Consider the following 71,697-nt stretch of genomic DNA (forward strand, 5'->3'; position numbering starts at 1 on the left):
AGATATTTTCAGAGGTCTCCCCTTTCATTCCGATTCAATTCACCAGAGCAGAATGCTCTATTCTCTGGCTCTTGCTAGCTTACTGAACCTAACTGCCAACTCTGTCCTACTACACTCTCATGGGTGTTTATTATTATCAAACTAATTATAATATTAATAACTATGGTGTTTGTAAAGTACTTACTATGTGCCAAGCAATGTACTAAGTGCTGGGGTAGATACAAGGATAATCAGATCTCACATGGGGCTTACAGTCAAAGTGGAAGAGAGAACAAGTGTTGAATTCTCCTTTTGCAGACAAAGGAAGTGAGGAACAGAGAAGTTAAGTGACTTGCCCAGGGTCACACAACAGAAAGATGGCAGAGCTAGGATTAGAACCCAGGTCCTCTGACTCCCAGGCCTGTACTCTTTCCACTAAGCCATGCTGCTTAGGACAGTGCTCTGCCCAGAATAAGCATTCAATAAATACCACTGACTGTATTAAGAACTGTATAAATATTGCCGAGTTCCAAAAACACAAAGTAAATCCAAAAACAGCTTGGTGTGGTAAAGCTGAGGCAGAGGCTGGTAAGCCTGGCACACATGGGCTTGTAACCGTCTCTCCCTATACTGATGCAGAGATTGGGTTATACAAGAACAAATGCATGTAGTGGAGAGAGTGCACCTGACTCTTCCATCGCATTCTCTCCCCACGATGAAGGAGGTGATGGTGGCCATCTCACTCATGCTTGCTCCTCACTGCCGCTACTTGGGTACTCGGAGCCATTTCAGAGGTGGTAGGTGGGGGGGAAGGGGTCTTGGGGAAGAGAAGAGGGCAGAGGAGGAAGACTGGAGGAGGAGGAGGAGGAGGAGGACGAGGAGATGGAGGAAGACGAAGAGGAGGAGAAAAACACTAGGACCAAGTGGGAGGGCCCATCCCAGCCCTCGCATTCTTGAATTGCACTTCAAGCTGCTGCCAGGCTGCAGGGAGTATGAAGGTATGAGGGTGAGGGAGAGAGGATAACAGTAAGTCACTTCATTTCTCTGTGCCTCAGTTACCTCATCTGTAAAATGGGGAAGAAAGCTGTGAGCCCCAACTGGGACATAGACTGTATCCAACCTGATTACCTTGTATCTACCCCAGCCTTAATATAATGCCTTGAACATAGTAAAAACCCTAGCCACTTTCTGGGGGTTTCTGTCTCCTGTTATCAGGCAAAATCTGCAGAGGGGGTTGGGGGCATGGGGTTGGAAGAGGGGCTCCAGTCCAGCCCATGACCTCATTATAGCGTGTCTGGGTCACATGTGTGGCACCCTGGGCATTCTGGTAAGAATGAGTTTTTCACCTTGACCCTGGCTTCCGTGTGCTCCTTGGAAGCTCAGGGAGGAATGCAACCTCCTGCAGCCATCTGCCCAGCCCCAACAAGTGAAGAAACAAACACCACTGTGGACAGCCGTGACCAGCTCCCCAACTGCCACCCCCAAAATTCAGGAATCCTGTCTACCAACTCTGTTGTATGGTACTTTTCCAAGTGCTCAGTACAGTGCTCGGCACCCAGAAAGAACTCAATAAGTACCACTGATCGACTGATCGGAGAGACGCGAGGCTGCATCCAGATTCATCGGCAGATGACTGGGCCCCTTCGGGAATGGTGGTCCCTGAGGCTCTATCCAATGGGGCCCCGCCAAGAACAGCAAACCCTGAGCCTTGAGCCTCAATCTGAATGGGCCCTGTGAGAACAGCAGACCTTGAGCCTCCATCCGAGGCTTCTTCTCCCCGGTGACTTCGGATGATCTTGGCCGCCGTTCCATCTCTTCCCTCAACCTCACCGCCTCTGTCTGGTCCAACAGCCACAAGGACGGAGAGCCCAGGCCTGGGCACAAGTGGAACTGCACTGCCCATGGTCAACAGAGGTGGTCCCTTGCGGGATCCAGCCAGGTTGGTGGAACCTGCATGCCCAGCACCGGCCCCTCAGGCCCCAGACCCGGAACCCTGCAGGAATCTCACCCAGAAAAGCAGGATTGGGTGGCAAGGGCACTATAAAAGCCAGTGCAGCACCCTGCCCAACGGAATCGATCAATCAGTGGTATTTACTGAGAGTTTAGTACAGTGCTCTGCACACAGTAAAGGCTCAATAAATACGATTGACTGATTGATTGAGTGCTTACCGTGTGCAGAGAACATGCCGCGCTGCTGCTGAACGAGACTGCAGCATCAGGGTTTCCGTGGTGACGTTTATTAAACTAATTGGATGAGGACCATTTTTTCCAAATTTGGCTGGGAAAGAACTCTTCAAGGGCGCAGCTGCCTCTCCGGGTGACGATTATGGCTTTGAGGATTATTATTATTTTTATTAGTTATTTTATTAGTCATCTTTCACTGGCTTCTCCATCAGAATAGCACTGATCTCCTTCTAGCCAGGCTCAGTTCAGGAATGTGACAGCTTGTCTGCCTTGGGAAGGGAAATCTTGGACTTGGGCTGCCTGTTCCGGGAAGCCCTGGAACTGGAGAAGCTGATGGGGGTGGGAGGCTTCCAACGGGCCAGGTTTCCCCTGGACCGGCCATTCCTCTTCCAAGAAGACCTTCCTCGCTGCAAGACCTTTCTGTCATCCGGTATCTCCACCCTTCCCAGCCTGCACAACATTCCCTCCTGAGGACTCCCAGGAAGCCTGGAGAAGAGACACAGTTCCTGCCCTAAATGAGTTTACAGTTGAACAGTTGAACAAATCAATAGTGCAGAGGGTCAAACGAATCAGTAATATTAACTCGTTCAGACATAATAATTACAAGATGGAGTGGAGGGAATGGAACTGATCATGGATTCATTCATTCATATTTATTGAGCACTTATTGTATGCCAAGCACTGTACTAAGCAGCTGGGAGAGTACAGAACAGATTGTGACTTGCAATCCACAAGAATGTTAAGTTCCTTGAGGGAAGATAGGGATCCCATCTGCCAGCTCTGTTGTATTGTCCTCTCCCAAGTGTTTAGTACAGTGCTCTGCACACAGCAATCATTCAATAAATACCATTGATTGATTGAGTGAATGAACTGGCAGTTTGGAGAATGTAGATGGTTAATGGGGGAAGGTTTCCTGGAGGAGGCAGGGTTTTGAACTGAGACTTGAAAGAGGTTGGACACCAAGCCACTGTAGCCATTCCAATATTCACCCCTTTGCATCGACTATGTATTTGTCTGTGTCCCCCTTAAGTGCTTGAAAACTCACCCAGTCCCACAGTGCTTGTGTATATATCCTTATTCACTACTATCCCTCTATCTGCAACATATTTTAAACATTTGTTTTCCCTTGAAGACTATAAACACCTTGCGGGCAGAGACCATGTCTACCAACTGTGATGTACGGTACTTTCCCAAGCACTTAGAACAGTGCTCTGCACATGGTAAGTGATCAATAAATCCCATTGACTGATCGATTGATTGGGAGAGAGACTGGGGAGCTGGGCCTTCTGCATCACCTCTACGGGCCCTGGGTTTTGGTGGGGAGTAGAGCAGAGGGCTAGCTCAGGTCCACCAGGAGACATCTTGATTCTATTTAGTTGCCATTGTTTTTTACGAGATGTTCTTCCCCTTGACTCTATTTAATGCCATTGTTAATGTCTGTCTGTTTCCCCCAATTAGACTGTAAGCCCGTCAAACGGCAGGGACTGTCTCTATCTGTTGCCGACTTGTTCATTCCAAGCGCTTAGTGCAGTGCTCTGCACATAGTAAGAGCTCAATAAATACTATTGAATGACTGAACATTCTTCCCTGGACTGGCCACTATAAGCTGGCTCCAGAGGCAGGAGAGCATCCCATGATCCTAGCTGCAGTTTGCCTCTCCCCAAGCTCCCTGGCTGTCCTGAGATCAATAAGAATAATAATTATTATGTTAAGTCCTTTTAGGCACCAAACTCTGTAAGTCGAGCTGTGGTAGATACAAGATAAATTAGATCAGACACAGTCCCCGTCCCACGTGGAGCTCACAGCTTAAGTAAGAGGGAGAACAGGTATCGACTCTCCATTTTACAGGTGAGGTCTAACATTCTCATAGGTGAGACTGAATTACCTGCTGCATCAAAGAGATGGGCTGGCGGCACCCAAGGAGGGACCCTGGTTTCCTTCTAAGCTAATAGTGTGCATCTGGCAGCCCACAGGTGCTTGCCAGATTCCCGGCCTCCAACCACAAATGCCTCTCTACTTCCAACAGCCAGTCAGGGCTTGTCCAGTCTGGAGGTGCTGAGGTAAGCCTCCCAAGATGCTTTACCCAGTTGAAATGGCTACTGATCACACTAAAGAATTCCAGACACCCCTTTGTCAACTCCCTTTCAATCTCTGCTGCTCCAACCTGACGACACTCACCTTTTTATTTAAATAATGAATGAAAACTATTTAAAATATAAAAAGTCAATATTTGTATCCTTATCCAATCTTGTCAACAGTTATGAATTTTTGTTTTTGAGACCTAACTCAAGATAGCTGGTCTCTCTTTAGTCATGGCATCAGCTCCCAAGATAACATAACCTAAGTAAGGATGTGAGGATTCCCAGAAAACTTCTTCAAGGAAATCTGTAGGACTTAGGTAATTGCTGAATCTTTAAAAATGTTAATATAAAACAATAATAATTTATATTAGAGTACTTGTTAAGCATTTACTATGTGCCAAGCACAATCAGTCCAAGTAAGACGATGTAGCATTTTTCCTCATTTGACAGTAGAGGAAACTGAGGCCCAGAAAAGGTAAGAGACTTGCTCAACATCACACAACAGACAAGCGGTGGAGCCAGTAATCCAACACAGGTCCTTCTGACTTCCAGCCTCAGGCTCTTTCCAGGATGGGGCTGCATAACCCCAGAAGAGGATGGGAAGCATTATGGCCCAATGAAAGGAGCACAGGCCTGGGAGTCAGAGGACTTGGGTTCTAATTCTGACTCTGACACTTTTTTGCTATGTAACCCTGGGAAAGTCACTTCACTGTACCTCAGTTCCCTCATCTGCAAAATGAGAATTCAATACCCGTTCTCTCACCTTCTTAGACTGTGAACACCATGTGGGACCTATCTTGTATCTTCCCAATGCTTAGTACAGTGGTTGGCACTTAGTAAGCACTTAATGAATATCATTATTATTATTACCTTTAGGTTGAAAAATGAAAGGCTTTGGGAACATGAGTCTCTCATGGCTCCAGGCTGAGAAGCAGGGGCTGCATTTCCCACCTGCGTTCAGCTTTTAATACAGTCTGGGAATTCACAATGCTGGTTCAAGCTCTTTCTCTACCTGGGTCCTTCTGGGAGACGGCGTGGGGGAAGGGAATGAAAAATCACCATGAACTAACCAATCGTGGTACTTACTTCCAAGCTGGCCTTTATCTGTCTCTGATCCATCTGCTTATTATCTGGCTAAATGATTCTTCCACGTGCTTAGGGACTTCCAGAATGCACAAAAGACACAGACCTTCGTCTCTGGGGTGTCATTGGCCTCCAGCAATTTATAATCCCATTTTTCTATCTATCAATCAATCGATCTTTCAGCTATTTCTGGGCCTCCACAGGCAGCCCAAGCCCACATGAGCCCAGAGAGCTGAAGGCTACCACATTCAGGTGGACTACCGTTCCTCGGCTCACCCCCTCAAGGTGCTAGCTGAGAAGACGGGCAGCTAGGTCAGGAAAGGCAGTGGGGAGAGAGCAGGGGAAGGCAGGACTCACTGGCTGAGATCACAGAGGACAAGGCTATTTGTTGAGAAGGTTTTTACAGTGGAAATGCCATGTCTGGTCAAATTGAAATCCGCACAGAACAAAACAAACCTGAGGCTTTATGCAAATGTCACAATCAAGAAGGTACCTTTCTGCAGCCACGGAGACCAAGCCCACCCTGGCCACCCACCCCAACGGGCAGCCCAGCGATCCCACCCCGGAGTGCACCCCTACAGAACGGACATCAACACGCTTCCCTGGGGGACGGTTTCCTTTCCCCGCCTGTGGACCTCAGGTTGGGCCCCCGTCCTGACAGTTTGATCTGGGGCCCTTGTGTCTTGAGGTTTTTCCTCCTCTTCCTCTCTCTCTCCATCCCCCACCTCTCCCCCTTATTGATGAAGAACAGGAAACAGGTGGTAGACGAAGCCCAAAATGGAGACCTGAAAAGGCTCTATAAAGGCTCCTTAGGCTGAGGGAGCAGTGAAGCACCACAAGATAGAGAAGTTATCTGAAATGCAAATTAGAGATTAGCCTCTTTCTTCACTAGAAAGGAATCTGTCTTTTCGGTTTTCCAGTCCCCTGCTCCATCTAGTGTCAACCTGAAATGCGGCAGGAACCAAACGCTACTACTATTATTATTATTGTTACTACTGCTCCCACTATTACCTGCATTCAGTATAGTCCTCTGCTCACAGGAAGCCCTCAATAAATACCATTGATGATGATATTATTAATACTATTATGCGTCTATCAATCAATAGGATTTAATCAATACTTATTGTGTGCAGAGTACTGTACTGAGTGCCCTTACTCCTGTGCAGAGCACTGCACTAAATGTGCTATTCCTCCAGCTACTACTGCAGCATTCAGGGGAATAAGTAGATTTGTGGCCAAATAAATTGTAACTTTATTTTGTAAATAATAAATTGTAATCATAATCTGTCTTTTATTAATAATGGTATTTGCTAATAATGGTATTGGTTAAAAGCTTACTATGTGCCCAGCAAAATACTAAGTGCTAGGGGAGATACAAAACTAATATCAATGAGAAACTGTGTGGCCCAGTGAGAAACAGCATAGCCTAGTGGAAAGAGCATAGGCATGAGAGTCAGGGTACCTGGGTTTTAATCCCAATTCTGCCACTTGGCTGCCGTTTGACCTTGGACAAGTCGCTTAACTTCTCTGGGCCTGTTACCTCACCTGTAAAATGAGAATAGGACTGTGAGCCTTATATGGAACATGGACTGCGTCCAGCCTGATTAGTTTGTACCTATACCAGAGCCTGGTATAGTGCCTGATGCATGGTAAACACTTAAAATACCATTTTAAAAGATGAATAGTACAGACTCCCTTACAGCTCAAAGCCCATCTGTGTGAAGCATTTCTGCCCACTGAAAGGCCACAGAGCCAGGGCCGGCCTGAAAGCTGAAGCTGGGGGCTGGGGGAACTCCTAGATCCTCCCCGACTTCGCTCTCACCACTCCCTGGCCCTGACCTCCCTTGCGCCCCCCCCCCCCCCCCCCCCATCAGCCCCTTTCCCCACAGCCCCTCAGGAAGCTAATACTTCCTTCAGGCAAAGCGATGGCTGTCAGAGTTGTTGTCTCCATTTCCATCAGGGAGAGGAGATCTCTGTGTCACCTGCTCCCAAGATGCCGGAGGGTCTGACCTGCCACAACCCTTTTCCCCACTCCCATGGAAACTTTTCACTTCTATTTTCCATTGCTCTTCCCTAGGCTGGCACTAGTCAATGTTGCCTGCCTTAAAGGAGGAGAAAAAAGGTCCTTTAAAATTTGAGGGAGAGGTGTATGTGCGTGTGTGCACGTGCAGGCGTGTGTGTGTGCATGCACACTTGTTTATTTGCCTGTAACCAGGAGTGTCTGGGTGTTCCTGAGTGTGGATGAGCATGTATAAATGGGAAGGGGGAGGCCTAATATTAATTCACTTAGTATGAACCTGATCAAGGATTTGGGGGAAGGGGGCTCCTTTCTCTGGCCTCCTCCACTTCCCCTTCCCGATATTTCCTGGAGCCTCAGGGGTCAGAGGAATCAATGTGGTTTCCTTTCTTGCTGGAGACCCCAGACTTTCATTTTGGTGTGAGAGTGACATGTGAGGCAGTCAGGCCAGAGCTGAAGAATTAATAGTCCCCTTGACCCCGGTCTGGGCTTTTCCAGAGGCTCTGGGGGCTGGGAGGAGTCTCCCCTTTGCCTCCTTGGCTGGACACACCTGGGGGGCAGCTGTCCTTCATGCTCACAAGAGCTAGCACCTGGACCTGAGCCCTGGGAAGGGTTAACTGAAAGATAGCCTGGCACAGGGCCAGCGCCAGCCTGAACCTACTGTTTCCACAAAAGAAACACAGGAAAAGTCCGAAACCAGCCTTCTCTGGCCTCTGCTGCCTCGTAGGGTTACTTCAGTAGGCTCCTGGGACAGATCGGGCAGGGGGAACTCAGGAGGGCTGGACTTTCATCCACACACTGGCACCAAGGTCTGGGGGGGGTGGGGCGGGTGGTCAGTTAATATCAATTACTGTATTGATAATAATTGATACTGATATTAATATTACTGTGTGCAGAGCACTGTACTAAGCACTTGGAAGAGTACAACAGAGCTATTAGACACATTCCCTGCGCACAATGAGCAAATGGAACTCAGGTTGTCCACACCCTAGGCCTGTGTTCTTTTCATTAGGCCATGCAAAGCACTGCTCTAAGCATGGGGAAAAAAAAAAAAAAAACAAAACACTCTCAAGGGTGCTCATAAATCGAAGAATGAGGGACGGTGGGGAAAGGGGCCTGGCAAAAGGCTCATAAGGGAGGAAGAGTAAGGAGGAAGCCCTGGGAAAAGAAAGGTGAAAGTTCAAGTATGTCAGGATGAAATCACTGAATGAGTGTGCAGCTGTGCAGAAGCATTCAGCATACAGAAAGGGCTCAATAAATACTACTGAATGAAGTAGTAGTAGAATGAGAAGCAGCATGGCCTAATGGAAAGAACACAGGCCTGGGAGCCAGAAGACCTGGGTTCTAAACCTGGTTCCACCACTTGTTTGTTGTGTGAACCTGGGCAAGTCACTTAACTTTTCTGTGCCTCAGTTACCTTTGAAGTAGGGATTTAGACTGTGAATCCCATGCAGGACAGGGCTGTATCCAACCTGATTATCTTGTATCTACCCCAGATCTTAGTACAGTGCCTGGCACATAGTGTTTAACAAATATCATTAGAAAAACATAAAATATATATAAAAAAAGAAGTGCTGAGAATTGGGAGAAAACTCATAGAGGCCAAGGTGACTGCTGGGTCAACATGACTTGCCATGTTGTGTATGAATCTGGGAAGGCTTCCCAGAGGAGACAGACTTCTAGGAGGCATTGAAGAACTGGAGTCAGAAGGATTTGGTGGAGGAGGGCAGAATTCATGAGGGCACCTGCTCAGAAATACAGACAATCACCTGGTCTCCCCTGCACACACAGAATCAAACACTCACTCAAACATGCATACTCAGGCCAAAAGAATACTTGTCTAAAAATATGCTTGCGTGCAAACCTACATACACCCACACACACACCCTTAGGCAAACATCCTCCAGCACCGTCTCCAGAGACTGCCACCTGTTTTGCTCTCCTTTCTTCCCCATGGGACTCCCAAGCAATAGGGATGGAAACTAAATTCTGTTTCCCAATTTCCCAGCATGAGGAAGCATTTTCATATCTCTTGCAATATGTCCTGTCAGCTTTATTCTGTTTCTTTTTCCTTCTAGTGTCTTCCCAGGGGATTTGGGGCCACCTCCCCATCTCACCACCCTCTTTGATCCACCTCCACCCCTGGCAGAGCACACCTGAGCCCTTTCCCTAGCTGTATTGGCCATCAACTGGGAAGACTGGATTAGAGTTTGCAACCAGCAGCTAGTTGCCAATAGTCATTCAATCGTATGTATTGAGCACTTCTGTGTGCAGAACATTGTACTAAACACTTGGGAGAGTACAGTAGAACATTAAAAAGTCACACTTCCTGCCCACAACAAGCTTACCGACTTGAGGTGCAGAGATAGACATCAATACAAATACAGATATGTACATAAGTGCTGGGAGGGGGAAAGAACAAAGGGAGCAAATTAGGATAACACAGAAGGAATTGGGAGATGAGGAAAAGTGGAGCTTAGTCTGGGAAGACCTCTTGGAGATGTGCCTTCAATAAGGCTTTGAAGCAGGAGTGAGTAATCGTCTGACATATTTGAGGAGGAAGGGTATTCCATGCCAGAGGCAGGATGTGGGCTAGGGGTCGGCCATGAGACAGGTGAGATCAAGGCACAATGAGAAGGTTAGCACTAGAGGAGCGGAGCATGCGGGCTGGGTTGCAGAAGGAGAAAAACGAAGTGAGGTAGGAGGGGGCAAGATGGAGAAGGGTTTTAAAGCCAATGGTGAGGAGTTTTTGTATGATGCAGAGGTGAGTGGGCAACTACTGGAGTTTTCTGAGGAGTGGGCTGGCATATTCTGAACGTTTTTGAAAAAGAATGATCTGGGCAGCAGAGTCGACTATGGACTGGAGTGGGGAAAGAGAAGGCAGGGAGATCAGCAAGGAGGCTGATGCAGTAATACAGACAGGATAGGATGAGTGTATGAAATTGGTTGCAGTTTGGATGGAGAGGAAAGGGTGGATTCTGTTGATGTTGCGAAGGTACGACTGACAGGCTTTAGTGATGGATTGAATATGTGGATTGAATGAGAGACAGAAGTCAGGATCACACCACGGTTACAGGGTTGTAAGACAGTAAGGATGATGGTGCTGTCTACAGTGATGGAAAAGTCACTGAGAGAACAGGGTTTGGGTGGGAAGATAAGTAGCTCTGTTTCTGACATGCTAAGTTTGAGGAGATGGGAGGACATCCAAATAGAGATGACTTGAAGGCAAGAGGAGATGAGACACTGGAGAGAAGGAGAGAGATCAGGACTGGAGATGTAGATTTAGGTATCATCCATGTAGAGGTGGTAGTTGAAGCCATAGGAGGGAATGAGTTCTCCAAGAGAGTGGGTGCAGATGGAGAATAGAAAGGGACCTAGAATTGAACCTTGAGGAAACCCCCACGGTGAGGGGGTAGAAGCAGAGGAGGAGCCTGCAAAGGAGGAGAATGAATGGCCAGAGAGATAAGAGGAGAACCAGGAGAGGACAGAGTCAGTGAAGCCACTGTTGGATAAATGCTTCCAGGAGGAGGAGGTGGTCCACAGTGTCAAAGGCAGCTGAGAGGTCGAGGAGGTTAGGATGGAGTAGAGGTCATTGGATTTGGCAAGAAGGAGATCATTGGTGGCCTCTGAGAGGGTCATTTCTGGGGAGTGAAGGGGAAGGAAGCCAGATTGGAGGGGGTCAAGGACATAATTGGAAGAGAGGAATTTGAAACATCGGGTGTAGACATCTCGCTCAAGGAGTTTGGAGAGGAATGGTAGGAGGGAGATGGAGTGATAACTGGATGGAGCTGTGGGGTCAAGGAAGGGTTTTTGTGGGGTCAGGTGTGCAGGTGGAGGGGGTGGATTTTGAGAGGGATCAGGAGAATTCCTTTAGAGATACTGCTTGGAAGATTGGGAGAATTGAAGAGGGGGCCAGAAAGGGGAGGGAATGAGGAGGGGCAGGACCTCAAACTTGATGGTGTCAATTTTCTTAATAAAGTAGATGGCCAGGTCACTGGGGGCAGGGATGGGGCAAGCAGGAGGACAGGTTAATAGATGTATCTGTTAAGTGCTTACTATGTGCCAGGCAGTGTACTAAGGGCTGGAGTGGTTAAAAGAAAATTGGGTTGGTCATAGTCCCACATGAGGCTCACACAGTCTTAATCCATTCTCTATGCCTCAAGTAACTGAGACACAGAAAAGCTGCGTGACTTGCCCAAGGTCTCACAGCAGACAAGTGGCAGAATGAGGATTAGAACCCAGATCCTGACTCCCATGTGCATGTTCTATTAGGCTATGCTGCTTTTCTAAGGGAGGGGAACCTCAGGAATGGACAAGGAAAGAAAATCTACATAATTTTCTGGCAGTTTGTCAACTGCTCGGATGAACATAACTTCCCCATTATTTTGATGAATTTGCATGAGTTTCTAAGCTCCTTGTGGGCAGAGAACATGCCTACCAACTCTGTTGCATTGTGCTGTTCCAAGTGTTTAGGGCAGTGCTCTTCACACACTAAGCATCTCAATAAGTACCATTGATTGATTGATGAGTTTTCATCAGGGACACTATTCCTCCCACCCCAAGCATACCTGACTTGATGATCTCAACAGGATTTATGACATCACAAAGTTTGAGCCTCTGGGCACATCATTAAGCTCTGCCAGCAGGGTATGCTTGCAGTCAGTCTTCAACGCCATATGCCATGACAGAAACGAGATCACTGCCTAGCACCCACAAATGATCCAGATCATTTAGGCCAATGTTTAGTTCTCAAATACCTGGACAGTTCCATCAGAGTAATTTTTTTTTCCACCTGAAATATCTAAGTAAGCGAGGGCAAGGTGAGTTTGGAGGGGCTGGACTCTGGTTGGTTGCACACCCAATCTCTTTAGGGCTTCTGTTCCCCCTCCAAGTTTCTATTCCCCTCTCAGTGACCAGCTCCATCCTCTCTGCTCAGTAGGAGAAGACCGGAAATTAGCACTATGTGGACTGGTCAACTTAGCAATAGTTCTGGACAACAGAAGGGCAGGATTGTGACATCTCACTGACTCACTAAGTGGGCCTTGAGAGGTCAAACAATCCATTCCCCTGCTTCCATGTGGCTCCTCCCTTAGGCCAATCTTTCCTGTTTCACAGAGCTTCAGAGGACATTCCCATAGGCCACCCATTCTAGTGACATCCTTCACTGACAGAAAATGCAGCTTTGTTAACCTCAATTCCTCCTGCTGCACTTTCAATCTAGTTCTTTGCCCTTGGTGGAGGTGATGAAGAGCTGATCAAAGGACCCCAGGCCCTTCAGGAGTATGACGCTATCATTATTATTGTTATAATAATAATAATAATATCTAAGTGCTTACTATATGTCAAGCATTCTGAGCACTGAAGACACAAGATAATCAGGTCAGACAGTTCCTCTCCCACACATGGCTCAATCTAAAAAGGAGGGAAAAAGTATTGAATTTCCATTTTACAGATGAGGAATCTGAGAAGTGTAGTGACTTGTTCAAGGTCATACAGCAGGCACGTGGTGGAACCAGGTTTAGAAATTATGTCGTATGATGTCCAAGCCCGGGCTCTTCTCACTCTGCTCCTCTTTCCTCCCAGTACGGGGGTGAGGAGAGAGGGTACATGGGGGACTCAGAGTTCCAATGGGGGAAAAGAAGGGAAGGAAGCCAGGATCCAGGGTCAATCAGTGGTCAGCAACAGTAGATGTTGAGTCTCCATGATGCCTTCCCCTCTGCACTCTCTCCACATGTAGCTGATCTGGAAGAAAGCCCTGCCAGATTGCTAGGCCCCATTAAGAATCACAAGACTGGCCCCAGAACCCCACCCTATCAGTCAGGCCTTCACTAGCCCAGGGCCCCCCTCCTCCAGAGGCACCACCTCCACAAGGAAATGGCCCCACTTCAGTCAGCCTGGGCCAGGCCCAAGGGGAATGTGGTGGTCCCCAGTGGGACCAAGGTAGCACCAGTCAGCAAGGCACCATTAAGGCCCACTGTTTAGACATACCTCCTGCCAGACACAGAACTGGGGAAGAAACGAACCATTTCAATGAGCAATCGAATCCCATTGTCTTCCTTTCGTTCTCTCTCTCGCCATCTTCCAACCCAATCTCCCAGGAGCTGTACAGGCAGACTCTCAGTGGAGGAAAGGAGCTCTCTGGTCTCCCTCACCCCACCTGCCATTCCCTTCTATGGTCGGAAAAACCCTCCATGAGAATCCACCCACTTTGATGGGGTGCAGAGAAAAATGGGGCTGGCTGAAAATGGGGGTGTCCAGTCTACAGGTGCTATCAGAGGTGAACCACGGTCAAGAGCAGAAAGTGGAATTAGGGGAAGTGTGAGCTGGGGGTAGGAGGTCCTATTGCACTGTAAACCCATGAGGGCAGGGACTGAGTCTTGTAATAATAAATAATTTATTTTAAAAATAACTGTGATGGTTGTTCACTCAACTAACCAATGGTATTTACTGAGCACTAACTTATGCACAACACCATACTAAGCATGCACATCACTGTACTAAGCACTTTGGAGAATACAGTACAACTGAGCACTTACTAGATGCTGGGGTAGATGACAAGAAAGTCACATCGGACACAGTCCCTTTTCCACCTGGGACTCTCAGTCTAAGTATAAGGGAGAACAGGGATTTAATCCCCTTTATTCAGATGAGGTAATGAAGGCACAGAGAAGTAAAGTGACTTGTCCAAGATCACCCAGAAGGCAAATGGTGGAGCTGGGATTCGAACCCAGGCCTCCTGGGTCCCGGGCCTGTGCTCTTCCTATCAACCCGGTTAGTTTGTGTCTACCCCAGCACTTAGTAAGTGCTTTATTAATAAAAATAATGGCAGGTGCTTACTACGTGCCAGACACTGTTCTTAGCACTAGGGTAGATACGAGATAATTGGGTTGGACACAGTCCCTGTCCCACATAGAGCTCACAGACTTAATTCCCTTATTACAGATGAGGGAACTGAGGCCCAAAGAAGTGAAATGACTTGCCCAAGGTCACACAGCAGACACGTAGCAGAGGCAGGATTAGAACCCATGACCTTCTGACTCCCAGACCCACAATCTACCCACTGGGCAAATACCATTTAAAAAAGAAAAAATCAGGCTTCCTAGCTCATCCTTCTAGGGCTAGGAGACATAACGTGGATGTTCCAGAGGCCGGGCCCCATACCTCAGGTAGACAAACACTCCTTCAGAATTTAGCCATGTACCTGCCAAGCCCTGGGTCAGGCACTGGAGGTATTTGAGAACGAGAACCAGCCAGAATCCCTCCCCTCACACCACTTCCAGTCCATCTGAGGTAAAGGCATAGGGAGCTGGTGATCTGGGTGGTAGGTCCTTCTGCCAGCCGGGAACGCCTCCTTGACCGAGCGCATTCTGGAACAACAGCTTGCCGCCACCACCACCCTCCTCGCCCTCCTGGCCGCTGTGAGCAGATGGAGAAGCAGCTGGTAGGGGGTCGGTGGGGGCAGCCTCCCCTCTCACCTTTGGAGGTCTTAAATCTTCCCCCGCTGAGCCTGGACAAGCTTCTCTCACCTGGAGAGTGCTTGTCATTGAGCAGAAACAGGCAGGAGCATAATGCTGAGCATTTAGCCGGCCTTTTATCCAGGCAAACGCCACGTGCACTGTTAATCTGCCCACCCTGGAGGCTGGGAGCACAGCCATGGCCTCGACCTCTCACGGCTGGGATAGCTGGAAGGGGAAATGACTTCTCTGCCACCCTTACCTAACCCCTGACCGCTGGACAGCCCAGCTCCAATCAATGGCATGTATTGGGCACTTACTGGTGTGTAGAGCTCGGTGTTGAGCGATTGGGAAAGGATCATACAAGAGTTGGTGGACATGATCCTTGCCCTCAAGGAACTGACTGGCTAGTTCCAGGACCCTAGATGGCTCTGACCCAACTCCTGCCATCCAAAGACTCTGGTCAATCACTCCAGCCCAGCCCAGGGATGGGATCAGGCACTGGCACTGAGTTGCATGTATCATCACATGTGTTATGCTGGACACACAGCATCATGGAATGGCATCTCATGGGCAGCAAAATGGCACAGGATAGAGCACGGTCCTGGGAGTCAGAAGGTAATGAGTTCTAATTCTGGCTCTGCCAGTTGTCTGCTGTGTGACCTTGGACAAGTCACTTCACTTCTCTGGGCCTCAGTTCCCTCATCTGTAAAATGGGAATTGAGACTGGGAGCCTGATGTGGGATAGGGGATTGTGTTCAACCTGATTTGCTTGTATCCACCCCAGAGCTTAGTACAGTGCCTGGCACATAGTAAGCACTTAAAATACCATAATTATTATTATTCTCACAAAGCCATTTGTGGAACAACAGTGAGGTCACGACCTAGAACATTCCTCTAGGAACCTACAGTTCCTCTGGACTGATACACTCTGTTGTATCATACTCTCCCAAGCACTTAGTACAGTGCTCTGCACACAGTAGGTGCCCAGTAAATACCTTCAATAGATTGATCCCTCCAGGGGGACTCCCAACTCATTCCAGAGACTTTGTGCTTCCCTCCCAGGTCCCCAAGGTCAAGGGAACCACATCTGAGATGTGGAACTCGGAGGCAGGAGCCCTGCTGGAAGAAGTTAAGGGCTGAAAAATACCAGGCATAAAGACATCCTGTAGGGGATGGGCTTAGACTCCCTAAAAACAGAACTGTCCAAGCTAAAACAGGGTGGCTGACCACCCTATTCTGTGCCCATTATACAGATGGGAAAACTGACTAAGACACCACCAAGGAAAATACAGAGATGGGATTGGAACCCTGGAGTAGGCCAGCCTCCATTGCCTCCTCAGAGATAAAGCCAACCAAACCCAGGCCTAGCTGGGAGCCCACAGTGCCAGGAGGAAGCTGGGCCCAGAACAAAGAGAACACTCTGTCCAGACCCAATCCACCTCTGGTCCTGGGGACAAACCAGGGCTCAGTCAAGAATGGCCCCAAGGTCAACGTTGCCCATGCCAAGCTTCTGTCTGCAAACTGTATCTGGAAAGAGCCCAGCTCTTTCTAGCAAGAGGGCAGCCACTTAGGTCAGAAGTACCCATTCCCTTCTGAGTGAGGAAACTTCTCCTGGCACAGTTCCAAGGATTGAGCTCAGGTACAGATCTGTTTGTTTATGAGTGCTTTCTCTCTCTCTCTCTCTCAACTCTCTTACTGCCAGGGAGAATGGTCAAAGGCAGACCAAAACAAAAACAGGGAGAGACAAAACAGGGAGGCAGCATTGTCTAACGGAAAGGACCCAGAACTGGGAATCAGGAGATCCAGGTTCTAATCCCAAACCCACCCCTGGTCTGCTGTGGAACCTTGAGCAACTCACTTAACCTCTCTGGTCTCAGCTACCTCATCTGAAAAATGGGGATTCAATACTTGCTCTCCTTCCTGCTTGGACTCTGAGTCTCATATGGGACAGAGACTGTCTGACCTGATGATCTTACATCTATCCCAGCACTTAGTACCATGTTTGGTACCTAGAAAGTACTTGATAAATACCACAGTCATTTAATAAATTTTACCATTATTACTGTCCTTATACTATCATTGTATCATAAGCAGCAGCAGCGAGGCTTAGTGGAAAGAGCCCGATCTTCGGAGTCAAAGGCCATGGGTTCTAATCCTGCCTCAGCCGCTTATCAACTGTGTGACTTTGGGCAAGTCACAACTTCTCTGTGACTCAGTTAACTCATCTGTAAAATAGGGATGAAGACTGAGTCCCACGTGAGACAACCTGATGACCTCGTATCTACACTAGCACTTAGAACAGTGATAGGGACATAGTAAGCACTTAAATACCATTATTATTATTATTATTATTAGAAGCATGGGCCTGGATGTCAAAGGACCTGGGTTTTAATCCCGATTCTACCACTTGTCTGCTGTGTGACCTTGGGCAATTCCCTTCACTTCTCTGTGTCTCAGTTACCTCGCATGTAAAATAAGGATTAAGACTGTGAGCCCCACATGGGACATGGACTAGGTCCAACCTGATGTAGGTACCCTAGTGCTTAGCACAGTGCCTGGTGCATAATAAGTCCTTAACAAATACCATAAAAAAATTACAAGGGCTGCAATAAAGGCAGCCCCTGGCAACCACAAGAGAAACAAGACAGAGAGCAAAGATGGCCAATGCCCTAGGAGACCTTTCATGCTCCACCAGCACAGGAATCATGTCCTGTAGATTGTGAGCCCATTGTAGGCAGGCAATGTCTCTTTTTGTCGCTGAATTGTACCTCTCAAGTGCTTGGTACAGTGCTCTGCACACAATAAGCACTCAATAAATAGGGTTGAATTGAATGTCTTCTATTGTACTCTCTCAAGTGCCTAGTACTGTGCTCTGCATACAACAGGTACTCAATTACTCTCCCCCACTTCAAAGCCTTGTTGAAGGCACATCTCCTCCAACTGGACTTACCTAAGCCCTACTTTCCTCTTCTCCCACTCCCTTCTGTGTTGCCCCCATTTGCTCCCTTTATTCATCTCCCCTCCCAGTCCCACAGCACTTATGTACTTATCTGTAATTCATTTATTTATATTAATGTCTGTCTCCCCCTTTAGACTGTAAGCTTGTTGTGGGCAGGGGATTCCTCTGTTTATTGTTATATTGGTACTGTCCCAAGCAATCTTAAGCTCCACACACAGTAAGGGCTCAATAAATATGACAATGAATGAACTCAATCAATATTAGCCCACAGAAAGCACATAACTGTCCTCTTTATTAATGATCATAAAAGAGGAAGGAACCTCGAAGCTGAGGAATTCAGACGCCAACCCTGAGCCACCACCCTCACAGGCCCAACAGGACCGAGGCAGCCCAGGCCATGAGGTCAGTTCCCCCCACCCCGCCCCATTCCCCCACGGGAGCTCAGCACAGGGTTTGGTCAACGGTAACTAAATTGTGTGTGATAAATGATTCATGCTGGGTTATTAATAGCAACCAGAATAATAATGATGATGATTGTCCTTCAGATTTATATAGCACCTATAGTCCCGGAGCTCAAAGAATTTATGGCCAGGGTTAGATTGAGCTATAAATATCAGGTTGAAAATATCAGTGGGTTCAAGAGGGTTTGGAGAAATCCCTGGCTGAGCAGTCCATAATGGGCTGGGGAGGCGGGTGGGTGGTGCTCTATAGTCTTTCCGTAAACATTAGGGGGCCTGGTCAAGGGACGGCCTTCCCAGTGCTCCTCCAAGCACCCTGATGTAACCGCACCATCAGAGGCCGAACCTCCTGGGCTGGGCGCTCTATCCGTCTAACCCAAAAAATGGCTTGGGTGAAAGTCCTATACTCAGGCCCTTCAAAGGGCAGGGACTGTCTATCTGTTACCAGTTTGTACACTCCAAGCACTTAGTACAGTGTTCTGCACATAGTAAGCACTCAAATACTATTGAATAAATGAACAAACATCTCACTTCGGGTCCCCAGAATCACTTGCCCAACCCTCCCATTGGTACAGAATGAGTTCTGACGGTCTGCAAGGTGAAAAATCATGCCATAGAGTTAGGTGAGCCCCTCATGGGACTGTTTCTTTTTGAGGTTGGGTCAAGAGAAAATACATTTCTGCTGCAGCAAGAAGGGCCGGAGTTAGACTCGAAGAATTTCCTGGAAGTGGTAGGTATCAGGCACTGGAAAAAGATGCCCAAGTGGAGCATTTAGGAATGAAGCAAAAGGGGAAGCTCCCCAAGACCTGATGCCCTTAACTCGTATGCTGAATCTTGATTCTTTTTTAAAGGTGTTTGTTAAGTGCTTACTCTGTGCCAGGCACTATTCTAAATATTGGGGTAGATACATGGTATTCAAATTGGATTCAGTATATGTCCTACAAGGGGCTCACAGTCTTAAACCCCATTTTACAGATGAGGTAACGGAGGCAGAGAGAAGTGAAATGATTTGCCAAGGTCACACAGCCTATAAATGCCAAAATCTGGATCAAAACTCAGGTCCTCTGACTCTCAGGCCAGGATCTTTCCACTAGACCACACTGCTTCTTCTCACCTGAATTTTCAGCTGGATTTTCCCCACTCACCCCACAATTCTTATAGCATGCACGCACAGACACACACACACACACACACACACAGCGCCCCCCCCCCCACTATCATAACTTCTATCTACCCACCTAGGCTAACCACAGCTATGGACATTGGGAGGGCATAAACACATTCCAGGGAGGGGTGAACAGGAGGGGGCACCAAGCTTCTACTGTTGGGGTCTGGCAGGGATTAAACCAAGCCTGCACAGAGGTGAACTCTCCGAAATTGATCTGAGAGTGAGCACCAGAAAGACATTCAGGGAGCCTCATGTGTAATCTGGCTCCTATCCTAACTCTTTTTTATGGTATCTGTTAAACACTATGTGCCAGGCACAGTACTGACAGCTGGGGTAGATACAAGCTAATTGTGTTGGACACAATCCATGCCCCTCATGGGGTTCATAGTCTTGATCCCCATTTGATAGATGAAGGAACTGAAGCACAAAGAAGTGAAGTGACTTGCCCAAGGTCACACATCAAGTGGTAGAGTTGGAATTAGAACCCAGATCCACTTACTCTCAGGCCTGTGTCCTTTCCACTAGACAACGCTGCTTCCCGTGGGAGCTCACCTTGGGACCACAATCCCCTGAATCCCTTGCCCCCATTTCCTTGGGAAAGGAGGTCAAGGAGATCTGGCCCCAGACTCCAGCAGGCAAGGATATTGCCTTAGCAAGGGCATCTGAGAAAGAGCTGAAACAGCTTAGACAAGAGAGACATGAGCCATGCCTTTCCACAGGGCTGGTGCATTAGATGCGGCACCCTGGAGTGGCCAGGCCCCGTGAGTTATTGGCCTGTTCCTTTCCTTCTGGGTCCCCGAGATGAGCCCGCGGTGGCTAAGCTTCATCCCAGCCTCTGCTGTGATGCTAATCTGAACATTTTACCCCCCCCTCCTTGCTCACGAAGACACGGCGATGGAATTTGTCTTGGTATTCTACACGGATTTAATAAAAACTACTAAATCATATAGACCTTTTATTTTTTTAACTTCCTCAGTAAAAGAAAACAGATGAGCCAACAAGCAGGTTCTCACATTGATCAGAACCCAGGCAATCAAACATACTGGAACAGGAAGAGTCCAGTACCTGGATTGGGGTCGGGGAGGGGATGGGGTACTGAGTGCTAGAAGAGGAATTTTCACAATAAAGAAATAAAAATCAGACCCTAAGCAAGTGACATTCTGGGTTGATCCAATGTTCACCCAGCCCAGAAGTCATGTCCCTGAGAGTAGAGAGCGGGGTGATGGTTGCCTCTGGTTCAGCCACCCTAAGCAGCATGGCCTAGTGGAAAGAGCATAGGCTTGGGAGTCTGAGGACCTGAGTTCTAATTCCAGCTCTGAGACTTACTTTCTGTGGGACTTTAAGCAAGTCACTTCATTTCCCTGTGCCTCAGTTTTCTTGACTGTAAAAAGGAGATTCAATACCTGAATTTAAACTGAGCCCCATATTGGACAGGGATTGTTTTTGACCTGATTAACTTGTCCCTACCCCAGCTCATAGAACAGTGCTGGCATAGAGTAAGCACTTAACATTAAAAAAATGAAACATTTGGGAGGCCCATTCTGAGCCACTCCTGATCTTACTGCTATTTCCTACCAGCACAAGTCTCTTCTCCCTCAGTGAGTGAGTGCAGAACACACAGAAAAGACCTGCTTAAACTATACCTACCCTAGTGCTTAGTATTTATTCATTCATTAATCATATTTATTGAGTGCTTACTGTGTGCAAAGCACTGTACTAAGAGCTTGAGCGAGTATAATATATTACAGTATTTGGCATGTAGCAAGCATTTAAATACTGCTATTGCTACTACTAATAAAAGTTATTAAAAATAATAATAGAGGTTTTGTTAAGAACTTACTATGTGCCAAGAATTGTTCAAAGTGCTGAGTTAGATACAAGATAATCAGGTTGGACACGGTTCCCGTGCCAAACAGAGCTCACAATCAGAGAAGTTAAGTTATTTCCCCAAGGTCACAGAGCAAGCGATTAGCAGAGCAGGGATTAGAACCCAAGTTCCCAGGCCCATGCTCTTTCATTAGGCAACACTGCTTCTCAGCGACCCAGTCCTGAGGTTTTGATGGGTAGGTGGTGGGGTGATTAGGGGAGAGGGAAGTCAGGGATCTTACCTTACAAGAGGGCTGATAAAGGCCCTGTCCTAACTTAAGGGCACCCCATAGCCCTTGGAAACACCCTCTGGTGGGCCTCAAAGTACAGTCTCACTGAAACTTCCCCAGTCACACTGTCTGACCTATTCCAAGGGGTCATGACATTATCACTCCACTGGCCAATCCTATTTGCCATAACCTGGACACCTATAGAATGTGTCAGAGTAAGAGTCACCACAAAAGAATCTTTCTATGCAGAGGTTTTAGCCTGTCCACCATGATCAGCGAGCTTAGAGTCTGGAGTGGGAGACATTAATATAAATGAATTTCAAATACGTACATAGGGGCTGTGGGGCTAAGGGAGGGTGAATAAAGGGTGCAAATCCAAATACAAGTTTGTTGCAGAATGGGAGAAGAGGAAGTGAGGGCTTAGTCAGGGAAGGCCTCATAGAGGAGATGCACTTTCAGTAAGGCTTTGAAAGTGGGGAGAGTAATTGTCTGTTGGATATAAGAGAGAGGATGTTCCAGGCCAGAAGCAGGATGTGGGCGAGAGGTATGGTGAGTGGGTTGACATTAGAGAAGCAGAGTGTACGGGCTGAGTTGTAGTAGGAAATTAGGGAGGTAACGTAGGACGGAGAAAGGTGGTTGAGTGTTTTAAAGCCAATGGTAAGGAGTGTGATGGGGACATGGATGGGCAACCACTGGAGTTTCTTGAGGAATGGGGAAACATAGACCGAACAGTTTTGTAGAAAAATGATCTGGGCAGAAGAGTCATGTATGGACTGTAGTGGGGAGAGATAGAAGTCAGAGAGGTCAACAAGCAGGCTGGGTTAACGTGGTAATAGGTTAGATGGAGAGGAGAAGAGAGATTTTAGTGATATGATGAAGGTTGAATAAACAGGATTTGGTGACAAATTGAATATGTGGGTTGAATGAAAGAGAGGAGTTGAGGACAACACCAAGGTTACAGGCTGGTGAGATGGTGAATGTTGGTGCTGTCTACAGTGATTGGAGAGTCAGTGGGGGCGGGGGGCGCTGGCTCAGGGCCCAGCCTGCAGCAGCTTTCTAGGAGTTCTTCTCTGACCCACTTCCCTACCCAGATCCCAAGTCAGATTGCAATTCCTCTGCTGCAGTTGCCATGGGAACTTCCCTGGGCCGGAGTGTGCTTGACACCTGCAGATTCCCTCCAGAGATGAGCCTTGGAGCTTACCTGGGGGTCTTAGAGTTGGAAGTTGGGCAGGACACGCTGGTTAGACTGTCCCCCATCCAGTCCCCTATGATTCTCTGTAGAACATTCTCTTATGACAACAAGTTCAGCACTTCAGTAGCCACTCAGCTGGTCTGCCCCTGTCCAGTAGAGATACTGCACCGCCCACCTTTATGCCTGCTGCTTTTATTTTTGGCTCCTGCCACCGAGTGCCACGGCTCAGAAGTGTCACCCATGTTCACGGGGACTCAAGGGGCCCCAATGGCTCTGAAGCAAGGGAATTCTGGGGGCACCCTGGCCAAAGGTACTGGAATCTATGAATTTGCACCCAAAATTCTGTATTAGGGTATGTAAACTGCTTCACCCTCTGTTATAGTGTTACGCCAGGGACACAAAAATCACGAAATGACATCAGGTGGGATATTTGATGACAAGGTCTGCCTGAACCTTTTCAAGAATATAATAGGGAAAATATGCAATCTAACAATTGAAATCTTACAGTTAATAATGTTCATTGAGTAGAAATAGTATTTGAGTGACAACTTTTTAATACCATTTGCTTACTTTTTGGTAGTCACTGTATTGAACACTAGGGTTGAGAGTGTCACAAGCCCCCCAGTTCACACCAACCAGGACCATCCTGGACCAGGGGAACCTCAGTGACACGTAGTAGAAGCAGCGTTGCTCAGTGGAAAGAGCATGGGCTTTGGAGTCAGGGCTCATGAGTTCGAATCCCAGCTCTGCCACTTGTCGGCTGTGTGACTGTGGGCAAGTCACTTAACTTCTCTGTGCCTCAGTTCCCTCATCTGTAAAATGGGGATTAAGACTGTGAGCCCCACGAGGGACAACCTGATTCCCCTATGTCTACCCCAGCGCTTAGAACAGTGCTCGGCACATAGTAAGCGCTTAACAAATACCAACATTATTATTATTATTAGAAGTCAAACCACACCTCTGATCCCCAAGGTTAATGTGTAAACTTTTTACTTAGTTTTACCAAAGTGCAAGGGAGTGACACATACATACATTCCCTCACTCCACCACCCAAGGATCCAATACCAGTCTGTGATCAAAGGGAGCCCAGTCTGCCAATGATGCTTCTTTCTGCTTTCAAGTGCTGCTCTCCTGCTGTCAGTATGCTTCCTTCTTGTTCCTCTACATGACTTTTTACTGTTTCCAGGTACCCCCTCAATTTAAATCAACTGTCTTTTACCTGGTTAGGGCATGTCAGCTGTGGCTCAATATGGCAGTCATTGATTAGTCCAGCCCCATTACTGGGTAGAACAAGGAGAGAAAGCCACACCTCCCTCCATGCTCCACTCCCACAAGTCAGCAATCACCTGTCACAGGTAGAGCCCATCAGTGGCTCCACAAAGTCTGTTCCTTGTTGTTTCTGGGATCACAAACAGTCTAACACGGCAGCTCGTTATGGGCCCACCACAGATAGAAGCCAATCGTGGTGGACAGTCCATGTCCCACGAGGGACTCAGTCTTAACCGCATTTTACAGATGAAGGAACCCAACCCCAAAGAAGTGAAGTGATTTGTCCAAGGTCATACCACAGACAAGTGGTGGAGGCAGGATTAGAACCCAAGTCCTCTGACTCCCAGACCCGTACTCTTGCCATTAGACCACGCTGCTTCTCACTTCTTGCACCTGATACAGTTGCATTGTATTAGATGCTTGGGAAGTACAGAAGAACAAATGACACTTTCCTTGCCCACAATGAGTTTACCCTGAAATGGAGGAGACAAACATAAAAATACTTACTAGAGAGATCAAAATGAATAACCTAGAGCTCCAAACTAAGCGCTTGTGGGGAGTACAATGGAATTAGCAGATGGGATAAAGATCTGAATAGAATATCTTGGCAGATAAAGTCTCCATGCCAGTGAGATCCCTCCCCACTACCAAGCTGTCCCCTGGGGTGGCTGAAGCAGCTGTCTCTTTTGTTTACCGTCAGAAGCCAGGGCTGGTGTGGAGCCCATTGCTGCTGGTAGAGAGCTGCTGATAATGCTCCCCAAGCCCCCGTGAAACCTCAAGGAATTGACTATTGTGTACATATCCATAACACATTTATATTAACATCTATCTCCCCCTCTAGGTTGTAAGCTCATTTGGGGCAGCAAATGTGTCTACCAAATCTGTTATGTTGTAGTTTCCCAAGCATTTAGTATAGGGCTCTGCTCAAAGTACTTGTACAAAGTACTTGTTCAATAAATACAATTGATTGATTGACTGAACAGCCAAATCCAAATACCCTCCCCCTAAACTAAGAGCCCCATGGAAAACAGGGTCTAAGTCTGATCTGATTATTTTGTACCTACCAAGTGCATAGTTCAGGGGCTGGCACAGAGTAAGCACTTAAATATTTTTGTCCTTTTAGGTGGAGGCTCTGGTCCTGTTTTTCTCTAAAATCATCCCTGGCTCTGCAATTGGCTTGCTGTGTGACCTAGGGCAAGCTACAACTTCCCTGGTTCTCACTTTCCTTATCTGTAAAATGGAGATAAAATAAAATGGAATAAAACTACTTGCTATCCCTTCTCCTTAGACTGAGAGCCCCATGTGGGACAGGGTCTAATCTGATTACCTGGTAATGATCCCAGTGCTTTGTGCCGGCCCAGAGAAAGTGTTTAATATTTTTTTAATCAATGATATTTGGTGCAGAACACTATCTTAGATGGTTGAGAGGGGACAACTGAGTTAGAAGCCACAATCCCTAACCTCAGAGAGATTATAATACAGTGGAGATGGCAGATTAGTACATTCCAGGTTTAGCATCATCACTGTTTATAGAAGAGGCAGCACCTGGTCTTTCCCCAACCAAGGCCTGAAGGGAGAAGATGTCAGCAATAGGAGGAGGAGGAAGACAGAGACATAAAGGAAGAGGGGGAGGGGTTATGAGACCAGAGAAGTGATATCCAGGGTTATGTGAAGACAGAGCCCAGAAACACTTGGATGCCCAGAATCCAGAGTCAGAGCCCGGGGACCTCCAAAAATTCTGTTCTGGGTCAGACTGGGCTGAAAACCACAAGTCCTGAGGTGTTCTGCGATTGCTCCTGGTTGGGGCCAGCAGAGAACCTAATCCATCCCCTTTCCTTTGCATCCTTACTGACCGTATCCTCCTCAGCTTCTCCCAGCTCAATCTTGTGGCTTTAGACAGGAGTTTCCTCCCCCAGCAGTGTCCATGGAGTCCTGAGCCTCCCCAAGGAGAAACACTGGGAAACTGCAAAGCTTCATCTGAGACTGGCAGGCTGGTGGCCCTCAGAGACTAAACACTTACTTGCTGGGCCAGGCCTAATGAGCAACTTATTGAGCCAACCAGGAAAAGAACCCAAAAATAACCAAACGGGGACAAGAAAAATCTCCAGTGCATATTTCTCCCAAAGCATAGCAGCGGAGGTGTAGGCCGGAGACTTCTCTCCCATCTTAGAATATGAAGCAGCCAGGGGACATGATTTATTAGGGTTTCCTCCCGCCGGCAGTTTATAAGTGGCTTCTGAGCTTTCCCTGGGCCAACAGAATCATGGGGGAGGACCTTAGGGGTCAGGGTGGGCCACAGGAGGAGAGTGATCTGGGAGAGGAGATAGCAGAGGTGGCTGAACCCAGGGAGAGTGGGAGAAAATAATTATGGTACTTTCTAAGCACTTGCTACGTGTGAAGCACTGTAGTAAGGACTGGAATGGATACAAGCAAATCGGGTTGGACATAGTCCCTGACCCTTTTGGGGCTCACAGTCTCATTCCCCATTTTAGAGATGAGGTAAACCCAGAGAAGTTAAGTGACTTGCCCAAGGTCACAGAGCAGACAAGTGGCAGAGCCAGAGTTAGAACCCATGCCCTTCTGACTCCCAGGCCCATGCTCTATCCACCAGGTCATGCTGCTTCTCATAAAAGGAGAAGGAAGCAGAGGGGGCTGACCCTGGGGGGCCTCAGAGAGTAGAGGGGGCTGACCCCGGGGGGCTGAGGGTGGGGGGGAAGAGAGCAGAAGAAGGTGACCCTGGGAACCAGGAAGAGGTGAGAACAGAGGGGACTAACCCCAGGAGTGCAAGAGAGAGGAAAAGGCAGAAGGAGCTGATCCCAGGATGCTGAGAGAGAAAGAGAGGGTAGAAGGGGCTGACTCACAGGGTACTGGGAGAGAGAAGGCAGCCGAGGAGCCTGACCCTGGAGGTTCCAGAAAGACCCCTTCCCCTCTCCCAGCCCCACAGCACTTATTTACATGTCTGTAATTTTATTATATTGATGTCTATCTCCCTGCCTCAAGACTGTAAGCTCATTGTGAGCAGGGAACATGACCATTTATTGTAGTATACTCTCCCAAGCGCTTAGTACAGTGCTCTGCACACAATAAGCACTAAATAAATATGAATGAATGAAAGTAGAACACAGAGTGGGGCTAACCTCGAGAAGCAGGGGTACTGGGAGAGAAAAGTAGAGGACTGACCCCAGGGTCTGGGAGAGGAAAGAGAGCAGAGGGGGCTGATCCCAGATGGCTGGGGAGAGAAGACAGCAGAAAGAACTGACCCAAGGGCCAAGACAGGGCATGGAAAGAGAAGGTGCAGGAAAGGGGGGAGGCCAGAGGTCCAGGGAGCCAAGGAGGCAGAGCCAAGGGACCTCCAGAAGCTGCTCTGAAGTGAGACTTGGGAGAAACGAATGACACGAGGAGAGAAGGAAGGCAGGCAGGAGGGGAATAAAGGGGGAGCCCATTATTGAGGGTTAGTGGCTATCCCGGGGTGCCTGACAGCGCTAACACTCTTATTTATATGGAAATAATTGCTGGCTCTCACTGGTGGCATCCCTTAAATAAACAGCAGTAAAAACGCCACCTTGGCTGCTAACCTGATAAACAGCCTGAAGTAAATTAATCTGTGCCACTGTCAAAGGGGGGCAGACCCGGAAGGGGGAGCAGGGGGGCTGCAGAGGAGGGAAGCAGGATGGGGGGAGGGGGACTGAAGAGGAGAGGGGAGCTGGAGGAAGCGGAGGGTGGGGAGAGGGGCCAGAGCCAGCAGGGTAAAAGAGAAGCAGTGCACCTGGCTTAGTGGCAAGAGCATGGGCTTGTGAGTCAGAGGGCATGGGTTCTAATCCTCACTCTGCCACTTGGCTGCTTTGTGGCCTTGGGCAAGTCATTCAACTTCTCTGTGCTTTAGCTACCTCATCTGTAAAATGTAGATTAAGACTTTGAGAGCCACATGGAACAACATGATTACCTTATCTACCCAGCGCTTAGAACAGTGCTGGCACAAAGTAAGTGCCTAACAAAAACCATAATTATCATTAGGGTAGCTGGGAAAGGCACTCCCTCTCAGGGTTGCAACTGGAGAGTTTCCAGTACTCTACCAGTACTCAGGGTTTCCAGTACTTGCTAGAGAAGCAGCCTGGCTCAGTGGAAAGAGCATGGGCTTGGGAGCCAGGGGTTCTAATCCCAGCTCCACCATAGGTCAGCTGTGTGACTTTGGGCAAGTCACTTAACTTCTTGGTGCCTCAGTTCCCTCCTCTGTAAAGTTGGGACTAAGACTGTGAGCCTCATGTGGGACAACCTGATTACCCTGTATCTACCCCAGAGCTTAGAATAGTGCTCAGCACATAGTAAAGGCTTAAATACCAACATTATTATTATTACCAGTCTCAGCTATGGGAGGGAGAGTTAAGTAGAGGTCTACCTATTTCATTCCTTGCTTGGGCAGTGGCTAGCAAGTGGAAGGCAATCTGCTACAAGTTAAAACTCACCCATGCTGGACAACAGCAGTATGGGAGAGAGTTGAGGGTGGAGCCTCGAGTTTACTGTGCAGAAGGCGGTAGTGAAAACGACTTTCGTATTTTTATTAAGAAAACTCTATGGATACGCTTCCAGAACAATTGCAGATGGAGAGCGGAGTGTTCTGGGAAAGATGTGTCCGTGGTGTCACTATGGGTCGGAAACGACTTGAAGGCACAAGACAGGAAGAGGTCCGGAGAGAAAAAGAGAAGGGGCTAGAAAATCAAGTTGTCTATTTGTTGCCAAAGTGTACTTTCCAAGTACTTAGTACTGTGCTCTGCACACAGTAAGTGCTCAATAAATATGATTGAATGAATGAGAAGGGAGGCAGGGAGGGGAAGGAGGGGCAGAAAGATCTGGTCTCCGCTTGGCAGGCGGTGGGGCGGAAGGTGAGATGGTGTCCATGGGTGTGGCATATTGGCTCACTGTGCAAGTGGCAATTCAGAAGTGCCCTCTTCTGGCCCACTGCCACCCGGATTGAGGAAGAGAAGGGAGAGGAAGACTTGACTGATTAGAAGGAATAACCTGGGCTTTCAGCTCCTTGAGGGAGCAGGGGCTGGGACGGTGTCTACCAACTGTATTATCTTCTCCCTAGCGCATAGTACAGCACTCTGCACAAACTGAGAATTCAATAAACACCATTGGTTGATTAATTCATTTTTTCAACTGTATTTATTGCCAGGGATGTGTTAAGGACAGCCACTGAGGACAAGTTTTAGGGATTGTCCAGGGCTACTGGGGCAGTCAAAGAACCATATAATAACAGGATTTAATTAGACCAAGGTTCATTAATGTTAATAAATTGGTATTAATTATTAACAGTTTTGTATTCTCTGAAGAGGTTAGTACAGCGCTCTGCATAGAGTGCTCAATAAATACTATTGATTAATAATTGTTTTTCTGGAACAGCACTTTTTAATTTTTCCCAAATGTTTTTACATCAGTTCTCATATTACCCTCACAGCCTCCTTTTGAAGTAGGGAGATAAAAGAATTCTAATACCCTTATTATAGATAAGGAAACTAGGCCACAGAAAGGTTAAGTAACTGGCCCAAGGTCAGTCTCCTGACTCCCGGCCTGTGTCCTTTTCACCAGCCCACAACACCTCACTAATAGGGGCGAGACAGGAAGAGAAGCTTCCAGAATGGGCAGTGGGGGCCATTCTGGGCAGTCTTTCAGTCGATTGTATTTACTGAGCGCTCACTGTGTGCAAAGCACAGTACTAAGGGCTTGGGAGAAAACAGATGCATTCCCTGCCCACAACAAGCTTTTAGTCCAAAAGGGGAGACAGATTGATCTGGGCAGCAGAGTGAAGTATGGACTGGAGTGGGAAGAGATGGGCAACAGGGAGGTCAACAAGGAGGCTGATAGGGTAATCTAGGTGGGGTAGGATAAATGATTGGATTAATGTGGTAGCAGTTTAGATAGAGAAGAAATGGTGGATTTTAGTGATGTTGTGAAGGTGGAAGTGACAGGCTTTAGTGATGGATTGAATATGTGGGTTGAATAACAGAGAGGAATCGAGGATGCTGCCATTGATTGATTGAGGCATTCCCAGAGACCTCAGCCCCAAAGCTGAATCCCCATCATCTGCTCTGCCATATTCCAGCAGCCACCTTCAGTCTTCACTATTTCAGGATTCTCTGTTTCCCAGCAAACTCCTAAGATATCAATCAGTGGTATTTACTACATGTCTTCTGTGTGCAGAGCACTAGACTAAGCACTTAGGAGAGGACAATAGAAGAGAGTTGGTAGATGCTATCCCTGCCCCCAAGGAGCTCAGCAGGGGTCACCCTGGAGGGGCATGAGCAGGGGCATCTCTGAATCTGCACCCAAGTCGGGGGTGCCCACTTTTGGGCTTACACTGCCTTCCCAACTACAGACATGCCCCTCCCTCCCATTCATGAGGCTCTCCACCCTAGATTCTCTCTGCCACAAGCAACCGGCCCCAGTTGCCTGTATGGCACCAGTCCTTGGCATTGGAGGTAGAATTCCCCCACCGGATACTGTTACTGCTTGAACACCCAGGGGGGTATCGGGCCAAAGCTATAGCCACAGAGGGAACTAGGATCCTCAGCAGGAAAACTGGTCTATGCAAGTGGGGAGGGGGAGGGAAAGGGGCAGAACCGGAGAAGATATTAATCCCATCCCCAAGAGTGACCTAGGGGATGGAGTGAGGGCCTGGGAGTGAGAAAACCTGAGTTCTAATCCCAGCTGGGACCTTGGGCAAATCATTAACTTCTCTGTGCCTCAGTTTCTTCATCTGTAAAATGGGGATTCAATAGCTGATCACCTTCCCCCTTAGACTGTGAACTCCATATAGGACAGGGACTGTGTCTGACTTGATTGTCCTGTAACTAGCTCAGTAATAGCACACAGTCAATGCTTCAGGAACACTGCAATTATTATGGCTATTACAGTCTAAGAGGGAAGAAGTATCACACAACACAAACCTACCTCCGTTCATTCACTCAGTCATATGTATTGAGCACTTGTGTGAAGAGTATTGTACTAAGCATTTGAGAGCATACCATACAACATTAAATGGAAACATTCCCTGCCCACAGTGAGCTTAGGGTCTACAGGCAGAGAGACAGACATTAATATAAATAAACTACAAATGTGTATGTTAGTGCTGGGGCTGGGAGGGGGAAGGAATCAAGGGAGCAAGTCAGTGTCACAAGCTCCCCACTGGGCTCATACCAACCAGGACCTTTCTGGATCAGGGGAGCCTCACTGACACTTAGAGTCAAGCCACACTACTGACCAGCAAGGTTACTATAGAAAGTTGTTTGTTTACTTTAACCAACATGCAGAGGAATGACACATCCACACTTACTCCACCAAGGATCCACTACCAGTCTCTGCTGCTATGCTGCTCTTCTCTTTACTTCTCTCCATGTGCTTCTACTCCAGCTATTCTTCTCTGCCTGCTTTTCTGTTCCTCCCAAATCAAAATGACCACCTTTTATCTGCCTTAGGCATCACAGCTGGGGCTCTATGTAGCAGTCACTGATTGGTCCAGACCCATTACTGGGTAAATCAGGGAGAGAAGACCTCGCCTCCCTCAGTGCTCTGCCCCCACAGGCCCACAATCAGCTGTCCTCAGGTACAGTCCATCAATGCCTTCGCCAGTCTCTTTCTTCTTGTTCACAGGATCACAAACAGTCACTAATAAAGCAGCTTGTTTGGGGCTCACCACAGTCAAGGAGATGCAGAAGGGAGTGGGAAAAGAGTGGGCATTCCACATGAGGTTCATGTCAATCCCCATTTTACAGATGAGTTAACAGAAGCACAGATAAGTTAAATGACTTGTCCAAGGTCACACAGCAGGCAAGTGGTGAAGCTCACAGAACCCAGGTCTTTCTGTCATCCAGGCCCATATTCTATCCATTAGGCAATACTGCTGCTTAGATAAATCAATCAGTTATTTAATGATATATATTGAATGGTATACTGAATGCTTATTAAGTGTTCAGCACTGTACTAAGCACAGTACAAAAGAGCAGGCTTAGACATACCTGCCAATCAGTCAATCAATCAAATTTATTGAGCACTTATTATGTGGAGGCACTTGGGAGAGTACAACACAACAATATAACAGTCACAGTCCCTGCCCACAGCAAGCCTACAGTCTAGACGGGGAGACAGACATTAATACAAATAAATAAATTACAATGTGCACATAAAAGGGCTGTGAGGCTGGGGGTTGATGAATAAAGGGAGTAGGTCAGGGTGTGGCAGAAAAGAGGGGGAAAAGATGAAATGAGGACTTTGTAAGGGAAGACCTCTTGGAGGAGATGTGCCTTCAGTGAGGCTTTAAAAGTGGGGAGAATAATTGTCAGATATGAAGCAGGAAGGTGTTCCAGGCCAGAGTCAGGATGTGGATGAGAAGTACGCAGTGAGACAGAAAAGATGGAGGTACAGTGAGTAGGTTGGCATTAGAGGACTGAAGTGTGCAGGCTGGATTGTAGTAGGAGATAGGAGAGGTGAGGTAGGAGGGGGCAAGGTGATTGAGTTCTTTAAAGCCAATAGTAAGAAGTTTCTGTTGGTTGTGGAGGTGGATGGGTGACCACTGGAGGTTCTTGAGGAGTGGGGAAACATGGCCCGAATGATATCGTAGAAAAATGATCTGGCCAGCAGAGGGAATTATGGACTGGAGTGAAGAGAGGCAGGAAGCAGGGAGTCAGCAAAGGAGGCTGAGGCGGTAATCAAGCAGGATAGGAAAAGCATTTGGATTAATGTGGTAGTAATTTGGATGGAGAGGAAAGGGAGGATTTTAGCAAAGTTACGAAGGTTGAACCAACAAGATTTAGTGACAATTGGAATATGTGGGTTGAATGAGAGAGATGAGTTGAGGATAGCACCAATCTATTACATTTTATATTATATTATATTATACAAGATGTCATGGCCCTCTCAGGATCACACCTGGGGAGTTTCCAGTACTCTACCAGTCTCGGCTACGGGAGGGAGAGTCAAGCAAAGGCACACCCATTCCATTCCTAGCTTGGGCAGTGGCAAGTGAGTGGAAGGCATTCTGCTACAAATCAAAATTCACCTGTGCTGGGGAACGGTGGTAGGGGAGACAGTCGAGGGCAGAGACTCATCTTTACTGTGCAGATGAAGGCAATGGTAAACCATTTCCATATTTTTACCAAGAAAACTCTGTGGATACACTACCAGACCAATTGCAAATGCAGGTGGGGCATTCAAGGAGAGATGTGTTCATGGAGTCGCTATGGGTCAGAGACGATTCAACAGCATAAGACAAGATAAGACAAGATGTCTTATCATATATTATATTATACAATATTGAATATAAGAATATATTATTGTATATAATAATATATACTACATCATAATAATTTCTCCCCTGCTAAATTGTAAGCTTCTTGAGGGCAGAGATTGTTTCTATGAACTCTATTATATTGCAGTCTCCCAACGGCTTAGTACAGTCCCCTGCACATAGTTAGCACTCAATAAATACCACTGATTGGTTGATCGGTTGAGTGTTCAATAAGAATTCTGTCCAGAATTTTTCTGTCTAGGTTTCTCTGCCTTTCCAAAGCCCACTCCAGCCGTGTCATTATTATTACTGGGCAGGGATTGTCTCTATCTGTTACTGAATTGTACATTCCAAGCGCTTAGTACAGTGCTCTGCACATAGCAAGTGCTCAATAAATACTATTGAATGAATGCTACTACTAATAATAATAACAGTGGTATTTGTTCAGCACTATGTACCCAGCATTGTACTGAGCACTGGGGTCGATACAAGCTAAGCAAGTTGGGCACTGTCCCATTCCACTTGGGGCTACCAGTCTCTCCCCACCCTCTCTGAGGTGGGAGCAGGGACAGGGGAGGGAGAGAATGCTGCAGGTTTAGGGCAGCAAAGGGGGGAATAATGACCTTTCCTCTGTAAAATTCCTGCTGACTCAACTCCCTTCCCCCTCAGCACAGGACAGCCTCCACCCCAAGGGTTTAGTCCAGTATTCTGCACAAACTAAGTGCTCAATAAAGACTGCCACTTGATTGATTGATTGAGCAGGCGGGTGCCACTTCCCACAGGGAAATTGATCAAAAATCCCACCAAGCTAATGACGATAAAGTCATCTTGGGAATCTTTCCTGAAAGCCTGACATAAATGCATAATACATAGGAAACTGAAAGAGCCTTATAAATTACAGGCCTGCCTGGCCTTGCAGGATACCAGAGCACCTACTTGACTTTATTTATATACGCTTCGAGCACCCGAGAATGGATATTTATGCGTTTTCAATATTTGCAGTCAGGCTTTCGATCATTCAGAATTCAAGCCGCTTAAATAACATTAACACACAGCAGATGGGAAGGCATTTCTCTTCCACCAGAGTATACACCCGTCTTGTGGTAACTTCTGAAGGACTCAATCTATGTCCAGGGTTTGGGGCCCAAGAGACTTTCTGGTTGGAACCCAGAAGCTCCCGCTGATTCCCCCGCCCCACAGAACACTCCTATCTCAGCAGGTGGGGCCTGCAGGTGCAGAAGATGAACGTGTGTGGATGATAAGGTTGTGGTATACGTGAAGCGCTCACTTCATGCTAAGCACTGAGGTAGATATAAGATAATCAGGTTAGACACAATCCCGGTTCCATTTACGGTACTTACAGTCTGTGAAGAGACAGAGTAAGCACTCAGTAAATACCTCTGATTGATTGACGTGTTTCTGTATGTCCACTATTGGCAACCACCTTTATCTACATTAAAGTCTTGGTCTCTGCCCTCAGGGGCATTATAAACTACCTGAGGAGACACTATAGGATCCCGAATGCAAACATGCAGTTGGCAAAAGTAAGAGCAGAGAGAGGAATGAACTAAAACAAAAATTGGGAATGAGAGAAATAATTAAGAAATAGAAAAGCAATGTTGGTATTTGTTAAGCGCTTATTATGTGCCGAGCACTGTTCTAAGCGCTGGGGTAGACACAGGGGAATCAGGTTGTCCCACGTGGGGCTCACAGTCTTAATCCCCATTTTACAGATGAGGTAACTGAGGCACAGAGAAGTTAAGTGACTTGCCCAAAGTCACACAGCTGACAAGTGGCCGAGCCTGGATTCCAACCCATGAACTCTGACTCCAAAGCCCGTGCTCTTTCCACTGAGCCATGCTGCTTCTCAAAAAGCAGTGTGGCTTAGTGGAGGGAGCATAGGCCCGAGAGTCAGAAGACCTGGGTACTAATCACTGCACTGCTCCTGTGTTACCTGTGCCTTCTGGGTTACCTTGGGCAAATCACTTAACTTTTCTGTGCCTCAATTCCCTCATCTGCAAGCTGATTCAGTATCTGTCCTCTCTTCTACCTGATTATCTTGCATCTACCCCAGCTGGGAGTACAATGCTTGGCATATAGTAAGCGCTTAACAAATACCACAATTATTATTATCACCAGGCTATGATCTCGACACGAGTAGCAGAAACTATAAAGAAAAAGGGGAGGTTGGCTATAAACCCCAAGGTGGCTTTATTATACTTTTTTATTAATAATAATAACCACAATAATAACGATTCTATCTTGTTTTCTCTCATTCTTCCTCCACCTTCTCTCCTTTCTCTCACCCTCCTTCTGCCTCTCTCTTCCCGTCTCTCTCTGCCTCTGTCAGAAATGATAAGAATTAATTAAATTTGTCTGCTTCTCCTCCTACCTTGTCAGTGCCTGGGGGAATTTAGTGCTCCTTTTCACCGGGGGCTTTATCTGATTTAAAGAAAAAAATCACTTGTGTGGATGTGTGCTGTTGTGCATGCGTGCACACGTGTCTGTGTGTGTTTGTGGGTAGACACACTCCAGTGCATGTTTCTCAACAATCCCAGTGTGCCCCTCAGGGCCAGTGCCCCAGAAATCATGATTGGTGGAGGCTAGGAGAAGAACAGGAGTTGGAATTAATGAGGCCACTTTATTTACTTGCAGTCAGGAACTAGCTAAAGTCATTAGTTGATTATATAAGCAGCTCCCAAATTAGCAGCTGATTGGGACCTGAGCTTTCTCTTCCTTTAATTCTCCTCTCTTCCCCTTTCTCCGGCAGGATGTCTCTCCAGGCGGCTAGAGGAAGGTTGACAGCCCCGATCTGGGGTGGAGGGTGGGCAAAGTGGGTGCCAAGGGGAGAACGCAGGTGGAACAGAGGTCAGAGATAGGGCCTTAGACTCCTTCTATTCCAGAACAGGGGCTGGAGAGACTGGGCTGTGGGCCTGAGAGAACATTCCATTAACTGCCCAGCTTGTTCCCTCCCAGACCTGCCAACCATCCTAGAGGGTCAGTTGAGATGGAACCAGGGTACCTGGGTTTGGGGGACCAGCAGGAAGTCCCCTTTTGTTCCACTGTGGAAGTCGGGGCAGAGGAAGCCTCAGTCAATTCAACAGCTCCTTTGTTCCTTTCTGAGCCCTCCAACCAGAATGTTCAAAATAATTATAGTATTAAGTGCTTATTGTGCACAAAGCGCTGTGGTAGCTACAAAATACTCAGGTTGGACACATTCCCTGTTCCACATTCATTCAATCGTATTTATTGAGTGCTTACTGTGTGCAGAACACTGTACTAAGCAATTGGGAAGTACAATTCAGCAACAGAGACAATCCCTGCCCCAAAACGAGCTTGTGGTCTAGAATGGGGGAGACAGACATCAAAACAAGTAAACACGCATCAGTAGCATCAAAATTAATAAATAGAATTATCGATATATATACACACCATTAATAAAATAAATAGAATAATAAATATGCACATTATTCTTTAATATGCCCCTATCTTCAGCACTCAGAACAGTGCTTGGCACATAGTAAGCGCTTAACAAATACCATCATCATTGTATATACAAAATGCTGTGGGGCGGGGAGGGGGGAAGAGCAGAGGGAGCGAGTAGGGGCAATGGGGAGGGGAGGAGGAGCCCCACTCCAGTCCATTCTTTACTTAGCTGCCTTGATCATTTTTCTACAAAAACATGCAGTCCATGTCTCCCCACTCCTCAAGAACCTCCAGTGGTTGCCCTCCCACCTCCGCATCAAACAGAAACTCCTTAACATTGGCTTTGAAGCACTCAATCACCTTGCCCCCTTCTACCTTAGCTCCTTGACTTCTTACTACAACCCAGACCACATACTTCTCTTCTCTACTGCCAGCCTACTCACTGTACTTCAATCATGTCCATCACTGCCGACCCCTCACCCATGTCCTGCCTCTGGCCCGTAACTCCTTTGGCTCTTCATATCCTACAGGTAATCACTTTCCCCGCTTTCAAAGCCTTATTGAAAGCACATCTCTGCCAAGAGGCCTTCCCAACTAAGCCCTCGATTCCTCTTCTCCCACTGCCTTCTGCATCACCCTTGCACTTGGATTTCATTCATTCATTCAATAATATTTATTGAGCGCTTACTATGTGCAGAGCACTGTACTAAGCGCTTGGAATGTACACATCGGCAACAGATAGAGACGGTCCTTGCCCTTTGATGGGCTTACAGTCTAATCGGGGGAGACGGGAAGACAAGAACAATGGCAATAAATAGAGTCAAGGGGAAGAACATCTCATAAAAACAATGGCAAATAAATAGAATCAGGGTGATGTACATCTCATTAAACAAAATAAAATAAATAGGGTGATGAAGATATATACAGTTGAGCGGACGAGTACAGTGCTGAGGTGGTGGGACGGGAGAGGGGGAGGAGGAGAGGGAAAAGGGGGAGAAGAGGGTTTAGCTGTGGAGAGGTGAAGCGGGGGTAGAGGGAGCAGAGGGAAAAAGGGGGGAGCTCAGTCTGGGAAGGCCTCTTGGAGGAGGTGAGCTTTAAGTAGGGATTTGAAGAGGAGAAGAGAATTAGATTGACAGAGGTGAGGAGGGAGGGCATTCCAGGACCGCGGGAGGACATGGCCCAGGGGTCGACGGCGGGATAGGCGAGACCGAGGGACGGTGAGGAGGTGGGTGGCAGAGGAGCGGAGCATGTGGGGTGGGCAGTAGAAAGAGAGAAGGGAGGAGAGGTAGGAAGGGGCAAGGTGATGGAGAGCCTTGAAGTGATGAGGAGTTTTTGTTTTGAGCGGAAGTTGATAGGCAACCACTGGAGGTGTTTAAGAAGGGGAGTGACATGCCCAGAACGTTTTTGCAGGAAGATGAGCCGGGCAGCGGAGTGAAGAATAGACTGGAGCGGGGAGAGAGAGGAGGAAGGGAGATCAGAGAGAAGGCTGACACAGTAATCTAGCCGGGATATTACGAGAGCCCGTAGCCATAAGGTAGCCGTTTGGGTGGAGAGGAAAAGGCAGATCTTGGCAATATCGTAAAGGTGAGACCGGCAGGTCTTGGTAACGGATTGGATGTGTGGGGTGAACGAGAGAGACGAGTCAAAGATGACACTGAGGTTGTAGGCCTGAGAGACGGGAAGGTTGGTCGTACCATCCACGGTGATAGGGAAGTCTGGGAGAGGAGCGGGCTTGGGAGGGAAGATGAGGAGCTCAGTCTTGCTCATGTTGAGTTTTAGGTGGCGGGCAGACATCCAGGTGGAGACATCCTGGAGGCAGGAGGAGATGCAAGCCCGAAGGGAGGGGGAGAGGACAGGGGCAGAGATGGAGATCTGCATGTCATCTGCGTAGAGATGGTAGTCAAAGCCATGAGAGCAAATGAGTTCACCAAGGGAGTGAGTGTAAATGGAGAACAGAAGAGGGCCAAGAACTGACCCCTGAGGAACTCCAACAGTTAAAGGATGGGAGGGGGAGGAGGCGCCTGCGAAGGAGACCGAGAATGACCGGCCAGAGAGATAAGAGGAGAACCAGGAGAGGACGGAGTCCGTGAAGCCAAGGTGAGATAAGGTGTGGAGGAGGAGGGGATGGTGGACAGTGTCAAAGGCAGCAGAGAGGTCAAGGAGGATTAGAATGGAGTAGGAGCCATTGGATTTGGCAAGAAGGAGGTCACGGGTGACCTTAGAGAGAGCAGTCTTGGTAGAGTGGAGGGGACGGAAGCCAGATTGGAAGGGGTCCAGGAGAGAATGGGAGTTAAGGAATTTGCAACCTTTATTCACTCTACCCTCAGTCCATACTTATGTATGTACCAGTAATTTATTTATACCTGTGTCTGCCTCTCCGTCTAGACTGTAAGCTCACTCATGGGCAGGGAACGTGTCTGCTAATTCTGTTGCATTGTACTCTCCCAGTGCTCTGCACATAAGTGCTCAATAAATACCATTGATTGATTGATTGATTGATTGATTGATTGTGGATAGAGAACTTGTCTACTAACTCTGTTACATTGGACTTTCCCAAGTGCTTAGTATAGCGCTCTGCACAGAATAAGTGCTCAATGAATACAATTGATTGACTTGATTGACTCCCCTTTCTCCTCCCCACTTCCCCCCCAAAGCCCAAGGTGTTCCCCAGGGTAAATGAAGCTGCAGTTAGCTTCCTCACCTCTACTCCTAAGTCTTTAAGAGCTTTTCATTCATTCATTCAATAGTATTTATTGAGCGCTTACTATGTGCAGAGCACTGTACTAAGCGCTTGGGATGAACAAGTCGGCAACAGATAGAGACAGTCCCTGCCGTTTGACGGGCTTACAGTCTAATCAGGGGAGACAGACAGACAAGAACAATGGCAATAAATAGAGTCAAGGGGAAGAACATCTCGTAAAAACAATGGCAACTAAATAGAATCAAGGTGATGTACAATTCATTAACAAAATAAATAGGGTAACGAAAATATATACAGTTGAGCGGACGAGTACAGTGCTGTGGGGATGGGAAGGGAGAGGTGGAGGAGCAGAGGGAAAAGGGGAAAATGAGGGTTTAGCTGCGGAGAGGTAAAGGGGGGATGGCAGAGGGAGTAGAGGGAGAAGAGGAGCTCAGTCTGGGAACGCCTCTTGGAGGAGGTGAGTTTTAAGTAGGGTTTTGAAGAGGGAAAGAGAATCAGTTTGGCGGAGGTGAGGAGGGAGGGCATTCCAGGACCGCGGGAGGACGTGACCCAGGGGTCGACGGCAGGATAGGCGAGACCGAGGGACGGTGAGGAGGTGGGCAGCAGAGGAGCGGAGCGTGCGGGGTGGGCGGTAGAAAGAGAGAAGGGAGGAGAGGTAGGAAGGGGCAAAGTGATGGAGAGCCTCGAAGCCTAGAGTGAGGAGTTTTTGTTTGGAGAGGAGGTTGATAGGCAACCACTGGAGTTGTTTAAGAAGGGGAGTGACATGCCCAGATCGTTTCTGCAGGAAGATGAGCCAGGCAGCGGAGTGAAGAATAGACCGGAGCGGGGAGAGAGAGGAGGAAGGGAGGTCAGAGAGAAGGCTGACACAGTAGTCTAGCCGGGATATAACGAGAGCCCGTAACAGTAAGGTAGCCGTTTGGGTGGAGAGGAAAGGGCGGATCTTGGCGATATTGTAGAGGTGAAACCGGCAGGTCTCGGTAATGGATAGGATGTGTGGGGTGAACGAGAGAGACGAGTCAAGGATGACACCGAGATTGCGGGCCTGAGAGACGGGAAGGATGGTCGTGCCATCAACGGTGATAGAGAAGTCTGGGAGAGGAGCGGGTTTGAGAGGGAAAATGAGGAGCTCAGTCTTGCTCATGTTGAGTTTTAGGTGGCGGGCCGACATCCAGGTGGAGACGTCCCGGAGGCAGGAGGAGATGCGAGCCTGAAGGGAGGGGGAGAGGACAGGGGCGGAGATGTAGATCTGCGTGTCATCTGCGTAGAGATGGTAGTCAAAGCCGTGAGAGCGAATGAGTTCACCGAGGGAGTGAGTGTAAATGGAGAACAGAAGAGGGCCAAGAACTGACCCTTGAGGAACTCCAACAGTTAAAGGATGGGAGGGGGAGGAGGCTCCAGCGAAGGAGACCGAGAATGACCGGCCAGAGAGGTAAGAGGAGAACCAGGAGAGGACAGAGTCCGTGAAGCCAAGGTGAGATAAGGTATGGAGGAGGAGGGGATGGTCGACAGTGTCAAAGGCAGCAGAGAGGTCAAGGAGGATTAGAATGGAGTAGGAGCCATTGGATTTGGCAAGAAGGAGGTCATGGATGACCTTAGAGAGAGCAGTCTCGGTAGAGTGGAGGGGACGGAAGCCAGATTGGAGGAGGTCTAGGAGAGAATGGGAGTTAAGGAATTCTAAGCAGCGATTGTAGACGACTCGTTCTAGGATTTTGGAAAGGAAGGGTAGTAGGGAGATAGGATGATAACTGGAGGGGGAAGTGGGGTCAAGAGCGGGTTTTTTTAGGATGGGGGAGACGTGGGCATGTTTGAAGGCAGAGGGGAAGAAGCCATTGGAGAGTGAGTGGTTAAAGATAGAAGTTAAGGAGGGGAGGAGGGAAAGGGAGATGGTTTTAAGAAGGTGAGAGGGAACGGGGTTCGAGGCGCAGGTGGAGGGGGTGGCACTTGCGAGGAGGGAGGAGATCTCCTCTGAGGATACTGCAGGGAAGGATGGGAAAGTAGGGGAGGGGGTTGGTGGGGGGGAGGGGAGAGGCGGAGGGGTGACTTTGGGGAGCTCAGACCTGATCGTGTTGATTTTCGTGAGGAAATAGGTGGCCAGATCATTGGGGGTGAGAGATGGGGGAGGGGGAGGCACAGGGGGCCTAAGGAGAGAGTTAAAGGTCCGGAACAATCGGCGGGGGTGACGGGCATGGGTGTCGATGAGGGAGGAGAAGAAGCTTTGCCTGGCGGAGGAGAGGGCAGAGTTAAGGCAGGAAAGGATAAATTTGAAGTGTGTGAGGTCGGCTTGGTGCTTGGACTTTCACCAGCAGCGCTCGGCAGCTCGAGCATAGGAGCGTAGGAGGCGGACGGAGGAGGTGATCCAGGGCTGTGGGTTAGTGGAGCGAGAGCGGCGGAGGGAAAGGGGGCGAGATAGTCAAGATGAGTAGAGAGGGTGGAGTTGAGAGCGGAGACCTGATCGTCGAGAGTGGGAAGAGAGGACAGGGCGGCAAGGTGAGGAGAGATGCTATTGGAAAGACGGATGGGATCGAGAGAGCGGAGGTCTCTGTGGGGCAGTAGCGAAGATTTGCAGGGGGAGGGAGTGTGAGAGATGAGGCAGGTGAGAAGGTTATGGTCAGAGAGAGGGATTTCAGAGTCGGTGAGGGAGGAGATAGTGCAGCGGTAGGAGATGACGAGATCGAGGGTGTGACCGAGTCGGTGAGTGGGCGCGGTACGGTGGAGGAGGAGGTCGGCAGAGTCGAGGAGGGATAGCAGGCGGGCGGCAGAGGAGTCATCGGGTACATCCATATGGATGTTGAAGTCTCCGAGGATCAGAGTGGGCAGAGAGAAGGAGAGAAGGAAGGTGAGAAAGGGGTCAAGGTGGTTGAAGAAGTCAGAGGTGGGACCGGGAGGGGGGTAGATGACGGCGACAAGTAACTGGAGTGGGTGGTAGAGGCGAATGATATGGGCTTCGAAGGAGGGGAAGGAGAGGGAGGGGGGAGGAGGGATAGTGCGGAAGCGGCAACGGGGCGAGAGGAGGAAGCCGACGCCTCCTCCCTTACCGGTGAGTCTGGGGGAGTGGGAGAAGGAGAGGCCTCCGCTGGAGAGAGCGGCGGCGGAGACCATGTCTTCGGGAGAGAGCCACGTTTCCGAAAGGGCGAGGAGGAGCTCCAGGCTGGGACCCCTTCCTTTCCCCCACCCCCAATCTGCCCCTTTCCCACTGGCCCACTGCAAGCCAAGAGAGCAAGTCACTCAATGCCCCATTCCCATCTTGGGCAAAATCCCCCGTCACCCCAGGCACCTAGAATCACAAGTGAGCCTCTGACGTCTGACCCCCGGCCCTGGCCCCCACACTCCATCACTCCCTGGAAACCTTCAGGGTGTTCAGAGCTCCCTCTCCAAAGGTAGCATGAGGGGAAGTTGATGGCCTGGGCCTGAGGAGAGGGGCAGCCCACCTGTACCCCCCATTCCCGAGGAGAGAGTCGGAAACCAGCTGGGAGAGAGCAGAATTGAAGGTTGGAAGCCAATCGCGGCCCAGTAGGGCTGCCAGTCTCCAAGAGGCAGATGGGTTGTGACGGCAGAGAGCCCAAACAGCACAGGGATGCCCTGGGCCACACACGGAGATTGAATCACCCAATTTCATTTCTCCCAAAGCCCAATCAGGGCTGGAAAGCCAACAGCTCAGAGCTGAGATGTCCTCTCTCCACCCCCGCTTCCCCCACCGCCCCCAAGAAAATGGCAAGTAGCAGCGTAAGCCTCACTTTAATCGGTTTAATTACAGTGAAGATATTGCCTTAATAGGTTTAATTATATTTAAAATACAACTCGCTTCATCCAGGATGTTGGATAATAGGAAATTGGATTAATATTACGGATGGGGAATGTCACACTGGGTGTGTCTGTGCCCAACACATGGAGCGCTGTGGTGATGTGGGGGGCCAGGAAGCGGGCAGAGCTGGCAGGAAGCCCCCTTACTGTCCTGGCATCTCCACTAGGCCACGTGGCCTAGTGGAAAGAGCACGAGCCTGGGCATCAAAGGAACTAGGTCCTAATCCTGTCTCTGCCACTTACCTACCTTGGGCAAGTCACTTCACTTTTCTATGCCCCAGTTCCCTCATCTACAAAATTCGATTCATTCATTCATTCACTCATTCAATCATATTTATTAAGTGCTTACTGTGTGCAGAGCACTGTACTAAGTGCTTGGGAAAGAGCAATACAACAATAAACAGTGACAATCCCTGCCCACAAGGAGCTCACAGTCTAGTGCTGGGGAGACAGACATCAATACAAATAAATAAAAATTATAGCTATATACATAAGTGCTGTGGGCTTGGGGGTGGGGAAGGGAGGAAGAGCAAAAGGAGCATGTTAGGGTGCTGCAGAAGGGAGTGATAGATGAGGAAAAGTGAGGCTTAGTCTGGGAAGGCTTCTTGGAGGAGATGTGCCTTCAATAAGGCTTTGAAATGGGGAAGAGTAATTGTCGATTTTATTGGAGGAGGGAGAGCGTTCCAGGTCAGAGGCTGGACATCTGCCAGGGATGGACAGTGAGACAGGCAAGACAGACACAGTGAGAAGGTTAGCCTCAGAGGAGCAAACAATGCGAGCTGGGTTGTAGAAGGAGAGAAGTGAGGTGAGGTAGGAGAGGGCAAGGTGATGGAGTGTTTTAAAGTCTGTTCTCTCTCCTTAAACTTGAGCCCCATGTGGGACATGATTATCTTGCATCTACCCCATTACTTTGTACAGTGCTTGACTCGCAGTAAGAACTTGACGAATACCACAATTTTTATTAAAGAGCTAGAGCCCCGGTGGGCAGCTGTGGAAGCAGGAGGCCATGAACATCAGGATCCCCAGAGTGGACTCCATCATCCCCTCATCCTACAGTGGTCCTCAAACAGGGGGTGGCATCCAGAGAGTTGCCCGGGGCACTAAGGGTAGCCTCTGTTATAGTGAGCACTCCATCCCAGACTGCCTAGGCCCTGAGCTCAACTCTGGTCCTGCCTCTTGGCCTGGCTCACTGTGCGACCTTGGAAAAATCATTCAGCCTCTCTGAATCTCATTTTCCCCATCTGTAGCAGGGAGCCCAAAAAGACTGAGGAGCTGAAGCAACAGTCTTTGATGAGTCAGGTCAGGAGACCTGGGTTCTAATCCATGCTCTGCCACTTGTCTGCTGGGTGATCTTGAACAAGTCACTTTACTGCTCTGCGCCTCAGTTTTCTCATTTGGAAAATGATGATTCAGTACCTGTTCTCTTTCATACCTGGACTTGGAATCCCATGGGGAATAGGGACTGAGTCCCACCTAATTGAATTGTATCTACCCCAGTGCTTAGCATAGCACTAGGCACATAGTAGGTGCTTAACAAATACCACAAATGGATTCTTCCACAGGGTCAGGCTGCTGCTGCCATTGCCCAGGGAGACAGAACACAGAAAATGGGCTCAACAGCCCTGAGGCTCCATCCCACTCCCCTCCCTGTAGCCTTCTCCTCCCTACAGGCCCCGGGCCTTGCACCTCCCTGGAAGGGGCCCCTTCCCACTGGTCCCCTTCCTGGCTCCAGTCCACTCAGGGATCTTTGTGGCCCCCCAGGCACCTGGCTGAGATGGGTTAGCTGGACGCTGTAGAGAACAGGTATGACTGACTCCTGGGGAAAACCTACATGTCATTTAGCCCTAAGGGGCACAGACGAGCTGTGAGGAGGAAGAGGAGGAGGAGTAATTAATCAATCAATCAATCAATTGAATTTATTAAGCACTTCCTATTTGCAGATCACTGTACTAAGCACTGGGAAGGACAACACAACTATGTAACAGACACATTCCCTGTCCACAATAAACTTACACTTTAGAGGAGGAGACAGACATGAAAATAAAACAAATAAATTATAGATATATACATAAGTGCTGTGGGTTGGAGGAAATGGTGAGTAAAGGGAGAGTCAGAGTGATGCAGAAGAGAGTGGAAAAAGAGGAAATGAGAGCTTAGTCAGGGAAGGCCTCTTGGAGGATATGTGCCTTCGATTAGATTTTGAAAGTGGGGAGAATAATCATCTGTCAGATACGGAAAGGGAGGGTGTTCCAAGCCAGAGGCAGGACATGGGTGAGAGGTCGACGGCAAGATAGATGACACTGAGGGACAGTGAGAAGGTTAGAATTAGATGAGTGAAGTGTGTCAGCTGCGTTGTAGTAGGAGAGTAGCAGGGTGAGGTAGGAGGGGGCAAAGTGATTAAGTGCTTTAAAGTAATAGTAGTAATAGTAGTAATACAGGAGTAGTTGTAGTACAAGTAGTAGTAGTAGTGAATTGTACTTTCCAAGTGCTTAGTACAGTGCTCTGCACACAATAGGTGCTCAATAAATATGATTAAATGAATGAATAATAACAGGAGTAGTTGCAGTAGAAATAGTAGTAGTAATAATGGTAATAATTGTAGTAGTAGCAGTAGTTGTAGTAGTAGCAGTAATAATAATAGGAAAAATAGGAATAATAGTTGTAATAGTCATAGTAACAGTAGTAGTAGCGATAGCAGTAGTGGTAGAAGAAGAAGAAGACTGTAAGCTCCTTTTGTGCAGAGGATGAATATTTCCGCCATCTCTCCTATATCGTATTCTCCCCATTACTTAGTACAGTGCTCTGCATGCAGTAAGCACTCAATAAATACGATTGATTTATTGATGGTAGCAGTAATAGTAGTATTAACAGCAATAACAGTAGTAATAGTAGTAGTAATAGGCAGTAGTAGTAGTAATAATAATAATATTAGTAGTATTACTAGTAGTATCAGCAGGATGAGGAGGAACAGTAGTAGCAAGAGAAATAATAGCAATATTCTACTTTTCTACTAATTCTAGTAGAAACAGGGCACTCAGTGTCTGTAATGTACTCTACCAGTGCATGGGAAAGTACAAAAGAAGAGTGAGACAAGCCCCTGCCCACAGGAAGCTTCCCATCTGATGCAGGAGACAGACATAAAAATATTTAGAAACAGTGGAGTCAGAATAAAAAATTGAATGTACAGTCAAATAGACAAGTATACATAAATGCTGAGGATGGCTATGAATCTTGACTTCAGTGTTTGAGGTGACTCTTGGGTACATATCCCTCAGGATCCCGGGAATTAATCGGGAGAAGCTTGTTGGAGGAAGTCGGATTTTAAGAGGGCTTTGAAAATGGGGAGGGCATGGGTCTGGTTGGTTGTGGTGAGAGCTCCAGGCCGGAGGAAAAGCATGAACAAGAAGCTGGAGGTAGATGGGATAAGGGTGGGGAGTAGTGAGGAGCTGATTTTAGGAGAAGCAAATAGAGCAAGCTAGAGAACAGTGGGCAAGGAGAGCCCAAGATGGAGATAGATACTGAAGAGTCTGGAAGCCAACAACAAGGAATTAAGGTTGCATGTGAAAGGAGTGATGCATGGCCTAGTGGCAAGAGTACAGGCTTGGGAATTAGAGGATGTGGATTCTAATCCCAGAGCTGCCACTTGCCTGCTGTGTGACCATGAGAAAGCCACTTAACTTCTCTGTACCTCAGTTATCTCATCTGTAAAATGAGGATTAAGTCTGTCATCCCCATGTGGTTCAACCTGATTACCTTGTATCTACCCCAGCACTTAGAACAGTGCTTGAAACAGAGTAAGCGCTTAACAAATACCATCATTATCATTATTATTATCATAGGTTTGGGAATGGAGTGACATTTGTTGAGTGATCAGGGCAACAGCACAGATTGTGAACTGAAGGAGAAAAGGCTGAAGGCAGGGAGGCCAGCGAGGTGGCATATAGAGTAACTGAACAAAGAGCTGCTGAGTGCTTGACCCAGGGGTGGATGGAAAAGATTTGGGAAGTGTTTCTGAGAAGGATCAGCAGGGAACAACTGATCAATCAATCCACGGTATTTATTGAGTATTTACTGCATGTAGAGCACTGTACTAGGCACTTGGAAATATACAGTAAGAAAGAGTTGGTAGACATTATCCCTGACCACAAGGCTTTACAGACTGCAAGGATTGAGCAGTTGACTGGATGTGGGAGATTAGGATGGCACCTAAAGGGTGGGCTTCAGAGACAGGGAGGATGATGGAGCTCTGGGGTTCTCAGGGACTTTTCCTCCACCCACCTGGTCCAGGTCACCTCCCTTCCAGTCCCTCCAGGCAACTCACTGCTCAACACGGGCTCTGACTGGACAGAAACTAAGTCAGAGTTTGGCTGCCGACTGACCAGGTGGGAACCTTTTCAATCAGGCCTACTGCTGCCTTCCATTGCTTGGCTGATTAATAATTATAATTATGGTATTTGTTCGGGGCTTACTATGTGCCAAGCACCGTTCTAAGCCTGGGGAAGCTACAAGTTAATCAGGTTGGACACAGCCCCTGTCCCACATGGTGCTCACAGTCTTATCCTCATTTTATAGACGAGGTAACTGAGGCACAGAAAAGTAAGTGACTTGCCCTAGGTCACAGAGCAGACATGTGACAGAGCTAGGATTAGAACCCATATCCTTCTGATCCCAGGTCTGTGCTCTATTCTCTAAGCCTCGGTCGACTGATTGTCCCATACAGTTGAGGAAGGAAGTCACGAGCTTGTCTCCTGCATAGTCGAGGCCAGATGCTGTCCTTGGGCTCACTGACTAGGCTCCCCCCTTCACTGACCAGCCCCCAGATAAGCCCTCCACCCCAGGCCACCCTCTTCACCAGGACCCAGGCTCAGGGGGGACCTGGAGGCCATTGGCCAAAGGACTGATTGAATCCTGTAAATTTATATCTGGCTCCAGAGAAAGGGATTGGTAAATCCGGCCTGACACAGGATTCTGACACAATTTGTCAGAGCCAGAACTGAGGTATGTATCGAGGCAACTTCCTGTAGGCAGAAACTGTCTTTTCTGGCCAGCTACTAACCAGCTGACCCTAGGACCCATCTGGCCAGTGAGAACTATTTCCCAGGACACTGGGGCTCCCTGTAACCTGGGGCCCAGAGGTCAGCCTTCCACCTATCCCACCCATCCTGCCAATGGCCTGAAACCTCCTCCAGTCAGCTCTCCCACACTGAAACTTCATTAGCCTCCTGATTGTAATAATAATGATGATGGTATTTGTTAAGCACTTACTATGTGCCGAGCACAGTTCTAAGCTGTGGAGTAGATACAAGGTTATTAGGATGTCCCACCTGGTGCTCACAGTCTTAATCCCCATTTTACAGATGAGGTAACAGAGGCACAGAGAAGTTAAGTGACTTGCCCAGGGTTACACAGCAAATAAGTGGTGGAGGTGGGATTAGAACCCACATCTCTGACTCTCGAGCCCGCGCTCTTTCCACTAAGCCATGCTGTTTCTCTGGTTATCCCTCTTGGCAGGCCACTCCTCCCCCAAGCAGGCTCCTGGGTTTCTGCTCTGGCCAAACCTGGAACCAGCCCCTGCTGTCAGCTGCCTGAGAGGTGACCTCACTACTGCCGTTAGACTCCCAGGGTGAGGGGGAGGCTGGATGGAAGGAGGTGGGACCACCCCACCATTCCACCCCAGCCCTCCCACACAGAGCAAACAAGAAGCCTCCTTGGCTCCAGGAATTCTAGAGACTGGCCCCTTCCCAAATCCTGGAAATTGGCCCCAGCCAAGCCCCAGGAACCCAGTCCAGGTCTTGGCCATTCAACAGGAATTAGGGGGTCAGAGAGCAGATGGTTTAAAGTGTCCATCTTCTCTGATATTGTTAAAACCCTCTTCCTTTATGTCTCTCCGCTAGCAGCCTGTTCTTCCATTCCTGCCACTCACTCTTATTTTACTATATTAAATACTGGAAAATTGCAATACCACAAAGGAATACAAAGTACAAGCAGAATGCTTTCCTCCCTGGCCACTCGCTGTTGTTTCACTATATTAAATACTTTACAGAAATGCAAAATTCTGGGTGGTACAGGGCTGTAAGGCTGAGGCAGGGGATTTACTACTGAGCTGGTTGGACTTAGAGCTTTGTCTTTCATGTTGTTTTTCTATTTATATTATTCCATCTTTTCTATTTAATCCAACACTTTCCCCTCTTCCCCTTTTATTCTGAGATAGTGAGCCCCTGGAGGGGAAGGAACCTTGCCTAATTCTCACCCATGTATTTTTTTCCTAGCACTTAATACAGCGCTCTGCCCAAAGTAGATACTTCTACTGCTCTCACGGTCCTGCTAGACACCACAGACATGTGCCCAACCATCTCCTCCTCCACTGAACCTACTTGCTCTGGTGTTATACCAGAACAGGCTTGTGTTGTGAGAAGATTGTTCCCTAGTTCTTTCATCATGTTGCATCCAAATTGTGCTTTGAAAACTCAAGTTCTAGCAGAATCTAGTTTTGAGTGCTTTGCTGAAGGAGCTCATTCCCTTGATTGATTGATTGATTTCTGTGCATCCTACAGTGATTGGTGTCAGGTGAGAAGGAGGGAGTCCAGGTGGGGTTGGCAATTGGGAAAGTGGAATGGGCAAGGCCAAGAATCAATCAATAGTATTTATTGAGTGCTTACTGTGTGCAGAGCACTGTACTAAATGCTTGGGAGAGCATAATACAACAGAATTGGTAGACACAACCTTGCCCACAACGAACTAAGCCCAAAAGATGCATGCACCTCCCTCTCCCACCCCCAACCCCAGAATTCCTACCCTTCCTGTCCAACAGGAATGAGGAGAAGCAGCTAGCCTCTGCATAACATTCAAAATGATGGGAAAACTGTGCCTGTTGTCACAGGCCTATTGGACTCTGGACTGGCCAGCTACAGTGAAGACCTGAATCATCATCATAAATGGCATTTATGGAGTGCTTACCATGTGTAGAGCACTGTACTAAGTGCTTGGGAGAATACAATAAAGTTGGCAGAGGCGTTCTCTGCCCACAATGAGCTTACAGCCTGGACACAATGAATAATAATCACTGTGATACTTATTAAGTCCTTATCATGTGCCAAGCACTGAACTAAACTCTGGGTAGAAACTATGTAATAATAATAATTATTATTATTATCATAATAATTATAGTATTTAAGTGCTTACTGTGTACAGAGGACTGTTCTAAGCGCTGGGGTAGATACAGGGTAATCAGATTGTCCCACATGGGGCTCACATTTTTTAATCCCCATTTTTACAGATGAGGTAACAGGCACAGAGAAGTTAAGTGACTTGCCCAAGGTCACACAGCAGACAAGTGGCGGAACCAGTATTAGAACCCACGACCTCAGACTCCCAAACCCGTGCTCTTTCCACTAAGCCAAGCTACTCAAATCAAATCAGACACAGTTCATTAGACATTATTAGGATTATTAAATGTGATCCCTGCCCTCAAGGAGCTTAAAGTCTAGCGGGAAAGATGACACTAAAATAAACTACAGGGAAGAATTTAGGTAAGATATGTCCTATGGGGGTTGTGAGTACTTAAGTGCTTAGATGATATGGTTGTGCTTGAAGTGGAAGTAGTTTGGGAAATAAGGTGAGGAGAAGAAAGATTAATCAGGGAAGGCCTTCTAGAGGTGATGTGATTTCAGAAGAGGGTGCAGTGGTCTGCTGGATGTGAAAGGGAAAGTTGGGTCCCGGCAGAAGGGAGGATGTGAACAAGAGGCCAATGGCATGAGAAAAGAGACTGAGGCACAGGGACTGTTGGCTGGAGAATCATGGGCTCAGGGAGGGGTTGAAAGTCTGGCCTGGGCTCCTTCCTCTCCAAAAACCAGACTTCCCTTCCACTCCCTCAGAACGTTAAAGAGACTGATGGGAGGATCCCAGAGAGAGCTCCAGAACTACCTCCCCTCCACCTGTTCTTTTTCCTCCATCTCTGGACAAGGCCTAATCTAAGCCAACCAAGATGCATATTTCTTTCATCTCATGTGTAGAGCAAGGAGCAGAAAGGGAAGGGGGGGTCCCTAGGAGTTGTGGGGGGAGGTAAGGGAAACATCCCTCCCCAGCTAACCTTCCAGCTCTTACTCATTCCCATCTCTCCCACCTCCACCCCCTTGTCCACAGCACTCCCCCACAGGAAACTCCCTCTCACCCCAATCCAACAACACTCCCCACATTCACTTCCCTACTAAAAATTCCACCTCCTCCACCAAGACTTCCTTAAGTCCCATGTCTGCCCCACAGGCTCCTCTAAGCAGTTACAGCTCTATTTTCCCATTTCCTTTGCCCTTGGGCTTATGGGCATAACCATTTGTGCTATTTTCTCTGAGTTCACTTCATTTGTCAATACATCTGTCTTCTCTGTTAGCATGCAAGCTCCATGTTCATAGATAACATGCTTTGGGATTTTATTCTGCTTTACCAGGTGCTTAATACAATGGATTGCAGCCAGAGGCTTTTAATAAATTGCACCACCACCACCAGCCATCAGCCCATCATGGGCCTCTTCCATTAAACTCCAGTCCTCACACTCTTCTCCTTCTTGTAAGAAGGTGGATTTGGATGTAGGAGGGGGGACGCCTTGGGATTCAGGGAGCCGAGGGAAGAAGGACAATCTCTCCTGAGGCCTGGCAGGAAGTGAGACTCCTCCCCTCTTCAAATAGGAGGAACCGGAATGGGGAGACCCAGCAAAGGCACATCTCTAAGATGGGCAAATCCAATTAACCAACCCAAATTTCATTCCCTTAAAATCTATCATTAATTTTGCTCCTGAGCCAGAGGAGTTCTCAGATTTGCATGCAGATGACAGTGTTTTAAAGCAGCTGGCTTGCCAGGGGCTGGCAAAGCCCTGAAGACAGAAAGGAGCAGAGGATGGGAGGGCCAAAGGAGGGGAGAGGCAGAGGAGGGGAGGAGCAGAGGAGGGGAGAGCCAGAGGAAGAGAGAGCCAGAGGAGGGGAGGGAAGGGCCAAAGGAGAAGAGGGGGGCAAAGGAAGCCCAGCTGAAGCTGGAGAGGATCTGAGAGAAGGTATGGTGGGTGGGGAGAGGGGAGTCCTGGATGGGGGCTGATCCCTCCACCCCCCAAGCTCCTTCTTCTAATCTGCTGCAGACCACTGGCCTTTCTGTGCTTCCCTTTCCCCTTAGGGTAATGGGGAGGATGGATGTTTGGGGCTCCCTTTCCTGGGAACCCTGGAGGACCCTTCCCCCTGACTCACCTCCAAGGTCTAGATAGAGGTTCCCTGTCTGACCTGGTCCCTGGGACAGATTTTTCTGGGAGTCGGGTGGGGCTGTACCTTTTCCCTGAGCTTATATGGGTTGGGGGAAGGGGTCTTGAGAAGGAACTCTGTGTGGCTGAGGGGGAAGGAAGAGAGAGCACTAAACTTAGGGAAAGTGTTTGGAGATGGACATAGCTTCCAGATGCCAGTGGCTGGGAACAGCGGAAGAAGCAGGAGAGTGTGTAGGGCGAAGCTAAGGGGGATAACTAAGGGGCATTCCCAGCCCAGTCCAAGTGAGCTGGGAATCCAGGTCCTGCTTTTCCTTCCCTTCTCTGCCCCTCAGGATCAATCCCGATATGTCTGCCACCCTGACCACCAGCATTGACCACCCTAGTCTGGGGAACTCTAGGAACACAACTAGACACAGCACAGTCCTGCCCACACCTGGCACCAAGAGGCCCATGACATCCAACAACTGCACACACCTGGGCCTGGCCCCCATCAGGCTGGGGCACACAACACCCACACATACCTGGGCCAGGCACCCACCGGCTCAAGGCATGGAGCTTAATGAGAAGATTCTCCTTTGCCCTTTCCCGGGTCCTTCCATGGGCTCCTGGGACTAGATAACAATGGGAGAGAGAGGGCCTTGTGTGACTTCCCTGGCATGCTTGGCATATCCAGGACAAGGTGCCATTTCTCTCTCCATTCTTCCTCCTTAGGCCCCTTCCACCCCCACCTTCCAGCCCTTATCGGTCCTCATCCCTCCTGCTCTCCCCATCCCTCTCTCCCGTCCGCAGGCTCCGAAGCCAGCCCCTCTCTATCTCTTCCACTCAAATTGCTTTATTGGCCGGCCCCGAGAATTTGTGATGCGTTTTAATGTAATTTCCCAGGGAGGCTGGGCGGCAACTCCCAGAATGAATGGAGAGTTATCGGTCTCGGAAGCAAGGCTGGTGCTCACCCTGGCCCTCTCTGGCTTTCTCCCCCATTAATATCAGTGACATTTAAGAGGCTCCTTTGCCTGCCACTTTAAATTGTTTTCCTGTTGACTCCTGAGGTTTGTTATCGCTATGATGGAGACGTAACCAGAATGGGGGGGCGTTCTGGCTCAGGCTGCTTCTGCTCACCTTTCCCGGGGCAGGCCAAGATACTGGAGCCAGGATGGGCAGGGGAGATGGGCAGTTGTGAGGGTGAAGGAACAGGGTGTGAGACCCCTCTCAGATAACTGGGTGTGGGGGGGGGGGCGGGAAACATGCATAGGGAAGAAGAGAGTAAAAGGATTAATGAAAACTATTGATGAATTCATAATAATAATGACATATCTATAATTTATTTATATAAATGTCCATCTCCCCCTCTAGACTGTGAGCTCATTGTGGGAAGGGTACTTGTCTATCAACTCTGTTGTATTGTACTCTCCCAAGTGCTTAGTACAGTGCTCTTAACACTGTGTCTCTTGACTGTATGTTCATTGTGGGCAGAGAATATGTCTATTTATTGTTTTATTGTACTCTCCCAACCTCTTAGTACAGTGCTCTGCACACGGTAAATGCTCAGTAAATATGATTGACTGACTGAACAAATACAATTGATTGCCTGATTGATTGAGGTCACTCCTCTCCTCCTTTCCCCTGCTCAGAGATGGGCATTTGTCCCTTCTCCCCCTTGCCAGCTTTTTCTTATTCCCAATGCTCCTTCTACCTCCTTTTGGACACCTGTCTTCCCACTCCCCATCAACTCCATTTCTGTCTCTGCTTTCTTCCCTCTTCACTCCTTGCTGCGTGATTCTCCCTGCTCACCCGCCTCCCCAACTTCCTCTCCACTTCCCTCTTCCTCCTCATTTCCTTACTTCCTCTTCCCCATAGCAGCCTCTGCCCTGCACCTTCTCCTCTCCACCCCACCCCAATCCCCTGCCTTCTGAGTCTTCCCCAGTCCCTCCCTCTGCCCCCCTCCACCACATTCTAAGCAGCTCTCTGTGTTTACAGGGAAATAATGTCCATTTTTTTTATTTTTCTTTGTCTCCCTTCCTCCCCTGGAAGTGAACGTGCTTGCAATTTCCCAGGAAGAAATAAAGTCTGAGGGAGAGAGAAAAACAAACAAAGAGGCTGTAAGAATATGGATAATTCCCCATCTCCCTCTTTCTCACACACACGCACCCAGACACACACATACACAACACACACACACACACGTTTCCCTTTTTCCTCTTTGTCTGCACCCTCCAAAAGTGACAGCAATTTATGGGGGAATTTCACTCTTAATTTCCAAGAGTGAACAGGGCAAGCAGAGAGGGAGGGAGGCACAGAGAAGGACCACTTAAAGGTGCCCCAGAGCCTCTCACCGGGGAGAGGCTGGGGACAGAGAGCGGTCAAGAACCGGCCTGCTTCTGCGGCCTCTAGCCAGACAGCATAGACAACTGGGATGAGAGGGAGATGGCAGTATGTCACAAGTGGATACCGCATGACCTTACGCCATTCACTCTGTCTTCTTGCAACTCTCCCAGTTTCCAGATCTCTAGGTATCTTTAGACCAATTGACATTTTCTCCCTTTGTGCCCACTGGCTAAAAGGTCATCCATCCCACTGATTCTGGACTAGTGGCTGGACAGGCACAGACATGAGTCTCCGGGATGCTGGGCACCAGAGTCCACCAGAAGCCAGGTGAGCGGGGAGTGTCCAGGAGTAATGGAGCACTGGGACCTCAGAAACTTCGTGTTTGCACATGCATGTATGATGATGATGGTATTTTTTAGGCACTTACTATGTGTCAACCACAGTTCTAAGTACTGGGGTAGATACAAGGTAATCAGGATGGACACAGTCCCTGTCCACATGAAGCTCAAAGTCTCAATCCCCATTTTACAGATGAGGGAACTGAGGCACAGAGAAGTGAAGTAATTTGCCCAAGGTCACCCAGCAGGCAAGTAGCAGAATCAGGATTAGAACCCAGGTCCTTCTGACACCTAGGCCTGTGCTCTATCCACTAGGCCACGATACTTCTCTGGCATACAGATACATACTCGTGTGTGCGTGTGTGTGTGTGTGTGTGTGTGTGTGTGTGTGTGTGTCTGAGCTACCCAATGCAGGACCCACAATTCCAGCTACACCATGCCTACCCAGAGGCTCTGGACTTGTCCTTATTTATTGCTATCTTGATTCTATTTATTGTTATCTTGATTCTATTTATTGCTATCTTGATTCTATTTATTGCTATTGTTCTTGTCTATCCGTCTCCCCTGACTAGACTGTAAGCCCATCTAAGGGCAGGGACTGTCAATATCTGTTACCGATTTGTACATTCCAAGCGCTTAGTATAGTGCTCTGCACATAGTAAGCGCTCAATAAATACTATTGAATGAATGAATGAATGATCCAAAAGCAAGGTGAGCTCTGAACAGGCCACAGCCTCCGAGGCCTCCACCTCGTTCCCCCCCCTGCACCCTGCTGCTCAGGTTTTCCAAAACCTGGCCTGGTCAGCCCCACTGCTGCAGCAGGGAGGAGGTGTCCATCTGGAGCAGACAGGGGAGTGGATAGAGGAGCGGGCAGGAGGGCTAGGGTCTGGGGCCTGCTACCTCATCCCTGGCCGGGGCGATCAGGCTGGACTGCTTTCCTGGGGGGCTCAGAGTTCAGCAGATCTGGCCTAGGGAGCCATTTCCCCCTGCCATGGGATGTTTAAGAGGGAGAGAAAGATTATTGAGCACTTTACTGTGTGCAGAGCACTGTATTAAGTGCTTGGAAAGAACAATGCAGCAACAGAGACAATCCTTGAACCTCCACGCTTCTGAGCCGCACCTCCACACCTCTGAGCCATACCTTTACAACTTCACACCTTTGAGACAGACCTCAGCCTCTCTAAACCAACCTCCAACCCTCTGAACCACATCTCCACACAACCCACACTCTTTGATCTCCAACTCCACCCCGCTCTGAGTCACACCTCCACACCTCTGAGCATCTGGTACACAAGGCGGAGCCCCAGGATGACAGAGATCCAGGGTGACCCATCTGCACCCACCTCTCGGGCCCTGAGCCATTTGTAGAGGAGCTGTTAGAAAGCTTCATTTAGATAATGAGGGTTTGGCTTGTTCTGCTCATTAATGCTGCAACACCATTCAGCATCCTCCTGGCACGGTTCCTCCAAGGTGCTCCGGGGTCCTCAGCCCAGTCTGACCATGGGTCTGTCCCCAGGGTCAGCACCATTGATAGTGCAACTCCAGCAGAGAATGGCACCGGCCCCTGCCACCCACTCTGTCCTGGGCCATGTGCTCACCAGGGGCCAGGAGGAAGGGCAGGAGAAGGAGCCTGCGGCCAAGGATGCAAATCAGACCCACTCCTCTCCCTATTTCTCACCCCTCTCCCCACCTCTCCCTTTCCTCCTCCTCGCCTTCCCCTTATTTTCCTTTCCCTCTTCCCTTTTAATAATTATGGTATTTGTTAAGCATTTACTATGTGGCAGGCGCTGTACCAAGCAAATTGGGTGGATACAAGCAAATTGGTTGGACACAGTCACTGTACTGCATAGGGCTCATAGTCTTAATCCCCATTTTACAGATGAGGTAAATGATGCACAGAGAAGTCAAGTGACTTACCCAAGGCCACACAGCAGACAAGTGGCAGATCCGGGACTGGAACCCATGACCTTCTGACTCCCAGGCCTGAGCTCTATCCACTACACCATGCTGCTTCACTTTTTTCTCCCCCTTTCCTCTTCTCCTTCACTTTCTCCTCCTTTCACCTTCTCCTCCTCCTCCCGATTTTCTTCTCCCTCCTCTCCTTCCTCCTCCCCATCCTCCTCTCCTCCTCTTCCTTCCCCTCCCCCTCTTCTTCTCCCCTTTTCCTCTTATTAATAATAATAATAATAATAATGTTGGTATTTGTTAAGCACTTACTATGTGCAGAGCACTGTTCTAAGCGCTGGGGTAGATACAGGGTAATCAAGTTGTCCCATGGTGAGGCTCACAGTCTTAATCCCCATTTTACAGATGAGGGAACTGAGGCACAGAGAAGTAAAGTGACTTGCCCACAGTCACACAGCTGAGAAGTGGCAGATCCAGGTTCGAACCCATGACCTCTGACTCCCAAGCCCAAGCTCTTTCCACTGAGCCACTCAGTTAAGTGACTTGCCCAAAGTCACACAGCTGAGAAGTGGCAGAGCCGGTACTCGAAACCATGACCTCTGACTCCCAAGCCCGGGCTCTTTCCACTGAGCCACACCTCTCTTTCTCCCCCTCCTCTCCCTCTTGCTCCTCACCCTCCTCCTCCTCTTTTACATACTCTTCCTCCTCCTTATCCTGGAAGGCCCATAAACTGGAAGGACCCACCAACCTGCTGTGTGACCTTGGGCAAGTCACTTAACCTCGGGGTACCTCAGTTTTCTCATCTGTAAAATGGGGATAATGAATCCTGTCTTTCTACCATCCTCACAGGCTTGTTGTAAAGGCAAACATGAGGGAAGTAATGTGAGAGAGCTTTGGGAATAGAAGGGCCTATACAAACAATAAGGTATGATTAATGCTGCTACTATTACTGGGGCCTTTCCCCATCTGGCTCCTGCCATTCCCAGTCTCCTTGCTTGGGCTAATGGTTCATTATAGTCCCCTGTTAGGCCAGGAGAGGATAGGACCCCCTTCATGGGCCCTCTCTGGGGAGCCGTGATCCACGTGGAAGAGGGGAGATCGGGGTCAGAGTCAAGGCCTCTCCCCAACCCACACAAGGCAGTAATTGGATGTTTCTCCTCTAGCTTTTATTTTGGAAAAAATAAAACAAAACAAAATAAAATAAAAATATATGGAGCTTAAAGGGCCACTGTCAAGTCATTTTTATGGTTTTAATTTGTTTTTTTACTCTCCACTGTTTGTAATGGCCGCCCGGGAGTGGCTGAAACAAACAATTCTTTCCTTGCAGGGTTTGTGTCCTCTTCCATTTGGAGACCTTGGGTTTTGGATCCCTGGGTCTGTTCCTCTGGACCACAGGGCATGGAGAGAGGCCCCTTAGCTGGGGAGGAGGGGGATGAGGAGAGGTGTGATGGAGGGGGAGGTGTGCTGACTGACCACTCCCTTCCACACCCCAAATCTGGACCAGGAGATGTGGGGAAGCCAACATCACAGGGGCCGTTTTTTGAAAATCCACCTGTTTGGCCAACCCTAAAGTATTTTTCTGGGAGGCCAGGGCACAGACCAGCCAGAAACTGGACAGTCAGTAGAGAACCACACCAATGGCTAGTCCAGATAGGATGAGAAGGGTCTGGCAGGAGTGCCCAGAGAATGTGACTGACTGACCCATTGAGCAGCCTGAGCCTGTGGTGTCCCTTCTAGTCTACATCTGGTCCCCATCTCCTCCAGAAACAGAAGGAGAAGAGGGCTGGGGTTGCAGCCAAAGAGATTGTGGTTAGACCACAGCAGGGTTTTCTTGAGGCTGTATTTTAATATCGGTCTCCCAGCCAGACTGAAAGCCCCTTGTGGGCAGGGAGCATGTCTATCGATTGTTATATTGTCCGCTCCCAAGCACTTAGTCCAGTGCTCTACATACAATAAGTGCTCAATAAATACCATTGATTGTTGATTGATTGACTGATTGACTGGAGAACAGGTGAGTATGAGCGGTTGTGGAATTCCTTCCCTGAAGAGATGCAAGGACAGGGGCCTTGCCTGCCGCTGGCTAGGCTAGTGAGTGAGGGGACAGGACAGGGGGCCCATTAATAAGAATAATAATAATTGTATTTGTTAAGCGCTTACTATGTGCTGAACATGGCTCTAAGCGCTGATTAACTCTTAAATGACTGGGGAATGGGGACAGTGGGACGGGGAGCTGCAGTTGCTTCCCCAAGCACAGACCTCCAGGGACAGGTCCTGAGGCCAGACCCAGTTTGATTTGTAGTTTAATGTTTCTGTCACAGACGAGTGGATCGCAAAATAAATGAAGCACAGAGGAGCTGACATGCCTGGGAACAGGGTCCCAGAGGTGGGATTTTTGGAGGGTGGGCATGGATATATCCAGGAAAGACAGTGTGAGACACAACTCAACCTTAAACACACACACACACACACACACACACACACACACACATGCTCATTTTCAAGCTTGTCCTTTCAGATAAAAGTTGCCTCACCCAGCCTGTCAGGTTGGGAAGGAATCTGTTTCCACACACTGACTCTCCATCCCGGCAGGTTCAGATCCTCCAACGTCCCTCAGCTTCTGCAGTTCCATCCTCAAGAGTCAGAGGGGCCACAAGCCCTGGCCTGGGGCCCAGCTGGACTTCTCCTCAGGGCCATGGCTGGCCCCTGAGGTGAGTGTGGGAGGGGGCTGTGCCAGTTTAGGCCAGCTCAGCAGACCTGACTCCAGAAACCTACCCAGGGAGGAGGCCAGTGAGAGGGAGGAAGGCAAGAGAAAGAGACGGGGAGGAGGAAGAGGAGGAGGAGAAGGAGGAGGAGGAGGAGGAGAGAGGAGTTTGAGATCTCCATATCTCTGAGGAGATCCAGGCAGACCCTAGTTTAACTCAGATTGACTCACTGAGGCACAGAACCATACGGTCCAATGGTCTACATCAAATTTTGTCCCTCATGGGGTGCCCAGTGCAGTTGGCCACCTGTTACCCTTGACCCCATCCCCAATGGCCAAGATATCTAGATGTTGGCTTCCTCTGCTCCTGTGTTCATGGCACAGAGCACTGTTTGCAGTAATCCAGACCCCAGGCCTACTTCAGTCACTTTGAAATTCATCCTCACCTGCTCTAACTGTGCCCACAAACACGACTTCTCCTCCCTCAGTAAGTCCCAAGCCCATTGCCCCCACCAACTATTCCAGACCTGGAAGTCCTTCCCAGTGCCCCTCCTCCTCCTCCCCAATGGCTTTGCCAACTGCTTAGATAATAAAGCAAAACATCAGGCGTGAGCTCTCCCCAGTCTCCCCCAACTTCCCAGTTCCTCCCCCCGGCCCATCCTCCCACTCTCTCTTCTTTTTCAACTGCCTTCCAGAGGCGATCTCCCTCCTCCTCTTCCTCCATCCCCTCTCACCTACTAAAAACCCTTACCCCAATCTTCTTCCTTCTCTGATGCCATTTTCAACCATTTGCTCTCTGATGGCCCCTTCCCCTCAGACTTCAGGCTCCCCAACATCTTTCTTCTCCTAAGAAAATCCACTCTGGACTCACTGGGCCTTCCAGTGGTTGCCCCATCTCCCTCCTCCCAATCCAGTCCAAAATCCTCCAAGGAGTTGTTTATACCTGCTGCCTCCACTTCCTCTCCCCCTACTCCCTTCTTGACATTAGAGCCCAGGCTTGGGAGTCAGAGGTCATGGGTTTGAATCCCGGTTCTGCCACTTGTCAGCTGTGTGACTGTGGGCAAGTCATTTAACTTCTCTGTGCCTCAGTTACCTCATCTGTAAAAGGGGGATTAAGACCGTGAGCCTCACGTGGGACAACCTGATTACCCTGTATCTACCCCAGCGTTTAGAACAGTGCTCTGCACATAGTAAGCACTTAACAAATACCAACTCTATAAACCAGCTATCAGCCGCCTCATTCCACTGAATCCGCTGTCTCCAATGTCACCAATGACCTTCTCATTGCCAAATCCAACAGTCTCTACTCCATCCTAATCTTGCTTGACCTCACAGCTGCCTTTGACACTATGGACCAACCCCCTCTCCTGGAAATGGAAACAGTAACCAACCTTGTTTTCACTGATACTGTCCCCTCCTGATTCTCCTCCTCTCTCCCTAGCCACACCTTCTTGGTCTCTCTCTCAGGTTCACCCTCTGCCTCAAGGAATTGTAAAGTGGGCCCACATAGTTGTGCGTATGTGTGTGTGTTTTATAAGTGCTTTGTTAAGAGCTTATTATGTGCCAAACACTGCACTAAGCCAGGTTTAGATACAAGCTAATCAAGTTGGACACAGTCCATGTCGCAAGTCCATGTTAGAAGCAGCGTGGCTTAGTGGAAAGAGCATGGGCCTGAGAGTCAGAGGTCATGGGTTCTAATCCTGGCTCTGCCACTTGTCAACTGTGCTACTTTGGGCAAGCCACTTAACTTTTCTGTACCTCAGTTACCTCATCTGTAAAATGGGGATTAAGACTGTGAGTCCCAAGTGGGACAACCTGATAACCTTGTATCTATCCCAATGCTTAAAACAGTGCCTGGTACTTAGTAAGCACTTAACAAATGCCATTATTGTTGTCCCACATGAGGGTCACAGCCTTAATCCCCATTTCACAGTTGAGATAACTGAGGCACAGAAAAGTTAAAAGACTGGCCTAAGGTCACCCAGCAGACAAGTGGCAGAGCTAGGATTAGAACCCAGGTCCTTCTGATGCCCAGGACCATGCTCTATCCTCTAGGCCATAGTGCTTTAGAGGGAGTGTGTCCAAAGTGCTAAATACTTTGAACCTGACCTCAGACTGAGCAAGGCTCTTGGGTGGCTGCACGTCCAAGGTTCCAGATGCAAACTCATCCAGGTTGAGTGTCCTGATAAGGTCAGAATGCTCTCTTGGGTGAAGCTTTTGATTCAGATTCCCCTACCCAGCACATCTAGCAGGACAAGGTAGTCGCTGGAGGCCAGGATTTGAGGTCTCCCCAGCTGGGCTAAGGAGGGATAACCAGGACAAGGAAAGCAGTGAGGCTTAGTGGATAGAGCCCGGGCCTGAGAGAAAGGTCCTGGCTTCGAATCCCGGCTCCACCACATGTCTGCTGTGTGACCTTGAACAAGTCACTTCACTTCTCTGGGCCTCAGTTACCTCACCTGTAAAATGGGAATTTAGAGTATGAGCCTAGTGTGGGACAGGGACTGAGTCCAACCTGTTTAACTTGCATCTACCCCATTGCTTAGCATATAGTAAGCACTTAACAGTCCTCCAGACTATGAGTCCATTGTGGGCAGGGATGTCTCTCTTTATTGCTGTATTGTACTTTCCAAGCACTTAGTACAGTGCTCTGCACACAGTAATAATAATAATAATAATGTTGGTATTTGTTAAGCGCTTACTAGGTGCCGAGCACTGTTCTAAGCGCTGGGGTAGACACAGGGGAATCAGGTTGTCCCACGTGGGGCTCACAGTCTTAATCCCCATTTTACAGATGAGGGAACTGAGGCACAGAGAAGTTAAGTGACTTGCCCACAGTCACACAGCCGACAAGTGGCAGAGCTGGGATTCGAACTCATGAGCCCTGACTCCAAAGCCCGTGCTCTTTCCACTGAGCCACGCTGCTTCACAGTAAGTTTCAATAAATACGACTGAATTGAATTAACAAGTACCATAATTATCATTAATAGTATTACTGTTATTGATTCCAGGAGGCCCCTTCATTACACTCTTTGACCTGAGTCACACACATGTACAATTATTTTGATCCTCTCAGTCTGTAAAGGATCCAACTAAAAATAATAATAATAAAAAAACTCCTCATCAATGACTTTGAAGCATTCTACCACCTTGACCCCTCCTATCTCACCTTGCTTCTCTCGACCTGAGTCACACACATGTACAATTACTTTTGATCCTCTCAGTCTGTAAAGGATCCAACTAAAAATAATAATAAAAAAAGCTCTTCACCAATGACTTTAAAGCATTCTACCACCTTGTCCCCTCCTAAATCACCTTGCTTCTCTCCTTCTACAACCCAGCTCTCACACTTCACTCTTCTAGTGCTAACCTTCTCACTGTGCCTCAATCTGGCCTGTCTCACTCTGACCTCTAGCCTACGTCCTGCCTCCAGTCTGGAATGCCTTCCCTGTCAGATAATTGCTCTCTGTCGTGAGCCCCAGGTTCATACCAACCAGGACCTTCCTGGACCAGGGGAGCCTAAGTGACACATAGAAGTCAAACCACACCTCTGATCACCAAGGCTACTGTGAGAAGTTTTTTACTTAGTTTTACCAACCTGCAAGAGAGTGACCCATACATATATATATATATATATACACACTCACTCACTTATTCACTCACTCCACCATCCAAGGGTCCAATTCCATTTTGTGGTCAAAGGAGCCCTTCCTCCCAATGCTGCTTCTTTCTGCTTTCAAGTGCTGCTGTCTTCTGCTGCTCTCAGCATACTTGTTTCTCTACATGTTGTCTCCAAATGCCCCTGTGCATCCCTCAAAGCAACCACCTTTTACCTGGCTTAGGTATGGCAGCTGTGGCTCTGCATAGCAGTCATTGATTGGTCCAGGCCTGTTACGAGGTAGGACAAGAAGAAAAAGCCACACCTCCCTCCATGCTCCACCTCCTCACAGGCCCGCAATCATCTATCTCAGGTAGAACCCATCAGTGGTTCTGCAAAGTCTCTTCCTTGTTGTTGTTCACCGGATCACAGTCAGTCACTAAAAAGGCAGGATTTTGTGGGCTCATCACATCCTTCCCTCCTTCAAAGCTTTATTGAAGCCACATCTCCTCCAAGAGGCCTTCCCAGACTAAGTGCCATCTTTCCTCATCGCCCACTCCTTTCTGCATTGCCTTGACTTGCTCCCTTTGCTCTCCCACCCCACCAGCTCCACAGCACTTATGTATATACCTGTAAATTTATTAATTTGTATTGATGTCTGTCTCCTCCCTTCAAGACTGTAAGCCTGTTGAGGGCAGGGAATGTAACTGTTGTTGTATTGTACTCTCCCAAGCGCTTGGTACAATGATCTGCACACAGTATGATTGAATGAATGAATGATAATAATAATACTGGCATTCATTAATGCCTTCCTATATGCAAGCATTCTACTAAAAGCTGGGGTTGAATGCAGGACAATCAGATCAGGATCAGTCCCTGCCTATATGGATGAAGAAGTTGAAGCCCAGAGAAGTGAAGTGACTTGTCCAAGGTCACCCAGCAGGAAAGCGACAGAAGGGGGATTAGAGCCAGGGGCTCCTGACTCCCAAACCTGTGCTCTGTCCCCCAGGCCACGCTGAGTGAGCTGCCGGGACCCACCCAAACCCTCCCTTCTGGATTCAGCGCCTGGACTTTGCTAATTTCTCTAGCCGCCATGATAAATGGTTCTGTCGGCCAAGTGACATCTTTCTAATCTGCCTGAAGACAGATGGGTCCCTCTGCGGAGGGAGAGAAATTCACAGGCAAAGTCTGAGCATCGAGAAAACAATGAGAGCGGCGGGAGCTGCGGGGCCAGGGACGAGCCTGGGTTTTCCATTCAATTTTCACTTTCAATTAAAACTTGAATGTCGTTGGAAACAAATTTTAAAGGGTCTATTAAGCAGCCACTCGCAATTACTAGCAGAGAGCTCCTTTCCGCCTTTCTCACTCTCTGTTTTCTTGAAAATCCTCAGACTCGGACTTGAAAGGATCGTGAGAGGTCATCTGGTCCAACCCCCTGCCCCCAGGCAGAACATGGACACTGAGACAGATGGCATGTGTGTGTGTGTGCCTGTGTTTTCTCTTGCTCGACTCTCTCTCCTTCTCCATCCCAGTCTTTCTCCAGCCCTCAGAGCTGTCAGCCAGCTGCAATACAGAGGAAGGGGGTCCCCTAGGGAGGAAATGCAATCGATGGCAGCAGGGATGGTGGTAGCAGTGGCCGTAACGACATTTATTAAGCTCTCGCTAGGGGCGTAGCGCTGTTCGAGGTGCTGGGAAGAATATTTCTGCTCTGTAGGGGCTCCCAATCTGGGCTGGAGGCACAGGGTAAGGAAGGCTGACCCACCAGCACTGAAAAACCAGGTAAATCCTGAAAAAGCCACAAAAATAGCCGTTATTTCCTTCTGGAGCGGAGGTAGCCCCTCACTGCTCCGAGGCAGGCCATCTTGTGCCCAGAGTTCCTGGCTTTGGGCTAGGGTAGGAGCAGTCTGGCCCAGTGGAAAGAGCCTGGGCCTGGGAGTCAGAGGCCCTGGGTTCTAATCCCAGCTTTGTTAATTGCCAGTTGTGTGACCTTGGGCAAGGCACTTACCTTCTCTGGGCCTCAGTTTCCTCAAATGGGGATTCAATACCAGTCCTCTTATTTAGACCTTAAGCCCCAGGTGGGACAGGGATAATTTCAGGTCAGGGACTGTGCCCAGTGTAACTTGAATCTACCCCAGTGCTCAGAACAGTGCTGACACATAGTAAGGGCATACGAAAACCATAATTATTTATTAATTGTAGTAGTAATAGTGCTTACTGAGCACCTACTGGATACAGTGAAGCACAAGCAAGTGACATATTACCTGCCCAGAAGAAGCTTCTACTCTATGGGGGGGAAGACAGAGAGAAAAGTATTTGCAAATAGAGCAATCAGAATAAATAACTAAGTGCCTATCCATAAGTGCTGAGAATGGGTATAAATAAATCACTTGTATTTACTGAGCACTCACTGTGATCATAAGTACAGCCGAGATGGCTGGTGGGTTTACACCACTCAGGATGTTAGGAATTTATCAGGTTAAGCTCATTGTATGAGGTGGGATTTTAGGAGGGCTTTGAGTCAATCAGTGATATTTATTGAGTGTTCACTATCTGAAGAGCACTCTACTAAGTACTCGAAGGTGGGGAGAACTGTGATCTGACAGATTCGGGAAGGGCGGAAGGTCTAGTCTGGGGGAACAGTGTGAGGGGAGGGATGGAGGCAAGAGAGTCTAGAGCAAGATAGAAGGTTGGCCTGGGAGGAAGAAAGGCAGAAAGTTGGGAGGAGTAGGTGAAGATAGGCAACTGAGTTGGTGCAGAACTTTGAAGTTGACCGTGAGGAGATCTGTTTGATGCTGATGGACACAGGAAGGCAGGGGAGGGTTCGGAGGAACCGAGCGATGCGAGCTGTCGTTCTGGGAAAATGACCTGTGTGGGAGTGATGGTGGAGCGGGGGAGAGGCTGGAAGCAGGAAGGCTGGTGAGGAGGCAGGATTCGACGGTGGACTGGGAAGACCCTACCCAACATCCTGCTGGCCTCCCCACCCTTTAAGCAATCCAGAAGGTCACTGGGGGAGAGTCAATACAATCAGGTTGGATCACTGTACCTGTCTTATATGAGGTTCACTGTCTAAAGGGGAGGGAGAACAAGTATTTCATCTCCATTTTATAGATGGAGAAACTGAGGCCCAGAGAATAATAATCATACATAATTATGACATTTGCTAAGCACCTACTATCTGCCAAGTACTGCTCTAAGCAATGGGGTAGATTAAAGTTAATCAGGTCAGACACAGTCCCTGTTCCAAATTGGGCTCACACTCTTAAACCCAATTTTACAGATGGGGTAACTGAGGCCCAGAGAAGTAAAGCAACTTGCCCAAGGTCACCCAGCAGGCCCCCTGACTCTTGCTCCTTGATTCCCTCCTTCTTGTTGTAGTCCTGTCAGCCCCTCCCCTCCTACTCTGCTCCCACGAGTCTCTTTTCAATCTATCAATCAATCAATCAATCTTTTGTAGTTATTGAGTGCTGTGTGCAGACCACTGTACCAAGTGCTTGGGAGAGTACAATGTAATCGATTTGGTAGACAGCTGCCCTGCCCACAAGGATCTTATAGTCTGGAGGAGCGGGTCTTTTTCCCTACCTCCCCCCATATTTCTCTCCACCTTTTTCAGGTCTCTTTCCTCCTATGCTCTTTCCTTTCCTTCATGTCTTCCCAACCCAGATCGCCCAGATATCCCTCCCACCTGCCCCTTCCCCCAACTCCAAAGAGCTTTTCCTAGCTGCCTCAGCTCTCCTCTCCCTTAAAGACCCATCCAACCTTCCCTTAGGGTCAGAGGTGGCCTAAGGAAGGACATGGTCCCCTGACTCTTCGACCCTTCCCTCCACTCTGGGGCATCCTGGTTTCTCCCTCCAGCACAACCTTCCTGGAAAAGAACAGGGCCCGTGGGCCCATCCTGGGGGCCAGGAGGCTGGGACACCTGACATCTCAATCACCTAGTCCAAATGCCCAAAACGTTTAATGGCTAAAAACCTAAGATGCAGATGAACATATTATCTGCAGGCACAGGCTCACCAGAAATGCACTCACTGGTAATTTAGTAGGAAGGGTGGGGGTGAGGCTGGGTGACTGAGGAAACTAGGAGCCTTGAGATCCCGGCCCAAAATCGGTCTGTTTCCTCTTGGGGTGGTTCTGCGGCAGGGTGACCCAACCCACCTGAGGAGCCTGGGCGTGCTGGGAGGGAGTGGCAGTGGGGAGAGGGGAAGGGGTGTCCAGTAAAAATAATAATTATGGTATTTCTTAGTATTTACTATGTGCCAGGCACTGTTGTAAGCACTGGGGTAGTTATAAGATAAATGAATTGGACTCAGTCCTGTTCCACACGGGGCTCACGGTCTTAATCCGCATTTTCCAAATGAGGGAACTGAGGCACAGAGAAGTTAAGTGACTCACCCAAAGGTCACTGACCTTCAGACTGCTAGGCCCGTGCTCCATCTACTAGGCCGTGCTTCGCCCTGCTCTTCTTCTCTGTAGCCTGGACCAAGCTCCCCCTACCTAATAAGACCCAGACTTCCCAGCACCCACTCCGTGATCGAGGAAGAGGGTGGTCTTGCTCAAGCCTTGGCCGGGAAAGAAGGGAAGACGGCAGGGAGGATGGGGGAAGGCCGACTCTGGGCAAGAGATGTGCAAGCCGAGACTGCCACCTTGTGACAAAAACCCGAGGGTCCTGCCTGGCCCGGCTGGCTGGCGAGCCAACCACGGGGTACATGGGCCTACGAACGTGAGCAGAAACACGTGGACACTTGCAGCGGAGAGGAGACACGTGGGTGCTGCCCCCAAACAGTAAACAAGCCCCCTGCCCCAGCCTCCAGCACCAGCCCTTCTTGGCATCATCCCAGCCGGTACCCTCACTCTGGGCAGACGTTCCAGTCTTTGCCCCCTGGGTATTCCTCACATGGGCTCCATCGACCGCTCAGGACGGTCTGTCATCCCCAAACCACACCGAAACTCAGGCCGGCCAGCGACTCTATACAGGGACACCATTCTGCCAGTTGTATCCCAAACAGCCCGGTTTCCAACTGGTGGGCCCTAACTCCAGTAACCATCCTGGAACCAAGTGCTGTGGGTCAGAAGCGGTGCCCCTGTTTTCAGGGGCCTGGGAGGGGATCCCCACGGCTCTGGAATGAAAGTAGGGCCAGGGGGAGGGAGGTCCTGGTTATCCCCAAGATAACCCTTCCAGGTTCTGGACTTTCCAGAAAAAGTTTACCTCTGGCAGGATTCCCTTCCATTGGTAAACTGTGCCACATGGGTAATGAAAAGTGCCTCTGTAACTCGGTGGTAGCATGGCAGGGGTAGGGGAAGGGATCACCATGATCAGTGCCCCCTCCCCCGGCCCCCCTCGGGCCTCCCCCCTACTTCTCACAGGGTGTTTTGAGGAGTTTCTGCTTCCCAGCTCTGTGACCAGGACAAGTATCCCAGAAACTCTTGGGGCAGCGAAGCCGCCTGCCTCAAACACACACCCACCCTCACCCCACCATGTAAATGGCCTAGCACACATAAACACATGCTATCAATCACCACCCACATGAACACATATACCAACACACCTACAGATATACTCACTGTTGCCGCACTTCATCCCCACATACACTTATACATATACAGTTAGCCAAAAGCTCATGCATATATATGAAAACATCTACAAATAAATGCACACACCTACACACAAACACACTCACTCACATTAACTAAGTCCCGATTGCCTGGCCCTGGAAGCCCACCGAACAAACCTCTGATGCAGTAGCTTTCCTTGGAAAGTGAAAGGGGTGGATGAAGGGGGCGGTGAAGGGAGCAAGTGAAAGAGACAGGTAAAGGGGCAGGTGAAAGAGACAGGTGAAGGGTAGAGGTGAAGGAGAGAGATGGAGATGGGTGAAAGGGTCAGATGAAAGAAACAGGTGAGGTGAAGAGTCTGGTGAAGGGCCAGATTCATTCGTTCATTTAATAGTATTTATTGAGCGCTTACTATGTGCATAGCACTGTACTAAGCCCTTGGAATGTACAAATCGGTAACAGATAGAGACAGTCCCTGCCCTTTGACGGGTTTACAATCTAACTGGGGGAGACAGACAGACAAGAACAATGGCAATAAATAGAATCAAGGGGAAGAACATCTCATTAAAACAATAGCAAATAAATAGAATCAGGGTGATGTACATCTCATTAACAAAATAAATAGGGTAATGTGAAGGGGCAAGTGAAGGGGAGAGGTGAAGGAGGCGGTGAGGGATAGAGATGAAGAGGCAGGTTAAGGATGCAGGTGAAGGGGCAGGTGAAACCTCAAACTCACCTATCTCACCGCCGATCTCTCGCCCACGCTTTACCTCTGCCCTGGAACTCCCTCTCTCCTCTTATCCAACAGACAATTACTCTCCCTCTCTTCAAAAATTTTTTGAAGGCACATTTCCTCCAAGAGGTCTTCCCTGACTGAGCCCTCTTTTCCTCTTCTCGTACTCCCTTCTGCGTAACCCTGACTAGCTCCCTTTATTTATCCTCCCTCCCAATCCACAGCACTTATGTACTTATCTGTGGTTTATTTATTTATGTTGATGTCTGTCTTCCCCTCTATTCATTTATTTATTTATTCAATCAATCGTATTTATTGAATGCTTACTGTGTGCAGAGCACTGTCCTAAGCGCTTGGAATGTACAATTCAGCAACTGATAGAAACAATTCCTGCCCCACAATGGGCTCACAATCTAAAAGGGGGAGACAGACAGCAAAACAAAACAAGTAGTTAGGCATCAATACCATCAAATAAATAGAAACATAGATATATACACAGACTCTAGACTGTGGGCTCATTGTGGGCAGGGAATATGTCTGTTTATTGTTGTACTGTACTCTCCCAAGTGCTTAGTAAAGTGCCCTGCACACAGTAAATACTCAATAAATATGACAATGAATGAATGAAAAGGTGAAGTGTAGGGGTGAAGGGGCAGGTGAAGGGGAGAGGTGAAGGGGCAGATGAAGGAACAGGTGAAGGAGACAGGTGAGGGAGATGTGGATGCCCTCATTGGGCAGCAATCTGTTCCATTTCTATTTCCACAGAGAACTCCCGCTCTCTTAAGATCAATAGTCTTTTATTTTATTAAGATAAAATTCAGTGGGATGGAGGACAGTGGAGGACGAGGCTATCAGAGAGGGGAAGGGTCTGGGCAGAGAGAGGACTCCTGTCTACAGGAGGGTGCTGGTGCCAGACACCCGGCACTCTGAGTCCTGGGAACCCCTGAAGCGGCTCCCATATCCCTGCAAGGGAAGTCCCCTACTCCCCCAAGTACTCCCCAGTCCCCCATGCCCCCGGCCTCCCCGGGCCACCTGGGCTTGGACAGGAAGGGCAGGCACAGGGATCAGTCCTTCACATCAATGACCAGAGGGGTGAGGTAGTCGGAGTGCCTGATGTGCAGGGTGCAGGCAGGGGCCCGGGGCTTGTGGATGGTCACCCGATGCACATTGTAGGCCCCTGGACCGGGCCCCAAGCTTGAGCCCTTGGGCGGCTGGAGGCGCAAGGCCAGGCTGTGGCAGGGACTGCGGGTCAGGAAGGTGTCAGGGTCCGGCCGGGAGTAGGCAGCGGGGCCAGGCCCCCGGACCAGGTCTTTGTTGAAGGCCCAGAGAGTGCAGGTGGAGCCCAGGGTGGGGCCAGGCCCACGTCCTGGGGGCGGCCGTGGCAGGGAGTACTGGCCAGGGCCAGGAGTGGGGTCCGACACGCGGAAGGGCCACCGACTCCCCATAGAGAACGCCGGGGCGCAGCGCTCTCCGGGCGGGGGCACTTTCTCCCAGTGATAGGTCGCCGGCTCCGGTGTGGACTCCGTCCCTGCAAACAAACAACAGCAGTCAGACCGGGGACCAGCCTGTGGGACTGTGGGGCTGCGGGGTTGAGGAGTTGCAGGGAAGCTGAGCTGTAGGGGCTGGGGACAAGGAGCACATCTGCTGCCCAGTGTGGTGCTCAGACAGTAGGAATAATAGTAATAATAAGTGCAGAATTTATTAAATGCTTATTCTTTACCAAGTGCTGTGCCAAGCACCAGAAAAGATACAAGGGGCTCACAGTATATGTTGAAGAGAGAACAAGTATTTTACCCTCATTTTACAGATGAGGAAACTGAGGCCTAGAGTGGTTAAGTGACTTATCCAAGTTCACACAGTAGACAAGTGACCCAGGCGGGATTAGAACCCGGGTCTCCTGTCTTCCGCTTCTATACTGGCTCCATTAGGCCATACTGCTTCACTAGAGATCAGTCAAGACTGTCAATTTGGTTATTGACAACCACTCACCCCATCGCCTCCTCCTCCACATGGGAGACAAATCAAGGTCAAGTCTATCCAAATTTCCAGGTCCTCCTGGCCAGTGCTCTTTCTCCTCATGGGCCAATCCCGACCTCCCAAACCCAAGCCCCAGCTGGTCCAAGCTCAAGTCCATAAGGAATGAGTATTAGCGGCTGGAAGCCTG

General features: G+C 48.7%; 1 protein-coding gene, 1 long non-coding RNA gene and 1 other non-coding gene across 3 annotated transcripts in view; 1 reads left to right on the top strand and 2 right to left on the bottom strand.

Moving 5' to 3' along the window:
- Positions 1 to 2,193: 2,193 nt before the first annotated feature.
- LOC114812238 lies at positions 2,194 to 31,402 on the bottom strand. Its single transcript, XR_003759890.1, has 2 exons — positions 31,235 to 31,402; positions 2,194 to 2,649 (listed from the first exon to the last, which is right to left on the bottom strand). It is a non-coding gene; the product is annotated as an uncharacterized LOC114812238 (long non-coding RNA).
- Positions 31,403 to 32,847: 1,445 nt separating this feature from the next.
- LOC114812368 lies at positions 32,848 to 32,985 on the top strand. Its single transcript, XR_003760024.1, has one exon. It is a non-coding gene; the product is annotated as a small nucleolar RNA SNORA7 (small nucleolar RNA).
- A 37,328-nt stretch (positions 32,986 to 70,313) lies between these two features.
- The window catches only part of ODF3L1 (outer dense fiber of sperm tails 3 like 1), an 8,524-nt gene continuing 7,140 nt past the window's right edge, over positions 70,314 to 71,697 (bottom strand). The window contains exon 4 of the mRNA XM_001509499.4: positions 70,314 to 71,061. Within this exon, the coding sequence (XP_001509549.1) occupies positions 70,598 to 71,061 (464 nt within the window). The 3' untranslated portion in view covers positions 70,314 to 70,597. The remainder of the gene's footprint in view (positions 71,062 to 71,697) is intronic.

This window comes from Ornithorhynchus anatinus, chromosome 5, assembly GCF_004115215.2.
Source record: "Ornithorhynchus anatinus isolate Pmale09 chromosome 5, mOrnAna1.pri.v4, whole genome shotgun sequence".
NCBI lineage: Eukaryota > Metazoa > Chordata > Mammalia > Monotremata > Ornithorhynchidae > Ornithorhynchus > Ornithorhynchus anatinus.